The sequence below is a fragment of the Chanos chanos genome, chromosome 5 (assembly GCF_902362185.1).
Source record: "Chanos chanos chromosome 5, fChaCha1.1, whole genome shotgun sequence".
In the NCBI taxonomy this organism is placed as follows: Eukaryota; Metazoa; Chordata; class Actinopteri; order Gonorynchiformes; family Chanidae; genus Chanos; species Chanos chanos.
In genome coordinates this window covers 48,734,648-48,802,955 of record NC_044499.1, presented here as the reverse complement: position 1 = coordinate 48,802,955, position 68,308 = coordinate 48,734,648, and the positions used below count along the sequence as shown (strand labels likewise).

Here is a 68,308-nt window from a genome sequence, read left to right as displayed (position 1 = left end):
TTGCCAGCTAATGTGCAGATACAACTACAATGCAACTTGGATGAACTCAACGCTACATACTGTTCAACCTTTTTTCCCCCGCCTTAAGTTTTACAATGTTATGACTAAACTGCAAGAATATGAAGCAACAGGACTGATCTTCAGTTAAACCATAGTCTTCACTCCACCTCAAACCACAGGCACCCTACACTTTCTGATGGAAAAGGAATGAGAAATGATTCACAACAAGTTGCTGACCAAACAGAAATGAGCTGCACAGAGGAAAACCAGCTCACCCAGACGGCCAAATGGTCTCGTTGTGTAGAACACAGATCTGGTGCATTTTACGCCCACAATCCATACATTCCACGAATCTACGGTTAAAAGAGAAAAGAGAGTGAGATCGCACATGACCTACAACATGCACAACAGGGTTTCATTTGAGTTTTCATGCCTAACCAAACGTCTCTGGAGATAAAATGACATTACTGTATGGAACACATATATGATTCTACATTATTTTTAAACATCACTTGATTAAAAAGAAGGTGTAGAATTTCTAAGAGAGACAGGATCAAAACAAGGAACATACAGCTCTGGGTCCAGGGTGTCATTTTTCTTCTTTTCAAACTGATCTTTATTGATGGATCTGCAAAACAGATTCTCAAAATTAAACTTTGCGATTCTGAATGGAGGTAAACCTTCCAAGAGTCAAACATTGCGAACACACACAAAAAAAGGACATATTCTGCTATGTTAATGTTGTGATTCAAGAGCTGGTGCTTCGTTATCAAGAACTAAAACCACTGAACTGTTGTAAAATGCACATCTGCACATCACATGCATACACAGGTCATCTTGACCTCTAATATTCTAGATTAGTCCAGTGCTCTTGGCGGGATTCAACAGCATGTGCTCCAAACACCCATAGGATAGCAGCTTTGATATAGCCTATATGCCGTGTCTCCCAGGTAACCAAGTATTTGGGAAACAAAACTGAAGTATGGCATTTGGCCCAAGAACAATTAGTGCATTTAGAGAACCGTGCCTGAACTGGAATAATTTTGAACAAAACAGTACAAAATTACTGACAGAACACAGAATTTCCAATGTGATTCAAGTATTTTTAAAAGATAAACTCACAAACAAAACATATTTTGTTTTATGGTATTAACTTGAACAATATTTAGTAACATACTAACTACAAAATAAGAAAGTGACCTAAGGCAAAATTCACTGTACTGATGGAGAGAGGAGAAGGTTGAGAATACATAATGACATGCGAGTGTATAAAGAGGCATTATTGAGAGCGGTAAGAGAGAGAAAGAAAGGTTACTCACGCCTGAGGCTGGGAGGGGTCGTCCCCTAAGGACACACTCTCACCCTGGATCTCGTTGAAACACTTCTCACAGAAGTGATACCTGTCAGCAAGAAGCCCATATTTTGGTGAACTACACCGTCCACCCACACCACATCCAATCACAGAGAGGCAACGAGGAGGTAGCCACCAATCAGTGCAGTGCAGGGCAGGACAGGGCAGGGCAGGACAGGGCAGGGCAGGCCAATGGGGAAGCAGGCACAGATGAGGAGCGCAGGACAGGGTCGTCGTCAGAGGAGCCAATCATGAAGCAGCGTTTTTTTTGTTTGTTTGTTTGTTTGTTTGTTTGTTTAAAGCAGGAATTTTGAGCAGGGAGGACATTGGGTTCAGATGATTGATCGGATGAAAGCAGGCCATTGCAGACGTGACAAGCGTTTGGGGGGAAAAACAAGAAAGAAAGAAAGAAAGAAAGAAAACAAAGAACACCACAGGACAGGGTAATGGGGAAGGGTATTAACAAAAAGGGGTTAAAAAACGTGACGCAAGACACCAGAAAGGGGGAACAAACAGACAGGTGGAATGGAGAGGGATATAAAACACAACATGGAAGACAAGACGAGCAGAAAGCCAAAGCAAAGCACAGATTAGCATTTTGTACACGCAAATGAGCAAAAAACCATCACAGCTACACAACAGCAGATTTAACTGGGGGGAGGGGAGGGGAGCGAGGGGGAGAGGGGGTGAGGGAAGCATTTATGGACACATGAGCACATTAAACAAACACAGGCAGCAGAAGAGGCAGTGTTTTACAGATCATTTTAAAGATGTCCTTTCTTATTACGGTCCTTTTACCGCAGCCAATTACTTAACAGCCTGAAACAGCTGAACGTAACGTCATGGAAGTTGTACTATTATTCATACTAATGACGAATTTGACTGTCAAAAGTCACAGGGGGAGTTGTAAGACATATGCCAAATTCACTATTTTTTTTTTAATCAAAGTTTCTGAAGGTGTGGTAAATGTTGCTTTCAGAGTACACCTATGTAATACTTCCATTATATTTTAACTTTGGGAGGGAAAAAAATCTTGACAAATAAAAAAGGACCCACCTTTAAAATGCCAAAAGTTGTCAACACAAAGAAAGTGCAATGGCACAGTTTGATTGGTGGTGGAAGAGGTGGCATCAACATTAGGATTTTACAACCACTTTTTTCAACTTGTATCATAAGACATGTGCAAATTATTCATCAACTGCCCAATACATAATACCCATTTGAATGACAACATTCTATTACATTTGTGTTCCATGATTACTCATTGCATATGTGTGTGTGCGTAAGTGTGTGTGTGTGTGTGTGTGTGTGAGAGATTCCCCATCCCTTACCTGTTCTGGTAACTAAAGTAAGCAGCATCTCGTGGTATAGTACACAGCTGCTTCCCATAGCAGCAAAGAGTTTGGGGAGAAAACTCCAGCTGGAATTAAAGAGAGAAGAGATTAATACAGTAATAGCAAAATGCGATATCATGTTCTTGTGTGTGTGTGTGTGTGTGTGCGCGCGCGCGCGCGCATGTGTGTTGGAGGTAAAAACTACATGTAAAAAAAAAAAAAAATGGTATCAAGGTTAATCATTTTTAATGGTCACAGGGATGCACAGAGGTAATTTTGTTTGGCAATCCGCTCTTCCATCACTGGACCTGCAGGACTCATTATCACAGCAGCTGTTCGTCATTACAGGCATTAACATTTGGACTGCAAGCTGATTTATTCAGCCTAAAAACATACACACCGTCCAGGTCCCCCCCCCACCCAAACACCCCTCTACACTCTGCTGTTTCATATGGAAGTTCTCAAAGTGCTAACGCACACTGCAACTCTCTACGGACCTCTAGTGTCCATGATTAATTGATTTCAAGAACATCTAAATACCACAAAAACACAAACACGTGAAACACTCAGAAAATACAAATGTGTTCAGCATGACGTTGTAACTAAGTCACACACTATTCATCTTCCGTCTCTCTCTCTCTCTCTCTCTCTCCCCTTCTCTCTCTCTCTCTCTCTCTCTCTCCCCTTCTCTCTCTCTCTCTCACCTTCCTTCCACAGCAGTAGCCCAGGCCCTGCATGACAGGGTCTATCTCTTGCTCAAACACTTCAGCCAGTTTGGAGCAGTACTTGTAGACGCGTGAAGTCTTGCGGTTGTACAGCCAGGCGTTGTTAAACATGAGCCAGATGTCATCCACGTACTGCCACGGTTCCTGATATTGGCCCGTGTCGAGCTTTCGTTTGATGGTAGACAGATCCATGGGATTTTTCACAATGTCGAAATAATCCTAAGAATTCGAGTGAAGAATGACAGGTCAGAGCTGATATTTGCACTACAAGAGTTTTTTTATCACTTTAAGGGGGGGGTGTCACAAGAAGCGATACCAAATCATTGCCACAATCCAGAAAACATATCTGTACTAGTTTTTCTATAGCACGATTAACACTGAGTCAAAATCAGTTCTGCACTCTTGTCTGTCCAAGAACGAAAATATAAATAGTGGTCTGTCATGGGCAGTATATTTTGGCTACATGTTGCACTTGGAGCTTGTGTAAAAATATTTCAGTTACAGCTGGACATATAGCACTGTTTTCACTGCTGCAGTAAATCAGGCATCAAGATTCATGTAATGTCACTTGTATTGGCAATGCCAAAACTCTGGACATGCCTAACTCTGGACATGCCAAACTCTGGACATGCCAAACTCTGAATGTAATGGACTATGATTAAGGACTGACATGCATGCATACTTGCTAAATTCATCACAAAAAGGTTCACCTGGCCTTTGGGAAACAGTTTTTCAAGTGCTAGTGCACTTCATTAGAATCATGTGTTTGATCAGAATTAGACAATGCAGGAGCTCTGCTTTAAATACGTACAGGTATTCCCAACAGCGAGGGATCCACAGGCTGGCGGAAGGGTAAAGACTCAGGATCTTGACGGTAGAGGGACTCCAAAGTGGGCATCAGAGCTTGTCGCAGTTCCTCCGGCTTAAAAACTGAATGGCACAAATCACAACGAGTCAAGACGTGCAACGATAACAGAAAATGAAACGCACAAGCTGATTCCATTAAGGCGCATCAGTGCTTGAATCCACAAGTCCTTTTATCTCGGCCCATGCGGAAAAGAAAACGAAGAATCTGTAACTATGAAAATAAGACGGGTTTCTATGGAAACGCTCTAGGTAAGCACTGGCCTAAACCGTGAAGGCAGTTCTATGGAAGAGAAATATTACTTTTCTTTTTGCTCTGCGTTCCGGAGGCCGCGCTTTGCCCTCCTGTTGTTCCCGAGCCTTCATCTTTGTCTTTAGCTTCCATCTTCACGTCGGGTTTCTTGTCCTCAGTCACAGACGACGTGTCTGTAGGAATCCCTTTGCAACCCTCCCCTGTCGATTCTTCTTTCTTGATCTGTAGAGCAACAACAGGACATTTTGAGTAAAACAAATGGTAAAATCTGTATAATAATCAAAGAAGCAAAAAAAAAGAAAAAAAAATAGTTGTGTTTTGTACAGAGACACTGACATCTTTCACGTCAGGCTTCTCTTCAACTTTAATGTCTCCTTTCTTTCCACTCCTCCCCCCTGTCATCGAATCATCTTCGTCCTCTTCTTGCTGTTTCACCTCCATCTTGAGTTCATGCCCGTCTGACGGTGGCTGCTGGGAGGAGGCGTCTGCACTGCTGACGGAGGCAGGTGTAGCAGCCTGGCCATCCATCGCCAAGGAGCCCTTCTGGGACAGCTGAGAGAGAAAAGATGAGGACAGCAATTAACGCCGAGAGGAACAGGAGGAGGAAGCCCATCAACTCAAATAGGAGAGTGAGAAAACGCAGCTCCTCGACTTTCATTTACGTCTGAGACGTACAGCATGTGTTTGTTGATGTTTGTACAGCCTGGCTTGGGGACTTTGGGTTACTCACAGGAGTGCGAGGAAGTTGAGGGGTAAGGCCAGTGGTTGGGGTGGCCAAACCGCTCTGGGTGCTTAACGAAGGTCCTCCTCCTAGCTGCTGCTGCTGTATCGGCATGGATTTGTCCGCGTTGGCTTGCTGAGGTATCTGCTGTTGAGGGGCAGCAGGGGTTAACTGGGGCAGGCCGGGAGTGTGAGCCTGTGGCGTCTGTGAGCCGGGCAGACCAGGGGGCGTGAGGTGCGGCGTGGGCGTGCGGCTACGTGCCGGGGATGGGGAGTTCTGCCGGACGGGAGGGCAGTGCGGCAGGCTCATGCCCTGCGAAGGTGTGGCAGGTTGGTTGGCCCCGCCCACACTGCCCGGGCCCAGCGAGCCCACCGAGGTGCCGCTCCCTGCCCCTCCCGCCGAGCCAGGCTGGGCCAACGGGCTGCTGACCGGCATGGAGGGAGGGGTTGGCATCTGCGTCTGCTGGGAAAAGTAAACACGGACAAGCATTTACAGCCAATACTCACCCTTCAACTCCACGCATACATCATACATGACAGCAGCCTTGCCTTAACATGCACACAATGGCAGGAGATCTAAATCTCTGTGAACACAAGTCCATCAGTATTCAGACAATCATACACACAAACCCATTTAGAAGTGTGGACAGTGCTGTGAATAGACTGGAGAGAAAACTGATGGGAGATTGTGGCTAAAAGAGATGTGGGGCTGCTGATGCCTCTGCTTACCTGGGCGATACCACCTTGAGAGCCTGGCTGAGCCATGCCAACTGGGCCAGTGCCAAGATTTGTCCCTGGAAACTGCCCAGGCGGCATGTACTGATTCTGGAGCTGGGGAACATTGGGTTGAGCCATTCTTGCAGCTCCCATACCCATCTGAAGACACAGTAGAAAGAAAAAAAACAAAAACAAACAGAGCGTAAACAAAAGCACAAACCTCCATCAGTCTAAACTACCAAATAGTCACAATGATAATACTGTAAAGAAATGTCTCCATGTGCAGTCCAAGGATTACATCCCAACCCCACAAAAACACATCACCAAACTGTAATCTATAAAATTATTCTTTTTTTTTTTTTTTCCTATACCACTGTCAGGTTTTTTTTGCACAAAGGGGAATGTAATCTTTTTTTTTTTTTTTTTAAATGTGCCTGGTAGGATGTTGTCGTGATTTTGCGGCTTCTATGTCCACAGCTATGAGTAGCAGCAGAGACCCTGAACAGACCTGGTTTAGAGGTGCACCCATTGGAAGAGGGGGCGTTGACCTCTGACCCATAGACTGCATTCCCATCTGATTGAATGGATTCATTCCACCTACAGGCAGGGGAGGAAAAAAAAAAGAAGACCACCATGAGTTGTGTTGGTTTTTTAAAGGCATTGTTTACTAAATCCAGCCTCTTTGGTAAAGTTAAAGCCAATCTGTTATCATTTTGAATCCAAATGCACTGACCAGAAGGGTTCTGCATCCTGTTAACCATCTGGTTCGGTCCAGTGGGTCGCACCAGGGAAGGATCTGACAGGGGACCGTCTGCAGAGAGAGAGAGAGAGAGAGAGAGAGAGAGAGGGCAAAGGAAACAAGCAGAGAAAGAAAGGGAGAGGGGGAGAGAGAGAGAGAGAGAGGGAGAAAGACAGAGAGAAAACTCAGCTTAAGTCACCTGAATCACACAACAGAACAGGCCTTAGTCTTCAGAATTACGTTCTCTTTGCCGACTACAGGCATGACTGTATGACTGACTCACTGGGGGGTAGTCCCGTAGGTGGCGCAGGCTGGCCAATGGCAGGGGGACCCTGCTGCATGCCAGCGGAGGGCATGCCGGGCGCAGCAGGCATCATGCCCTGCTTCTGCAGCCGTGTCCGCCGCTTCTCCTCAAGTTCCTTCTGGATCTTGTAGATCTTCTCCGCCAGCAAGTGGTAATACTCCGCCTGAGCCGGAGAAAGAGGGGAGTGAGCGAATACGGCAAAGGCCCCCGGTTCTGACGCTCTGGTGTGTGTGTGTGTGTGTGTGTGTGTGTGTGACAGCCCTCTGAATAAATAAAGAGTACGGTACTAACCCTACTGTTTGCAGACTCGTACATGTCGCCTTCCACTTTCCGAGCGTAGGCCACCAGATTCTCCATTCGCCGATCCTTTAGAGCAGCAGGGTCTGGGGTAGGAAAGATGGCCTGGACCCTGGAGACAGGGGAGTAGAGAGGTCAAGTGTGACGTCAAGGCTGTGCGAATCATAAGGAGAAAGATAAGACCGTGCAACACAGGTCTACAAACAGGTTTATCTGGAGACCGAGCAGATGACACCGGGCAACAGGAAAAGAAAATGAGAAAACGTTATCACCAGACAGAGGGACAAATATACACACAACTTTTTTTATACACATATGTACCTACGCGCGCGTACATATGTACACATGCCTGAACGAAATATGTACTCGGGTAGCCGTGAACAGACCGTACATTGATCAGTTTACATGAAAATACAGACATTACAAAAGGCACCTATATTCTTTCCTTAACCGCATACAGTAAACAGACCGGTTGATCTTCTCGATCATCGCTTACAGTTTGTGGACGAGGTGGTTGCGTAGATCCTGCGTGATGTCCTCATGCCAACTTTTCCTGAGGCTGGCAGCGGCAGCCGGACTCGCAGCAGGCATGGTGCCCACGCTACCCACACCACTGCTGTCATTCATCAGACTGAAGAGAGGGAATAAAGAGAGAGAGAGAGAGAGAGAAGATGGAGGGGAACCATTCAGTAATGCTCGTCATAACGCTAGAAATGAGAGGGGAGCTGCCATGGCATGGCAGAGATTTTTAATTCTTGTTCTAGTAATAACTAGGGGAAAAAAGATCTTCCCTTTATCATGTTTGGGATACCTGACGTCTTACAGGTCAAGGGTAGAAATGTGGAGGTCAGTTTACCTTTGAGATTTCATGGTCAGATGCATCATAGTGTCCTGAAGAAGATTAGACTGCTGGCTTTGAGACTGAGCGCCAACGGCCCCATTCACACCCATGGGATTCCCCACTGCTCCGGAAAAAAAAAACAGGGAGCACATCTGTCAAGCATCTCAGACTACTGATTCAGTATCAGCACACCCCCCTCAATGGTTTACATAATCTTATTGAAAAGGAAAGGAATACACTGATTTCAGATCAGCACCTTTATACAAGCCACCTCTATTCACAATACAAGCCCTAATGCAATATTACTGCTAAAAATTAAACTGCTGTTTCAACATGACAGGAGAAAAGCTGCCCATTTGCAGAAGGAACGTTCAATCGTCAGATTAGTGAACCCATCATTAAAAAAAAGGTCCTGTTCTGTTCTGTCCTTACTCATGGCGTTAAGTGCCCGGGATGCCGACTGCGCAGGCTGGGGTGGAGCTTGGTTGCCCTGATAAGGGAGGCCCAGGGCTGCATAAGCTCTCTCAATAGAACTGGGGTCTATCTGGCCTGGGGTGCTGAGGTTGGGTGCAGTGGGAGTGCCACCGGAAACAGCGCCCAAAGTGTTGCTCAAGCCCACGGCAGCAGAGCCGAGAAGAGCTGCGAGAGGGAAGCAGAGAGATTTAGGCAATGAACATAACGTGTGCTTTTGGAAAGATGTAGAGAAAACAGGATCAAATTTGACTGTGCAAAACTCCAGTGAAACCGCAGCTAGTTGAGCGATCGCAACAAAAAACGTTGCGTTTCGTTCTAACTGAATGTTCGAACAGAATTTTTTTTTTTTTTTTGCCTCGCAGAAGATGTTTATTGACAACAGGAAGCGTCCATCATTTCTTTCATCTTCCTTGACACAACCCAGACACAGAACACTCTCACGGGCAGAAACACTGTATCGATAGTGGACGGATACACACACTCACACTGCTGGTTCCTCTTGTCTCCCGCGTTCTTCAGTGGCAGACAGACGGGACAGTCGTGCCGAGTGCAGTTTTTCCAGTGGGAGATGATCTGTCTGGATGAGGCACAGTGTGCCACTACAAGAGGGATGAAAGCAAAAAAAAAAGGAAAGAGAGAGAGAGAGAGACAGACAGAGAGAGAGAGAGAGAGACAGAGAAAGAAAGAAAGATCCACACATTATAAACAATGCAAACTAACAGAAGCTCATAACACTAAACAAACCTTTAGTGCTCTCACACAGCTTTCCTGCAGAAAGAGTTCACACAAACGAAAAATCTTTTCTTTTCTTTTTTTTTTTTTTTCCTCTTAAACTCGATTGCTGAAAGCCAATATTACCACACTTGAGGGTTTAGGGTCATGACCCTACTCTACTCACCCTGGCAGGATTTGCCAGCCTGGCAGTGTGTCATGTGGTTGAGCACGTTCTTCATAGTGCGACAGTGGGGCAGGTTGCACTGCCGCACCTCCCCGTTCGCCTGCTCTCGCCGCTGGCACTTGTGGGCGTGGAGCAGGAGCACCAGCTGCTGCTGAATGAGTTTGCGCTTCTCTGGGTCGGCCGTCGGGGGCACTCCTGCCACTGTTGCCGCCGCCGCCGCTGCCGCTGACGCAGCTGAGGCCGGGACGAGGCCTCCCTGGGTGTTGGGCACCATGCCAGTAGCCCCTCCAGCCCCTGTGCCACCTGCTGGAGGCTGCTGGGAGGCCTGGGGAGTGGGGTGAATGAGAAGCAGAAGTGCAAAGCGAAAAAAAAAAAACGAAAAAAAAAACAAAAAAAACAGAAGTTTAGGGGTGATAAATCAGCCTATTTCTGTAAAAAACTTCTGTAATCTGATTCTGTCACATCTAACATCCTGTGCTGACAAAAACCAAAGTTTATGTTTCTTAACTTTCAATTTCAAAACCAACAAGTGCAGAATATCAAATTTATAGCAAGGAACCTAAACGATTTTCCAGCAGATGTCTAGTCATCAGGTAAACAGATTCTGCTGCTCGCAAACTTCTTAACTGATCGGTCAGATTTTAAAGATATGGGGGTTGAAACGCTTTCACTTTAGCCCCTGAAGACTAGGCCTCGAGAATAATCTAACTAATGCAATCACAAAACACAAACAAACCAATTAAAACAAAACAAAAAACAAAATCGTTCAACTCACCATGCCTGCCATGCCTTGCATTGGCTGGGGTTTCTTGTCCAGGTTGAACTGGGCCAGGTTATTGGACAGACCTTGTTTGTTCTGGAGTTGCGGGGCCAGCCCTGCTCCTCCCAGACCCTGACCTGCAGGCTGCCCATAAGGCCCTCCATAAGGGCCTCCACCAGCCATCATTCCCATCTTGGGGAGGGGGGGGGGGGGGGGGGGGGGGAGGGGGGGATAGAAAAAAAAAAAAAAAAAGAGGAAGCAGAAGAGAGACACGAAAAAAAAAAAAAATGTAAATGAAGTTTTCTTGCGCAAAACCATACTGAGATTATATAACGAAGCACGCCAACGTAGTAATGAAAACAAAAAAAATATCTATGCAAATTTCTTTGTAGTCACTTTCTGTTAGTTTAAAACAGGAGAGGCATGATATTGCTTCAATATTTAAATGATTCTGAAGTAAAATTAGGTCAATAATACATAGTTTATTTGTCTTTCAAAGGAAACCACACTACCACAAAAATGCTAAAAGGGACATTCGCGTGAAAGATAGCATCCACTTAACATCTGTTTGTTGTACAGAACGAGCTGTTTTTTTTTTTTTGAAAAGGGGGCCGACCAGTTTCTCTGTCTCTAACCAATTACACAGGAGGGGGTCATCTAAGCACGGCGTAAAATTGGCACCCAAATAACTCCACAGCTGAAGTTCCGATCTGTAAACTGTGTAATGAGGTGGTGTTTAATTAATCAGCGTTTCCCATTCATCTTCTGCACTGACTTCTACAGTTTACAGAAGACAGAACGGAAAGGGGAATCTATCTGCCAAAACGACAAGAGGGAAAACAAAACAAACCAAAAAAAAAACCCACTGACAGATTACACTCAGAAATTACTCACATATGCTAAACTTTACCGTTGTAAACAGCCCCCCCACCAGCCACACATCTCAATTAAGAAAAAAATTTCAAAATTTATTTTCAATAAGGTGTCAAGCCAAATGCACAGTTCAGTACCTGAGGGGCCCAAAAATCTAATGTCCTCATTATCCAAACTGTTAAAGAGAAAAGAGTGACTTTCACTGAGTCCAAGACCGTGAGGACATACATTTCTTGTGTAATATCTTAAATGATACCGACCTGAAGAGCTTGAGCTGTTATATGCATGCGTGTGTGTGTGTGTGTGTGTGCGCGCACGTTTTCCATGCCCTGAATATTTCTACTCGTGCTCACAACCTGCTGTTACCTTGTTCAGTGCTCCTGGCTGCTGTGCTCTCAGTCCGCCCTGGTTTCCTGCTGCCTGCTGCGGCTGTAGGCTCTCTGCCAGCAGGTTGCTGTTGCTGCCCATTCCTGGGTTCGGATATGCCATTCTGGGTGACCCGTTCATCATCTGCACTCCCAGCATCCCTTGCTGCTGAGGCGTGGGCCCCCCAGTCTGCTGCTGCTGGCCGTTACCCTTCTGGGCTCCTAGCATGCCCCTGTTCATGGCACCTACCATGCCAGACATTTGCTGTTGTTGCTGCTGCATTAGACTGGCCTGTTGAGACGAGAGGTGCTGCTGTGTCTGGGGGCCCATTCCCTGGGGCCCTGGCGATGCCTTCATGCTCCCCAGAAGGCCCATGGAGGCCCCGGCTGGGCTGTCCACCGCCCCCTGCTGTTGTTGTCCTGCAGGTGGGGCACCACCCCGGAGGAGCTCCGAGAGCTGCTTGTGCTTGGCAGCTGCGTCCTGCCCGCCGCTTCCAACAACCCCCAGGCCAACTCCCCCTGCACCACTGCCAAGGCTGGTGTGAACCTGGCTGAGGTCCCCTCCATTGGCCAAGCCCAGCTCTGAGGAACTGATGAGCTCATCAGGAAGGTCGTGCTCCAGGTCAAAGAGGGAGCCAAAGTCTGCAAACGGATAGAGAGAGAGAGAGAGAGAGAGAAGACGATACGTCTTTTAAGAGCGGCAAAAACTCGCTCCATTTTAAGTATCTCCCGACACTTTTATAAGCATAGTGCAGCTGGACAAACATGGAGTTCTGTGATCTATTGGTTACATTATGAGCGCATTAATAGTTTGTTGATGTTTGTGTGATGTCAAGGGATGGATATATGAAAATTCTTCTGTTCGACTGATGCAGTCCTCCAAATATCTTCCCACACAACATCTTCCAGCAGTGACTACGGCACACTGGGAGGTTCAAATAATTGTCAGACGATTAGGGTGAAATTACATACAGACTGATATGGAACGAAAATTTACACATTAAACTCCACGTAACCAATGGAAACCAGAATATTAGGGAGAACAACGTATGCTCAAGAGTTAAGACTGCTGTAAGAGCACAATATGAGGGGAAATGTTTTAATGATTTTTATTTATTTATTTATTTATTTATTTATAACTAAGTTCACTGTTTTAAAATGGAGATATCCTGTAATCTTAGGTCATTTGCCCAGCCCCAGGTAACAGACAGATGAAAGGAAACAGACCAGAAAGACCAGTTCAGAAGCGTCCGCTGAGTAATACGGAGACCTATCGCCTGATTCAGCTGAATAGTGAAAACAGTGTAGCGAGTCGGTCAATCAGCACTGCACTTCCACACGGGCCGAATGCATTCATCTTTTACCCTAGACAAAGCTCCTCAAAGTTGATACTAGTGCTATTACTAGAGGAAACCAATCTGCCTGACCACACAAACAACCAAGCCACTGACAGTTTAGTGTAGGTTGAGGCATCTCTCCCCAGAGTGATCTGTGCTTTGATAAGCGTGCCAAAACACCACGAGCGTGTTGTAAAGTCAGGATATAAAACCCCGCAGAAGTAGCCTAAACATTGGCATGCTGCTAAAAGCAAGCAAGTCTTTGAACCTAGCAATCACATGTTCACTCAGAGACACACTTAGACAAACAGATTCTTACTGTTTGCCTAAGCACAGCTACAAAAGGGCCTAAAACACTTATGGACACTGCAGCCCTGTAAAATCACAAACGAAGAGGCAGTATCAGTATGAGCACACAAGGAATAGCTAGGAATGATCTGGCATGTTCCTCTGGCGATTCCTTTGCGAAAACTCCTTAGAGACAAACGTACGTTGGCACAGCCTGAAACTCATATCACCTCAGTCAAGGTGCACATACTTTAAAGATCCCTTCTATTGAGACTTCTCTACTGGCATGAAGGATACGCATTTTTGTTATTGCTTGGAAGTTAATACACTGTGTAGCTATTGTGTTAAGCTATGAGAGCGATTTGTGGTTTAAAGAGAAACTCACCCTCTCTATATAAGGTATCTGCACCACTATAATGAAAAACAAAATGATTTTATCACTTTTCAGAGATTCTGAGCCCTTAGATTTCTCTTTCTGATCAGCTGTCAAGTTGCATACGCCTCCTATATGATTGTTTTGCCCATTTAGAATTGCCTAGTGGTAATGAACGCAAACGTAACAGAAGATGCTAACTCGGAACAAAGAACTAATGTTGTACTATGCTATACCTTAACTCAGAATTTATGGTGTATGTTGTGAGCCCGAGTACTTCTGCTAAAGCCTCAGTATTGTGGGCTACAACAGACAATGGCTTGACGAAAATTGTTGGCTAACGGTTCTTAAATATCGTTTGACACCAATAAAAACGAACAACCCGTTGGATTGCAAGTCATATTGTCATGTACCGTCAAATGTCGCGCATACAGCGCAAAGTTGAAACAAACTTTTTCTATGCTGTCACTGCATACAAACGCTATCAACCTCCAATACGGAAAATTATTATAAGTAACAAATACCTAAAAAATATATGAAAGGGTCAAAGATGCAGCATGTAACACTCAAACGCAAAACTCTGTTTAGCTGGCCATAGCAGAAAAGTTCAAACATTTGAAGAATAAGTACCCAAATGACAGGAAACGTTCATAAATTAAACGATTTTTTAAAAGTCATATCGAGATTGAGATCTTGAATTGCAGGTGATGGTAAAGTTTTCGTGTTTGTCATGGAGGATCGCGCATCATTCGTGTTGTGGTTGAACAATGGACATCAAGATGCAAAGCAGAGATGACCGGAGACGGCAAACGGGAATTTAAACTGACCACTAATTGTGTCAAGTCGATGCAAAAATAGTAAAGTCACTTGTCCACATTCAACACTGAGTCGCTTGATGAAACACGATGTAAGATGTAAATCTTATGGTAAACGGAGTAACAAGTTTAAGTTCGTAATGTTGGTCAGAGCAGACGCCATACCCTGTAACCCAGCTAACAATGGCAGAGTATAGCAGAGTTGAATGGGCCTACGGAATATGATTGTATTATTAGCTGACCAGCTAACAAGTTTAATCACACCATCTAGTCGCTACTGCATTAAGCGACTCTCAAAACGGGCCAAACAAAAACTACAGCATCGCTTGAAAACATCAGCCGACACGTACTCTCTTTTATTTGTGTCAGGGAGGAAAATGTGGTCGGGGGCAAAGTCAGAAAGTTTTGAAGTTGATTGGCTAACCAGCTAGCTAGCTAGCTAATTAGCGCTGATCTTTGTCGATTTCGCTTGCTAGCTAAATGAACCCAAGTTTGCTTCGAAACTGCCCAAGAAGCAGGTCGACCGTCAAGCTGCCGTAATTACATCTGGGATGGATGTTTCGGAGAAAACCATACCTATATCAATCAACAGTCCAATGCTTTTTCATTTGTGAAATGATTTCTGAAAATCCATGACCACACACCCCAAAGCGCGTCGCTGTTAAAGCCAACCAATTTGCAATTTCATCTTGGTAGCAAGCGTTAAAAATCGAGATTTAAAATCTATTTTGATTATTCACCGGCTAATGTAGTTGTGTACGGTGCATTGGATTAATCGGGCACCAAACTAATTTGATCAGTCGCGCTGACTACTACTTTCCCTTGCAAGCTACAATGTTATGATAGCGTTTGTGCAATCTGTGAAACAGCACTCATTGGTTTACCTGACTAGCCAGTTTGCTAACGTTATGGCTAACTAGCAAACACAGCAATCACTGACTTAGCTAGGTTACCTATGCTAACTGAGAGTATGACAAGCTTGTGCAAGTTCAATATTAGCGTTAGCTTCCCAAACTAGCTTGATTTGCTAGCTACGACAAAACAGAAAAAGCATCCCATTTCAATAACCACTTAAAATGGCACATTACCAAATCCACATAGTTCGAAATTAAGCATTTAATATAGTCCAGCTTCGACATTAGAGGAATAAAATTGTAATATTTACCATTTCCATCGCTGGCTGAGACTGAAAGTGCCGGAGAAGAGAGTTTAGGCCTCTTGGCTGAAGGCGGGCCAGAGTCCAGAACGTTCTCGGCCATATTTTTTTACGAATTAAAAATATATGTCCGCAAAGATATGAGTCCTCACCTCCTTACGAACCTTGTTTTTGTTATCGCTACTTAAAATGTGACTTTTCCCCCTCCTTTTTGGGGACGAAGGGGGGGAAAGTCCCGTGTACAAAATACTCCTCTTTCCTGGGTTCGCCTCTCGATTTCAGCTTCGGCGTATCAACCCCCCTCCCCAGCCGGATTTTTTGTTCTTTATAAATTTCTGCTAGCGGAGGAGGAGGCAGGGGGAGTCGGTTAGTGTGGAAAGGGACTCATGTAGCGGCTCCTCATAAACTCATATAATCTGCGATGTACTCGTAAAATTGTTTACAGTGACATGTTTCATGGTTTTGCACGTCTTGTTACCCATTTTCGTCTGGGATATGGTAAAGGTTTATTGGAGGGAATCCTTGAAATTCGTCGTGCCGCAATAGAAAACGAAAACCGAGTATGATTTGTAAACTAAAAATGATGTGCTGAACATCAGTTTTTATTTTTGTTTTTTAACTAATGTACATTATTACTCGTATGTGTATGTTTTGTTGTGTTAATAGTTCTTCGTAATTTAGAACGTTTATGTCAAGTTTGCCCACGCCGTGAAAAGAAACCGATTCAGTTTCTTCAACTTTTTATTTTCCTGTTGTGCCAAACTGATTAATTCCATGTTACTCAGCGAAGAGTCTTCGTCGTTTTCAACGTGTAACTAGAATGACTGTATCTGAACTTTGGCTTATCTGGAGATAAACAAGATACTGTGCTGATTTTATACTTTATTTTTTGCTGTCACCCAAAAATAACTGAAAGATCTCTACCATTTTACGTAGACAGTGAATGTCGTTGGTAATCTCTTAAAATATTTGTGACCACACAGTCCTTAAAAACTATGAGGAAAGAGGATACTGGTAGTTAAAGAATAACATGTCTATTAAAAGACAATGGGCCTAAACTGAGTTGGCCTTGGTTCTACCTAAATTACAGTTTCACAATTTTATGGTGGCGAAATATCTCTACTCATTTTGTATATACAGCCTTCAATACTGTATTCCCCCTAAAGCCATAGTAATGTTAACCCCTTGCTTCTTCACTCTGGCCTTCCTGGCAATGTAGGAAGTGTGATTGTTATTGGATTCCAAGGTTGATATGATGAGGAATGCAATGTAAATCCAGACCCAATGACTAGAATGGAAGGTTGTGAATGGGCTATTAAGTGTGACTTTTTCCAAGAGGATCTCCAAAAAAAAAAAAAAAAATAGCTGTTTTGAGGCAAAGTGCTTATTTTAATGCAATACATTAAAAGTGCCCATACAACTACCACTACTACTATTACTAGTACTACTAATAATAATAATGATAATGATGATGATGATAATAAAATACACAAAGTGATGTAGACAGAAGAACAACACAAAATGTGAAACGTTGACTTTCACGCTAACTCCATACTGTTTATACACTGATAGATCTATTATGTGAGCAACCTACTGGGATTAAAAAATATAGCTATGTTAGACTAAAGGCACATTTTTCAAAAATTCTCATGTTATTTGCAAAATAAGATGCTCAAGATGAATTTTCGCACAATTTTAAATAAACTCCTTAAACGTATAATTACACAGTCAAAAATGTCCACAACAAATTGGCCAATGTCCAATTAATTTTTGGGAGTGTTCTTATGGTGTCTTGATCTGGACTAGGGTCAGTCAACATAAGACGTTTGGAACCAATGTGTATTGGTAAATGTGCTGTGTGAACATTTACCACAGCAGGGTACTTGAGGAGTCTCTGCCTGTAAGGAGCAATGGACATGTTAAATTTAGAACATCACAACGATTTATGGTGTTTCCTATTTTCATAACGAGAGTCGGCAGCCACATTCACAGATATATTCCTGTCATCAAACCATTGCACTAGAGAGAGGCAACTTTGAGATTTCATCGAACCAAGAACACAGTCAAGAGGTGTAATCAAATCAGCAGTATTTTAAAAGTCATTTAGCTCTCCAGAAATAATTATCTTGTCAGTAAGTTCATAGAAGGATTCTAGTGGAAGCCAAAACCAACTTTATTAGCAAACGTACAACATGGGTAGCAGACCCAACAGCATGTATTTATCTGTGCCTTTGACTTTAAAAACATAGCCATAGCTGATTAACAAAGCAAATGTGTGGGTTTCAAACAGTATAAGGTGCATTTATGAAATCTTATCGAAACAGCATAATGGTATTGAAGTGTATTATATATACCCCAAATCCAACGGTTAAGAGTAACTCAAATGCAGTCAAGAGGATGCAATATGGTTAAAGGTGTTGATTATGAAGTTGACAGTTATTTGAAGATATGTTTAACAGGTCAAGCTAAGTCATTCTGAAATTTACAAACTAATGAAACTGCAAATCTACACTTTTATGTGTTCATCGTGTATGGACTTGACAGACAATAATGGTTTTCCCCACCTATTGCACACTGTAACTGAAACTATAGGCACAATAAAAGAATATACATAGCTACCCTCTTGCACCCACAAAATTTGTGCACTTGTATTTTAGGTGTTAACTCTTTGCAACGGTCATTTTTGCCCAAAGAAAAAAAAATGTCACACATGTCTCAGCATTTGGCACAATGTCCTTCAAGAAAGCTTGTGCATTTATACTGTAAATAATAATGGAAATTGTTCAGAAGAAATGTCACAAATCACAGACTTCACATACATGAACTCAGATTTCTTAAGTTTACATCAGCAGTTCAGAAGCTTGTGCGTGGGTGAATGAAGCCACAATGAGTCATCACCATCAGAAAATTATTGATCTGTGAATCCGTTGCTATGTACCCCAATATTTGCAAAACAGTAAACAAATTTTATACTTGTGTTAAAACACTCGATAGAACTTTTCATACTAAGCACAATCTTTTATGTTCTGATGGAAAAGATGAAAACTGAAAAATGCCAAACTTCAGCTATCAGTTAAATACATTCATCCCAAACAGGTCAGCTACTACTTTTTGACTGCAAAACTTCAGAGTAGCTTCCTGGTAACAAATGAAAAGTGCTTTAAACAAAAAAAAGTCCAAAGATATGTATAGGAGGGCTGAGTCGCCTGCACTCCACGTAACTGTGAAAGCAGAGTGATTACTGAGGTATGTTTGGCAAGACTTTCAGCAACCAAGACATCTTGATTAGCTGACGTACGCCAACTAGCAACAGTCAAAGTAATGTCTGCATAATGTTCCACTCTAAAAACATCAGCAAAGGACCACGGTTGATGGAGACATGTTCTCAATTGTCGTGGGCTTGCATTATTTCCATGATTAAGGCCAAACAGGCTTGCAAACAAGTCGCAGTGTATGTGAACGTGAAGTTAAATCAGAGGATAGAGCAGTCTGTGCCTTTATAATTGGAAATGTTCCTCATCCCTTTTACAGCAGTGAAAATTGACATTGGTGATTCTATTGATGCGCTGGTCTTCTGTGGTCTTCCTTAAATCCACTCTTGAAGCCATACAATTTGCAAACGCCTTGGACTCAGCTTTTTCAAGTGTCTTTGTCTAGGGACTTGATCGTACTTCTAATACTCAATATGTTGTTATCATTTATGAACTTTCCATTAGTTGTAATACACAATGTGTTATTTCAACCATGAGGTGGATATTGCTGTGAACCAACTGGTTACACCAAAGTTCAGGTATGCGCTACTGACATTCTGAAGTTCTGTTATGATCTTAAAAGACAGCTTAAAAAGACAATTACTATCCAAATGTAATCAGCACTTGTAATTTTGTTTGCGAAGAATTTTCACAGGAAATCTGGCTCTCCAGTGATGTTTCAAGTAATTCAACAGAATACTAAGGGGAAGACAAAGATAAAATGATGTCCAGTAACAGTAAAATGTGAACAAATCTAAACAAAAACTTCTATTGAAATGACAGAGAAATGTAATATTATGGATTAAAGGCTCAATTAAAAGGATTGCATAAAACAAATTTACAGTAAAGTGTCTCCAAACTAGAATCTGATTATGTTAACTGACCATGTGCTAATATCAATATCCCAAGAAAACCCTGATCTCTAAAACAGAGGGGCCTTTCACCAAAAAAAAAAAAAAAATTGGATCATTTCATGTGAACCTTGATTAAAAATACTTAGAAGTTCACTGTCTCTATCATAGGAATTGTTGACACAATTCCTATGACATTTATACTGCTGACAATTTAACAAAAAAAGGGGGAACGAGAGAGAAGGAGCCTGCTAACCCTGTGGTTTGCTCTGGGTCTTTGAACAGTTATGCATTTTGCTGCTAAAATTTGTGATTTCAAGATAAAAAAACAGCAAAAACAGCACAACCGCATTTCTGACTTTTGTGGACATTAAATATTCCATTTAGGATGTACAAAGGAAGTGGCAACCCTAGTGCCCTGGATTAATTTCCATCCTGGCCTTCTTGACCTTGGTCTCACAGGGTGAACCGTCAGTTAACTGTTTACCACTGACCTGTTTCATGACTTCTGTAGTGAACTTTGTTGTACAAAAATGCTGTCTGTATACAGTGACTCATTAATTGAGGTAACCATTTCAAAATCAGACTGTAAGATGAACTCTGATTGAAGGGCTCTTCATACTGCTAAGTTGATTGAAAAATGGTGCCTTGGTCACGTTAAACTAATTCATCACTGCTAGTGAGTTGAAGATCATTCATGTTTTTTCATCATTAATATTCCTTAAGATGAAATCGTAATATCTATATTTCTTATAAAATCCATATTACTCCATTTGAAAGAACACACTGTGAGTTTTTTTAACAACACCAAGATGGCACCTGTGCAATGTATGGATAAAAAATGAGGTAATAATCTGAAAGAGACGTTGGTAAGTCCGAGGAGCTCAGAACGACCCCTCTACAGTTCTTTTTTACTTTCAGTCATCTCTTCAAATCTTGTAGCCAAAGTAGAACTCCTAGAATGTAAATCAAAGCAATATTTTCATGATAGAGAGAAGGAACCTGTTGCAAGACGCAGTTGGGTTCAGCACTCTGAGAAAGCGGTCAATTGTTTCTAACCCAATGATCTAGCAGATCCTCGAACCTCAGAAGACAGTCTAAGGATTCATACCAATCCATCAAAGATCCAGGAAGCCATCAAGATCATGAAGAGTAGCGAAGCACTGTGGATTGACTCCCTCAATGCTGAACCACTGAAAGCTGTCATTGCTACAGCAACGAGGATGCTGGCTGCCTTCCCTAGAGATATCTGGGCTCATGTCACACTCTAAGACTGGAGCACAGGCCTTACCTGCTAGCTACTTAAAAAGGGGAACTTTAGCAACTGTGTCAGTGCCTGCCACAGTCTCCTGTAGGATGCTCCTCGGAACTGAGACAAGAGCAAGGAGGTTTTCCGCACAAGAAGAGTACATAGGAGTCTAATCACATACTGTGTGCAGTATGATGTAGCAGTGCCTTGAATGGAGTGCACCTCCTTAGATCAATGACTTCAAGCGAGCATTTGAAATGGTCCATCGTGAGGACCAGTGGAAGATCATCTACAGGAGCCTACAAACTGATGTCCAAAATGATGCATCTCAAGTGAAGTTTTATGGGCCCTTTTAATATAGTATAATGCGTGAAGACACTCTAATAGAGCCATTCCTAGTTAAGTGAGGAGTAAGGCAAGGCTGCATCCTCTCCCTAACACTTTCCTCATTACCACTGATCGGATGACATACCAAGGAATATCATAGTGAGCCCAAGAAGTGCAAAGGACATTTCATACATTCATCAGGGTGCCTAGACTTTGCTGATCATTGTGACTCCTTTCTCATCATAAAATGCACCTCCAGAAGTCAAATCAGTAAATTGTGTATGTAAAACGTGCAGGTCTCTACATTAGTTCCTATATCATGTGTATATCGATGTATCACTCACTTCAGCAGCAATTATGGATCGAGGATGGTGAACCACTAATGTAAGTGCAGTGAAGACTCTGCCTGTCATGGAAGTGTCATAAGCAGCACGAGTAAAAAACAGTATACACAGCCCTGACTCAGTGAAGCTAGAGGTGTCTTTAACAGGCCTCTTTCCTGCTCTTGCACACACCAGAGAACTGGAGAGAAGCTAGTAGTTTCTTCACTGTAATTTTGGGGGGGGGGGTTGAGGCATCCTTAATTAGTTTTTAAAGGGAATGACTCCTTTTCTGGTTTTGTGTTTATTGAACAAATCTGGCCAGTAAAAGACATGTCTTTAAAATCTTTGCATGAGGAGGCCTTCAGAAAGTTGAAATATGCTACTGATAGATAGATCTGACCACTTTTCCACACTTTCTAGCATTATTACTTTCATGAACTTTTCATCTTGCATAGCTGCACTACTTAATCATCAGTGTCACTTAAAATACAATGAATACTTCGGTGTCGCAAAAGTTAGGTTCCACCGAGATTTGAACTCGGATCGCTGGATTCAGAGTCCAGAGTGCTAACCATTACACCATGGAACCGCCATCTTTCGGGAAGTAACACAGATTTTTCACTTACATTACAGTGCTGTCTTTATTTATGATTATGTTTTATGGCTGTTGTTTAATGTGAACTGTACACACAACTAAATTAAAAAAACACAACAATCATAAATCGACGTTATTAGTGCACACTCTATCAACGTCAAAAGCCATTTATAATGCCTAAATTTCGTAGTTTTAAGGACAGGTGACGATAGGTGGCGATAACGTTCCATTTGAGTTTTCCTCCAAGAGGACACACGAAGAAGGGCCGAAGCGGGTGAGTAAGTTTGTTGTTCATCGTTTGTTATTCTCTATTTCATCACTTCACAGTGTGGTGTCTTTGCGATAATGAGCCAACACAGTATTGAGAGTTACTTTATATCTCGTATTTGCATGACCCATATAGCGGTATCGCTGTGATTTCGGCAGCACAGACCTAAACACATGGGGAGTTGTGTCTCTGACTCAAAGGCTTCGAAGATAAAGCACCTAGATCTTATGTTTGATGCAAAAACTTCATGTCACGAAATTATTGCCATAGAAGGATTTCGTTGGGAATTTCAAAAATGAATTCACCAATCTCTTTGCCTGCTGTGGCATTCAAATTGATGTGTTAATGCATCCATGAAACATAAAATTGACTGTAGCACGTAGGTGAACGTTTTTGCGCTGCTTTTCAGAATAAAGGTGTTACTGTGATGTTCCCATGGCAAAAGAAGACTCATTTTTGTAAAGTCCGCAGTTTGAACTAACGTCTCGAACATTATCTGAGCCGAGAGAACAAAATGCCCAATCGTTGTGCCGCATATGGCTGTGGAAAGTCATATAGCGACAATGTTACACTGTTTAAATTTCCCAAAGACCCTGACGAGTTTCGAAAATGGGAGAAGCAAGTCCAGCGGACCCGCAGCAATTGGACTGCCAAAGCATTCTCGCGTTTGTGCTCTGAGCATTTTGGAAAGGACTGTTTTGAGCCGAGACCCACCGCTCTCGCAAAAGCAATGGGTAGCAAAGGACTCAAGCTCAAAGAAGGAGCCGTTCCAACGGTTTTCATCCGACCACCCTGCAGCGTCTGTGGAGGTCATGGTGCCAGCTGCCCTGCATGCACCCCAAAAACCAAGAGGAAAGGTGTATGGATTGAGCCCCAGGACTGTGGTGCAGTGAGTATCCAAGAAGTGATTTTGCCCTTTGTCTCTTTTTAGAGGACCTTACGCAGCAGGCTCCAGAGTGCTAACCATAAGGTCTGCTATACCCAAGTGTTTGCTCCAATGGCAGTAAGACGGTTGGGCAAGATAACAGCCCTGTCCTTAAATGCTTCCATAAATTCGTCCGTTTTTGCAGACACATCTGTCAAATGTCTGAATTTCCAGTGATTTGGGTCATCACCATTTTACAGGATGATGTCATAGAGTGGCCAGAGGATGGGCAGCGCAAAGACCCAGATACCACAGATGAAGATGAAGATGAAGATGAAGAATATGCCGAAGATGGTGATGAGTCACACAGATCTGCTGAAGAGAGCGTTGTTAACCCTTTGTTAGCACCACTGTCACCTGCAGCAGACGATGATGAATCTGACTCTGAAGGTAGGAGAACCAATCGGTCAGAAGAGGTCTGTCCGTTTTGAGACATACATTGTATTCAGTATGCAGCCCATGTTTGACTGATCTATAGACTCATTTTTTAAACTTTTTCTTTACCATTAATTTCTGTCCTTCTGGTTTCTGTTCTCTGAACACTGTCCACAGCTGTGTGTGAGATGTGTGGTTTCACCGGAACACGAGACACATTCTATTCCAGAACCAAGCGCTTCTGCAGTGTGTCGTGTTCACGTTCCTACTCTTCAAACTCTAAGAAATCCTGCATTCTTGCACGCCTGCAGGTGAGGAAGAGCGTGGTGTACAATGAATGACAGAGTATGTATATGTATGCATGAGTGAGAGAAAGAGAGGGGGAGAGAGAGGAAGAAGAAGAGAGACAGAGAGAATGGGAAAGGAGAATGTGGCCAGTGGGTTCAATATCGAACCCTGGCTCTGCACCCCTGAACTTCATACTATCAGCAAAAATGTTTATTTGTCAAAGAAATACTAGCTGCAGATATTTAGGTGTTATCATCAGAATATCATCTGTCTTGCAAGAGAAAATACAAGGAAGTGAGAGAAACACATGACAGCTCCCTGTGTATTGTCTTCTTAAATTTTCTGGTAATGCCTAACTTGCAGAGATGTGTTTCTGCGTGTGTTTTTTTTTTTATAGGGAAGGCCGCCTACAAAGAAGGCTAAAGTTTTACGTAAAGTTTCTCTGACCACTAAATTTGGGAGTCCCCCTATGTTTCAAGGCATGGGGCACCCGCAGTACAGCACTACCACTGACCGAGATGGTGAGGAAAGAGAGACACACACACACACACGCAGCGTACATACTTGACATTCACACACCATAGGACTGCTAAGCCTTGTTTCTCCACCACTGTGGTGCAACGTTTTCACACTGTAACATTTCAATAGGATTCAGGGAAGAGTGAACCCTCGTTTTTCATTCCGTTAGTGTTTTGCTCAGACTTTCTATTTCCCATCCCTGCAGCGTCGTCGGGCTTTGACTGGGGTCGCTATCTGGAGAAAACGGGCTATCTTGCGGCTCCTGTGGCCTGTTTTAGACACGTAAGTGCCTGTGTGGTTCTCTCCATGACCGACATCAATGTATACAACCACCTCTCTCCTCTTCGCTCTACGTTATGTTCTCTGGTGACACATTCATCAGAATGACAACACTATACAGCAGCAAACAAAACCGTTTAGGCTTAACCCCGGTGTCTGGATCTGCAGGTCCCTCTCTGTGCACAGTGGGATGATGTCACTGTGGGCCTGAAACTGGAGGTTCTGAACACACACACTTCTCTGGCCAGCAAAGTGTATTGGATTGCCACTATTGTGCGCTTGGCAGGTTAGACAGTAAACCTTATGCTTTTTTTTTTTTTTAAGGGTTGTGGGGTCACAAAATAATGTGGTAGTAAAAAAAAACCCAATAAAAAAAACTTAAAAAAGCAGATTTTTTTAAAACTTTAAATACGTTCTTTATTACTGTTAATATAATAATTCTGATGGTTATTATGATTATAATTATTAATATATATATATATATTATTAATTATTATAATAATTTAAATTCAGTAACACACCATCTGTCTCAATCCCAGGCTACAAGGCCCTTTTGCGTTACGAGGGCTTAAAGCATGACAGCACCCAGGACTTTTGGTGTAACTTGGGCACTGCCGACATACACCCAATAGGCTGGTGTGCAGTGAACAGCAAGCTTCTGGTTCCTCCACAGCGTACGTTTTTTTTTTTTTTTAATGAAACTTTCACCCTTGAGATTAGATTTTTCATCTCTGAGCTGAGATTTTTTTCTTCAGAAATTATATTTATGTTTGTTAATTTACTTTACTGTCCTTGTTTGTAAGGAGGACTCCCATTTTATAACGATCTCAGCCATAAGCTCAGTTGTCTTCACAGTAGGAAAAAAAAATACCCAATATGTTGAATGTTTTTGCCCTTTTATTAGATGTGTCTTTGTTTGTCAGCCTGCGTTTCTTTTTCTGTCTCAGAGCTCAGCCATCAAGTGACTGACTGGAGGGCGTACCTGATGAAAAGGCTAGTAGGAGCACGCACGCTGCCTGCCGACTTTCACGTCAAGGTAACACCAGTGACGATGACACCTTCTGTCCATTTTACTCTCTCTCTCTCTGCCTGTTTCTTTCCTCACTCTCTCTCTCTCTCTCTCTCTCTCTTTTATCATTCTCTGTCAGCTGTCAGACAGTATGAGGTACCCGTTCAGACAGGGCATGCGCGTGGAGGTGGTGGACCGCTCGCTGGTCAGTCGGACACGTTTGGCGGTGGTGGACACCGTGATTGGGGGAAGACTGCGGCTACTCTACGAGGATGCTGGACTGGGGCCTGGAGGAGAGGTCCTGTCGGACTTCTGGTGTCATATCTGGAGCCCACTGCTGCACCCTGTAGGCTGGTCCAGTAAAGTGGGCCACATCATTAAGGAAACAGGTGACGTCTCCTTATGAGAGAATGCAGACTCCAAACAGACTGGATGTCATTCGTGCAATGTAGTGACATACAGTAATATAGTACTGACATACTGATGGACAACTGGGGGATGTTTCTCAGGCGAGGGCTTAAGTGTTGTACAATAGCAAAATTTCTTTTTATGGTCCTTTTAAATCCAGTGCTAGATTTAATCCTTGTCTCAGAAACCCAACCAAAATCAGTGAAAGGCAGTTACATTCAAATGGATTTATGGGGGTTCGTTCTAATGTCCACATCTGCATGTCTGTTTTAGTACTTATTATGAGTATTTCAGTAAGTGGAGTGTTTCCAGGGAGTTTCACATGGACATAATATTGTTTGTTGCACAGACAAACGGGTCGATATGAGCAGCCATCCAACATTCCGGAAAATCTACTGTGACACTGTCCCTGTGCTTTTCAAGAAGGTAAGTGCTTCTCTCGCGTGTCAGTCAAACCTGGATCCCAGTAAAGTAGTGCAGCTGGCTTCATCACTCACATTAATAATCCATGAGTGTGTTTACTCATGTCACAAGGGTTATTTTCATGGAAATGTTGTGTGTTTATGTGTCTACACGTGCGAATCTCAGCCAAGGACTGTGTACATGGAAGGAGGTTTTTTTGAGGAGCGGATGAAACTGGAAGCCATCGACCCCCTGAACCTGGGAAATATCTGTGTGGCAACTGTTCATAAGGTGCTGTGTTAACTGTCATGAGTCGTGGTCATCTTAACATTTACACGTTGGTTGGATAAGTGCAGAGTTAGGAGTTGTGCTCCCTTTGTCTAACGCAGGTGCTGATGGATGGATACCTCATGGTTGGGATCGATGGTGTGGAGATAGGTGACGGCTCAGACTGGTTTTGTTACCACGCCAGTTCGCACGCCATATTACCCACTGGTTACTGCCAAAAAAACAACATACCCCTCACCTTGCCTCCTGGTAATGCTGTGTACTTCTTCTTTTTCTTCTTCATCTTATTTTTCTTCTCCTCTTCCTCCTCCTTCTTTCACTACTTCTTCTTCTTCTCCTCCTCCGTCTTCTTCCCTTTCTGATTGTTGTCCGTTTCAGATTTTCCAACAATTTTCCTTGCTCACACTCTGCAGTGTATGTTTTCTGAAGTCAGTTAGAGCATTTCCACTTTCACCCAAGGATTTTATTCTCTGCCGTATTAACGACAATGTCTGTCACCAGGTTATGATCAAGCTACATTCACGTGGTCCAACTACCTGGAAGAGACAAGAGCTGTGGCCGCTCCACGTAGGCTCTTCAATACGGTGAGTCTTTTTCTCTTGTTTTCTTTTCATCCCCGTTCATGGTTTATGCTCATTCGTTAAGCTCTGTTGTTGGGTTTATGGCTGCGTGTCGCTCCGCTACTCCAGGACGCCGTAGGTCATGGCTTTGCCCCAGGTATGAAGCTGGAGGCAGTGGACTTGATGGAGCCCCGTCTGGTGTGCGTAGCCACCGTCCGACGCTGCGTGGGCCGTCTGCTTCTGCTGCACTTCGATGGCTGGGAGTCGGAGTTTGATCAGTGGGTAGACTGCCAGTCCCCTGACATCTATCCAGTGGGTTGGTGTGAGGTTACTGGTTATCAGTTACAGCCACCCATCGGCCCAGGTAAGAAGAGGGAACGTTGAAAAGAAGTCAATTGTGTGGACCAGACTTGAAGCTTAAAAACCATAACTTACCTAACTTTCCCTTTTACAGATCCCGCTCAGGGACAGGAGCATCTTGGGTCGGCCAAGAAGTCTAAACTCTATCTGGGTAAAAAGAGTACGTCTTACCTTTCCTCTCCACCTTTGTTTTCTGACTTCCCCTTGTCCTGGAGCGTCTGGTTTCCACATATTTGTTATAAAAAGATTTCAGCCTATAAATAACTAGTTTTGGTTAAAGAAAATGTACCCTCTTATATTTCACCTAATTTTCGTATCTCCGACCGCCCTGTACAATCTTTTCTCTGTGAAAATGTCAGAGGGGAAACTCGAGAAGAGAAAACTGAGTACAGACGCTCCTAAAATTCAGCCGCCCCAGCAGGAGGACACGCCCACCACTGTACAAATAAAGAGTGAACCAGAGGAGGAGGAAAGTGAGTGATCTTTAATATGTGTTTGGAATTCATTTGCCTTCAGTTTGTGAACATCTGCAGATTTTCAAACTAGCATTGCCTGACTGTACAGATCAAATCCTTGTTTTTGTGCTTTGTTTTTTTTTTTGTGTTTTTGCATTTTGTTTCTCAAAAGAACATGCAGCCCTCATAGGCCTTAAATTGAAACAAGCCTCTTATTTGTCTGTTTGCAGTTATTGCCGTAAAGGTGAAAGTGGAAGAGGTGGAGACAGAGACTCCTATTGGTCCTGATCGCTCCGTTTTAGAGATGGATGCTACTCAGGTCTCAGTATGCGATATCAAAGCAGTGGAAGGGCTTCTCTGAATTTCAGAACTCACTTCACTAATCTGGATCATTCAGCTGACGGTAGCATTGTACATATTTAGCTAATCACAAATTACTGAGCAGTACGATGAACCAGTAGAGTTTATATTCCACAATTTTTATAGCATTCTCATTTTAACTGACGTCTTGTAAATGTTGAACACCACGGATAACACACAGCTTTTTGCTATGGTGTGTTTTGTTTATTTCTTTTCTTTTCTTGTGTTTTCTTTTTTTGACATTATTCTGAGAAAAAGATCATGTACTGATGAAATACATTAAATCTTTGAGTATCAAAGATGAATCTATCACAGTTTACCGTTTTTCTTGGGGGTGGGGTCATTGTTGTAATATGACAGCTGTGGGTTTAGCCTTGCATTTTACAGTTTATGGATGTCAACTCTCTAACTTGGTGGTCTCATTTTGAGTCTTCTATCCGATCAGTGTCTTATAAAAACTTCTCTTTTTTTCATGTCAGAGAACTGCAACAAATCAACAGTGTCAATATTCTGAAACTGTCGCTGTACCCACCTTCTGTAAATTCAGTTGGTACCAAAGACTGACCAACAATTAAATGTTTCTTTGTATGTTTTCCTTTTTGCTTTGGGAGCGGGAGACACACCGAAGCAGCTTTGCTTAGTTTAATAAATCCAACATTTCTAAATCTGGGGTCTGACAAAATGGTATAAAAAGAAAGACTGAGAAACATCAATAAAAAAAAAAAAGTTGTTTAGGTAAAAAATAAAAGAGACGCTTAGGCATCTTGAAACTGGTTGCATCTACATGAGTCTGGAGCTTCCTGCATATCAGATTCTGTGGCGTGTAAAACTACAACAGGTGCTAGCAACAGCCCAGATTCTAAATTACATGTTTAAAATGTGTTTTGAAGCTTGTGTAGTTAAATCTCGTAGACTGCAATTAGCAACGACTACACTCTGCGATGTTTAAGGAGAATTAAACTTTCTTTTCTTGAATGCAGACCTCCGTGCGAAGGAGGTTTTCGCGCTCTTAGATTGTTTGGGTTTGCCTTTAAGCACTCTGACCACCGTAGGGGGATTAATGAGCGCAGGTTTGGATTTGGTGGCTTTAGGAGGTTGTGAGGTCCTGGGAGTCTGTGGCGGAGGTGGCCTCTCGCCCGGACAGCTCCTGAAGACGTGGACGTCCTTGACCTTACGACCTCGCAGTTCAGGCGGGTGACCACAGGTAGCTCTGACTTTCAGGTTGACCTTCTCGATCCACCTGGAAAGAGGTCGCAGCTGGATGTTACTTTAACTATGCAGAAGTGCATCAAATTCGAAAAAATTCAGATTTAACATCACATGGAGAGCTACACAAAAGATTTTTGGTGCATAAATGAATAGACATTGATATGCCTGGCTGTGAAACCCAAAAGCAAAGAGACAGTAGTCAGTGTCACTTGTCTATTACTGATGACATGCTCATTACATTTTGTTTTGGGTTTTTTTTTTTGTGATGCAGTGAGGAGGTACATTCATATGTGTGCCAAGAGAGAGTGCATAAATATAAGTGAAGGGCAGACAGGAAGTTAAGCAGACGTACTTGCGGAGTGGGAGCAGCGGACAGTCACAAAGCAGCGGGTTCTCAGCCAGGTTGATGACCTCCAGCCCAGTGAGAGGATTTAAATCAGGCAGCTCCTCCAGCTGGTTCCCTTCCAAAAAGAGACTGCGTAGTCCAGCTCCAATTCCAGCGAGAGAATCCTTAGACATCTACAGTAGGGGGGGAGAAGAAGAGAGGTCACTGTAATAAAAAAACAAACAAACAAAGAGAGACACACATACATTCTTTGAGGGAGGAATTCTTTCTTCAGAGATTTTTCTATTGTTTGGTCATAAGTCTCACCTTTTCTAAACCCATGTTATCAAGATACAGATGTTTCAGTGCGACTGCAAACGGCAGAAAAGCTTCTGCTGCGATCCAGCGAATAGGATTCCTCGAGAGGCGAAGCTCTGCCAGGCTGCTGACCTTTGACAGGGCATCGGTCGGCACCTCTTTGAGCTTGTTGCTACCCAAATGCAAAGTGTCTAGGTCAGGTGCGGGGTCAAAAGCTCTGGGGGAGATGTTCCCGATGGAATTCGAGGTGAGGTAAAGACCCCTCAGTTTCTCAGTGCCCGTCAAGACTCCCGCCTCCAGTTTGGTGATGGCATTGTTCTCCATGTGCAGTGCCAGTAAGCCAGGCAGTAGCCTGAAGGCACCTTTAGGGAACTGGGTGAAGCGATTCTTCTCCAAGTGAAGGTATGTGAGCTGAGGCAGACCTTTAAACGTATCTGGGCTGAGGGAGGTGAGGTCGTTCTCTGACAGGTACAGATACACCAGGCTCTTCATGCCACTGAACGCGTCACCCTCCACTTCGTGGATCTTACAGCGCTGCAGGTGCAAGGAGACTACTTGGGCGACCCCGGGGAAGCTGTTGCTGGGGATGTAGTGGAAGTGGTTCCCACGCAGGTCTAGGAGACGTGTGTCCGCAGGAAAACCGCGAGGGACCTTGGTGTGGCCTCGGTTCTCGCAGGAAGAGTGGTGGTTCTCGGCCTACGATAAGTACGAACATAGAGAGGTCACGTGAAAAATGGATGTATCCTTCAATGCAACATGTGTAACACACCCTGTGAGACATTAATCATTCTTCTCTCTCTCTCTCTCTCTCTCTCACCTCACAGTTGCAGTTGGCTGGGCACTTGACCTTGTCGGTGGGAGGTTCCGTAGGAGGAGGAGGTGCTCTGCTTTGCTCCTCCAGCTCGGCCTTCAGCATGGCCTCCTGACTCTGACAGCGCAGCTCGGCAGGCTGCACCGCCTCCAGGTTCTCCCCGGACAGGTGCGCTGGACCCCCACACGTCCCCCCGAGACGCACACGCTCTTTTATCGCCCACTCGCGCAAGGGCCGCATGTAGCAGCTGCAGTAGATGGGGTTGCCGGCCAGGTTAAGGCGGGTCAGCTTGGGCGAACCGGCGACCAGGGGCTGCAGCACACGCAGTTGGTTGTGGCTTAGGTCCAGGTGGGTGAGGCGAGGAGAGAGTAGCACGGCCGTGTTGGAGAAATCCTGCAGAGACATGTGGTCCAGGAAGAGATGAGTGAGCTTAGCCATAGACACTGTCTCTTCACCCAAATACGTCATAGGATTATGACTGAGGTCTAGGCGAGTCACTTCTGGAAGTCTGGAAAACAGAGAGGGAAAGAGACAGAGAGGGAGGGAGAGAATAAGGAGGACATAACACTGATATAACATGTGAGTCAAAACTCAAATATATGGAACAGGTAACTGGTACACAGCTACGAAAGCATAACCACTGAATATTTCCAAGTAAGCGTTATTATTAAGAGGTAATATGCCATCTGATGGAAGAGTTACTTGTGCATGAATATTCGGTATATAAAAAAGGGGAGACTAAGGGTGAGATGTTGAGAAACTAAGGTGAGTGACCGAGAGTCCACCTGGTCATGGTCTCAGTAGGGAAAAACTGAAGCTCGTTATTGTCCAGGCTGAGGCGAGTGAGGGTGAAGAGACCGGCGAAAGCCTCTGTGGCTAGATTGTTGAGGGAGTTGTGACTGAGACGCAGCCATTTGATGTTCTGGAGGCCCTGGAAGGCCATGTTGGGAATGTACACCAGCTGGTTGTGAGTGAGCGAGAGGAGGTTGAGGAAGCCCAGCTGAGAGAAAGCTCCCGGCTGGATCTCCTCCACCCTGTTACGGTCGACGAGGAGCTGCTTTAGAGAGGACAGGCCATCGAAAGACTCCTGGAGACACAGAGATGAAAGGGTGAATTGAATGTTTGGAGCCAATAGGATGCAGACACAAAAATGGAAACACAACATTAAAAAACAAAAAAACAAAAAAAAAAACTTGAATTTTGAGGTAACCAAATCACAATGTCAGCTGTACATATAATATCGGTCATCATATTCATTGAAAGACTATTTACTAATAAGTGTTTGCTATAAAAGAGATCTGACAATTCTTAAAAATTAATTTCCAAAGCACAATGAGAAGACATCTGACTGAGTTTGAAAGATGCCAAAAGTTCTGTACTCAAACAGCAGACAGATCAGTGACAAACACAAGAAACTGATTTAACGAGACAAGAAAAGCAGCGTTGAAAATTATGACAGTAATATTCCAAAGAAAGTTACAAAAGCAACGTTGCGACAGAGAAGAGGAAAAAGCGTTGACAAGTTTAAACTCAATGACAGAGATATTCCAACATTTAACAAGACAAGACACAATACCGTGATCTCAAAAATGACCGCAAAATTGAATGCACACCCATCTGACTCAGGAATTACTTCATGCCGTGATCCTCTCACATGTGATATGTATAACAGCTCTGTCATTCAAAACCAACTTAGTACTTTTGTCAAAGCACAAAAATACATGCAGATCCCTAATCGGTAAAATATATGTCGTCCTGAGTTGCCCTTTAGTCATTTTACTACATCTGTTTATGTTTGGAAAAAGTTAAAGGATGCTTGTGGTGGATCTGTGGTGGCACGGGCAGGTACTGTATGGGATTCACTGAGTGAGATGATTACTCTACATGGCACTATCATGGCCAAGGAATATGAGGGTGCTTTAGGTGTCCAAAAGCACCCTATCATGGAGATGCTCTGTCCTCAAATGATCTCATATGCCAAGATGGTAACACCCCAGTATGCAATGCTCAAGATATTCAAGGGGAGTTTTACAGACAGACGCCAAGATGAAATCAAACAGCATTTGTCGAAGAGATTGATCTGGCACACAGACACTGCTTAATATTTGTTTGGGGAGTGTTGTCTCACTTGGTAGAGGATCTCAATGTTGTTATCTGCCAAGTTCAGGAAGACCAGGCGACCCAGGCTTCGGAAAGCTCCTTCCCGCACTTTGCGGATGTTGCAGCGTTGTAGGGATAGGTGAGTGAGATAAGGTGTGTGAGCAAACGCTCCTGTGGGAAGTTCCTGGATGTCATTCCCTCTCAGGTCCAACTTCACTGTGATCTGATGGAAATAGAGAAATGCTGGAGAACAGGACTTTCCAAGAGATGGGACAAGACAATCACTGTTTGTTTGGGGGAGGGGGGGGGGGGGGGGGTTCTACATGGAGAAGAAGACAATAGCATCCGGATACATGTCGGAAAAAAATTAAATATTATTCAACTTAGTAAGCAGCCCTTACCTCGTCGATGGTGGGTGGAACCTCGGTAAGGTTCTTTTTCGCACAAGTAACCGTCAGTTTGACATTGTCGCATATGCAAACCTTCGGGCACTTCCCTGCCTGAGCGTCGCGGATGCCAAGACCAAGAAATATTATGATATGCCACAAGGGGGAGACGTACATGATGTTTCGTATCTACTGTACGTGCAACAGGGGAGATAGATTAACGCAAGTCAACACAGACACTGGGTAAATGTAATGTGTCAACACATCATTGTGAAGCAAATAAAGATTGCGGATAAATTCATCCCTCTGTTTGCAACAAAAGACATGTGCAGTTTTAACATCACTGCGTTTGATGTGCTTTACATGCTAAATACGCGGATAATTTGCGACAGGTTCTCAAATGTGATGGAATGATTACCCCACTCAAAACAATCTAGATTCCATTGACTTGTTAACAGCTCAGTGACACGCATTGGGCTCACAGAAACTGGACGCAAGGGACTTATTCGTCCAGTTAAACACAGTTAAATACTTTTAATGTAATTTTTTCTAGCAATGAGTACAGTGACTTTAATCAAATATACTGACGTTTAGATCTTATTTGGTAGAATTAACGTAGGCCTACATCAAAGACAATAATGCTGTTTCTTAACTGTTACAGTGAAAGCTGCCTTCGGTTTCCATGAGCTCATCTAGTTTTACACTAGGCCTACACAAACTTAGTAAAGAAAAGTTACTCTCTTTTTTATTTTCGTTAGAAAATAAATATTAAACACACAAAATTAATATTGCACAAGTAGCAAAGAAAATCTTGCTTTCCAAAAAAAAAAAAAAAAAATCTTACTTGAAAATCTTGCTCTCCAATCAATCTCGTTTGTTTTCCGCAGCTAACTAGCTTCAGTCTTCAGGAAGTTAATGTCACCAAGGTGCGCAAACCACCGTAGAGGGGTTGTAAATACTCTCTGAAGTCACATAAACTCCCCTTTAAAAAATTATTTTTTTCTAACATGTAAATACAGTTTAGTTACAAAACAGCTTAGTTATAAAGCAGTGAAATATGTTTAAAATATCCCAACAAGAGCTCCAAAACCCAGACCGAAAAATAAGAAAAAGAAAGTGGAATTTTCAAGGCTTTGGTATGTGAGTCTAGGTTCCCTCGGGGAGTCGACTTCAGACCGCAGTTTAGTTGGCCGATGCCTTTACACAAAGGCGCGCAGTGTTTTCGCACTGGGCACCGGACTAGCGGCAGTCTAGTGTCTCTTATAAATAAACCTTGCAAGAGGAATACATTTCCCCTACTGCTGCTCCCCTCTGTTACCTCGTTCACCACAGCCCCGAGACTCAGATATGACTTCTCTGATTCAGAGCTCATTACAGAATAAACAATAATTCGGTTTACAAACGAAAAGAAAAAGGGGCAACCTCATTGATGGCGTTGCGTAAATGCACAATTCATGCACTAACGTTAAGTTAAAAAAAAAAAATCAGTCCAGTTGAAGCAATGGAATTGTTATAAGCCACTGAACATAATATCCAATACACCCCAACAGGTTTTCCCCATACAGTTAGATGAATCTGGTTATTTTTGTGCATGCCGTGTAGCTACTCACGGGTCGCGTCGGTGCGTGCAAATTCCTACGACGCACAGTCCGCAATGTCGTTTGTTCTCTCACGGTCTTTGGTGTCTTTTGCTCTAGTCCCTCTTCTGTCCCTCAGCCAAAACAAACTTCACTTATCCCCCCCTATTCAAGCTGACCCTCTCTTGTCAGATTTATCAAATATGCCTCCACAACGCAGAACGTCTCCTCTTAACTGAAAAACAAGTCATACAGCACATAATCCACAAAAACGGGTAGTTTTATGTTATCATCCGCCTGCTCCTCAAATCAACTGTTTATGAACAAAGAAGTTTGTAATAATAAAATCAGTAGTCAAACAACGTTCATCAAAGTAAGGCATTTTATTGTCTGCATAATGGAATGTATAGTGATGAAATGTAAACAACACACCCATTGCAAGGCTTTACTTTTACACGAAGATGGACAGCAGAACTACCTTTGTGTCATTCTTTTTCTTATGCTTGTTTTTTTTTTTTTTTACATGGAAATATTTATCCGTGTAAAAAAAAACAAAACAACGATTTGACCATTCATTCATTTTGTTATTATTAATTCTTCTTTTTTTTGTTAGAATGATAATCACTCCTAAAAGAGATACGTGTTGTATTGGTGGTCTTCATCCTGTTAAGTCTGTGCTGAGTTTTTTGTTTCCTTAGTTCAAACTTCCATTTTCATCCCAATGTTTTTATGATCTTTTCCCTTTTTATGTATAAAAATAGAGGTAAAAAAGTTTTTTTTTTTTCAATTAAAAAAAGAAAGAAAAGAAAACTGTCATAAAATGAACTATTGGGATCTACATTATGATTCTTTTTAAGGAAGCCCTTCTCTGGCTCCACTGTCAGCAGAGAGGATGTTTTTGTTTAGGTTAGTAATTATGAGGCACTAGTTTTCAGTGTACTGTCTACTTCTGCCCAGCACTGGATCTCCACACACAGGTCTTCACAAAAAAAATAAAAAGCGGACCATGGTCCTTTCTTTCTTTCTTTTTTTTTTTAAACCATGGTCCCCTGACAAATCTTATGAAGTCTTTCTTCTTGTTTCTTGTGCGTTACGCTCCATGTGAGCCCAGTGTGTTTGTATTTGACCCGTATTTAGTTTTTGTCACAGATAGTGGAAAGAGAGGGGGCAGGGGCACTAGGCAGCTATTCTTTCATCCAAAGTGGTCTTCAGGACATCTCTGGCACTGGAGCAAGACTCTAAGACTCTCCCATTCCTGAAAGACACACATACACACACATCAAGTATCTGTCATAGCACCAGATTTTGAGGGCCTGTCTTTTTCTTGATTGCAGATACTTTTCTTGAGATACACTGCGGCTAGGTCTGAAATGGCATGCTGTGAAGTACATACTGCATACTGGCCTAGTATACACTGTGTACTGCACACTACTCCTCACCATAGTAGTACAGTATAGTATGCAAGTATGAGAACTTTCATGTAGTGTACTGCACAGTCACAGTCGCAGTGTTGGAAATCACTGCGTTGCATCATGGGATGCAGTACCCCGAACCAAGTGAACTCTGGTTGTATACTGCCAATTTTCGTGTGCAGCAAAATTTTAATTTTTCATGTACTGTATACTACTTACTACTTTTACGTCAAGATCAGTATATGAGTAGTGTGTAGCATGCCATTTCAGACACAGCCTGTGTCTGTCTCCAGTACATCATCAAAAAGGAAAAAAACAAAAAAAAAACAGTAGATGAGTGAATGTTTGTAAGTCTACAGAAGGACATGTGTGGGTTTCGTACAATGGGTTGGTCTCTGACTGCATGTGTCAATCACCGTGTCTTTCTGCCTTTCACACGCTGACAAACAAACGCACCCTTACCGAGATACAAAGGCCTCCAGCACACCGGTGAGATCCTGAGGAAAATAGCTCTGCCTGACAGAATGTTCCAGAGCCAGCAAGTGACCAGGAAGCACAGGCACAATGGTATTCTTTTTGTCTTCTCCCTGACCAAGCAATGACAGCCATTAGGGATCATTCAAATACACTGAGTGTTGGGGCAAACTCTAAAGAAACGGAAAACAAACAAACAAAAAACTAGGGCATAACTCATTAATGTAAGACATGGCCTGGGTTAAAGACATTTAATAGTCTACCTTTAACAATCCCAGATTCACCAGTAATGAGGAGACGAAACTGTAGGCATGAAAAATAGATTTGGAAAATGCTTTCTTCAACAGCACGTCTGTGAGACAAGAGGAGAATTTGATGTTAATTACTTAAACACCTTGGAAAAGTTTAAGAGTGAGTTGATTAAAAACAAACAAACAAAAACAAACAAACACCTCGTGTCTGACTTACCAATACTTTCCAGAACCGCTTGTTTCACTGCCGGTTCCTCCTTGTACACCGAAGAGATCTTGAGGAATGTATCTGCGATCTTTTCAGCATCTGTAAAATCAACCTGGCAAGGAGAGGTTTGGATCTTGTAAGGAATTCAGTAAAAAGACAAAGAAGAAATATTTCCAATTATTCTCCGAATCAAAGAGGTAAACGAGTCTGAGCCCGACAAAACATTAAGTGTTGCGTGTCAGAGAGAGAACAAAACGAGCAAAGATTTACTGTTCCTTACCTGCTGCTCAATAATCTTGTCTTTCTCAGCTCCCAAGTTGAGCAGAGTCTCTGGCGTAGGCTTACAGAGGAAAGATTGGAGTTCCCCAGTACAGGTGGACTCCTACAGAGAGAATAACAATCACACTGCGCAGCTAAAATGCCTTTTTATATTGTTAAGCCTCCACATTACATCTCAATATCTGAGATTCAAACAGAACGGTGGACTTTATTAACTGTAACTCCCCTACGAAATGGAATACGAATATACAGTCAGCAAAACAATACTGAGGTTACAAGGTTGATAAAACACTGAGGTGACAAAACTCTTGCTGTAGTTTGAGACTTCACTGAACTCACCTTTCCCATGCTGTCGACATCTCCGTGGCTAAGTGCACTCTGCTCTGCGTCTTCCTGCTTATCCTTATCTTCATCATCTTCCTCTTCTTCATCATCATCATCGTCGTCATCATCTCCATCATCATCATCATCATCTGGTTCCCCTTCATCATCACTGCAGGGTTAAACTGGTCAAGTTAAAGATTTGATTCTGGTGGTTTAAGTGCAAAGAAGCTTGGACCAATGTTTGGTGCATGCAGTGGAGAAGAGCAGTCAAAGCATGTTGTCACAGGACTCTGAACTGAACCCCAGGGCTTGTCTCTTAACTGGTGCTAACACATTGATAAAAGGACAGAGAAATGACCCGGTCAGGTGATACTATAATAGAAAATAGAGATTTATTTATGACACATTTCTTTAATGGCTGCAGTGAAAAAACCATGTTCCTCTTTCCACTCAGAAATTAGAATCACAACATTCTATGGCTCTGAAACAGCATGAAATTTGAACTTCATTTTTACCACATTCAGGCCTGTATGTGTCTGTGTATCCCAACTATGACATTCCAGACAGGTTTCAGTTAGATTCTGTCATAGTTTAATAACACCACAGCCGTTCAACAAACATTATCCAGTGTGCGGTGCAGCCAAAACCTGGAGATGAAGCTTAAGTGATAAACATACCTGAGGGAGCCCAGCAGATCAGCTATATTCATCTTTTCCATGGCCTCTCTGAGAGCCTCACAACCGTCATCTCCCAGGCAATTCCCTGAAAAAACCCACAGTTATCCCCTCAGTAAAAACAGTACAAAAACCCCCCCACAAAACCACACACACAGAAACATCCCTATGTCCAATACAGCGTGCTGTATATGAAATCAACTGCCTATTTACTCCCTGTGTAACAATAACCATTTAGAGAAAAGAGCTGAGAGGCTCACATAGGTCTGTACTGTCTATGGTTCACTGTGTTTAAAATGCCTCAGAGTGAGTGTGTACCATTGAGGTCCAGCTTCTCCAGTTGGGCTTTGTTTTTGACGGCCTGGGCCACCACCAAAGCCGCAGCTTCTGAAATTTCCCCAAATGACAGATTCAGCTCCTAAACATGAGAGATGTGTATTTTATGAATTTAATGCACAGAAACGACATTTCTTGCAAGTGTGTTTAATAACCAAATAATAATAATGACAAAGGCAAACTTGGTGAGCAAGCAAACACGTTCCCATCCCCGACATCATATGTATGGAATGGATAAGCCCGTCAAAAACTGGAACACATTGTGTGTGTGTGTGTGTGTGTGTGTGTGTGTTTGTGTGGGTGTGTAAAAGTAATCACAGGAGGACTGAGCGAATCAGGCTGTCACTGACCTTGAGAACAGGCAGTCCTTCCCTCAGGGCTGCTGCCATGGCGACAGCTCCCTCAGAGCGCACCAGACAGTCCCCAAAATTTACAACCTGGACCTTCTGGAGGTGCCTGAGGGCCTATGGACAGGGCACAGAGGGCCAGACATGCAATAAAAATGAAAACACAGCATTATCAATTCCTGATCCCAAACCTAAAGGAAGATATCCTGAATGCATCGCTATTTTTTATTTATTTATTTATTTTTTTTGCAGTTAGCACAAACAGCATTTCCAATTATTAGTATCAATGATGGTTGAAATGACATTAATTATGGCAGATTGGTTGGGTTTTTCATGGCATTTCCTCACAGAGGTGTGTTACAGTGATGAGTATCCTGTACCTGGGCCATGGCGACTGCTCCTCTCTTGGTGAAGGTGTTGTCGTTGAGGTTGAGGATGCGCAGGTTTGGGTTCCGCTGCATGGCAGAGGCCAGAGCAACAATTCCAGGATGATTGATCCCATTCTGGGGCATGTGTACTTCCTCCAGACTGCCAATCAACTTCAACACAATTGAGGAAGGAGTCAGAAATCAACCCTACTGTTGCCACTCTCACCTACGTTTATCTGGCAACAAAAAAAAGGTGTTGGAATACCTGAAATGCTCGAGCAAGGGCTGCAGCACCGTCGTTCTCTAATCGATTTCGTCCTGCTATGAACACCTTTAACCTCAGGGGGGCACCAGCAGCACTGGACTGTTTATAGCACTCGGTTAATGCTGAAGCCAAGATCTGCGACAAAACAACATTAACAGGTGAGTCACATCTCTTTGAGAGTTCTCTGTGAAGAGCTTAAAAAACTTACAGAATACAAGACTGGGGGGAAAAGAAAGCCTACCGTCACACAAACACAAATTCAACCCTGCTTGGCAATAACTGGGTTAGAAATGACTGTTAGCCCTTGTCTCTCATTGACTGCATCAGGCTGGTAACTTACAACGCCGCCTCCACTGCCCATGCCACAGTTATTCAGCCTGAGTGCCTGCAGGGTGTGGCACGTGGGGCTTCTGAGCAGCGTCTCAATGCCCTGCACTCCATCAGGCCCAAAGGCATTGTCACTCAAGTCCAATTCAGTCAGCCTGGCCCCTGATGTAATCAGCGCATCACCCAGCAACCTCTTCAAAGAAAAAAAGAAAAGCCATTATGATTTTTTTTTTTTGGTCCTTTTTCTTCTTCTTCTTCTTCTTTTTTTTTTTTTTTTTTGAGGGGGGTTTGGGCTCCAAATGTGAAACATTTTGCTCCTGAGAGATTTGCAAACAATTTGTTCCATATATTCAACAAAAGGATGTGAATATGTAAGTTGGTGAGTGCAAATACAAGGCTAAAATGTTGAATTACAAAAAGACAGAGGAAAACAACAAGAACAACAACAACAGCAAATGTATTTGGGTCTCACCAGAGCAGGAGGGATTTCTGAGCGAAGTCGACCCGTAAACATGTCGCTCCAGTTACATCGCTAAGCGTGAAAAAAAAAACGAAGAGAGAGAAGCTTTGAATTTTAGCATCATGTTCAAAGGTGATCCCATGAACCCTGTTAAAAATAAATACTGACAGCTACTCCATATGAAAGCACATACCTGCAGTTCACGTTTGCCTTCCAGAGCCTTTGCAATTGCCCGAGCTGCCTCCACCCCAAGAGTGTTTCCCTCCAGTCTGAGGGCCCGCAGACCCTGGAACTCTTCAAGTTCCCGAACAATCCCTTCCACTGCAGAGGAACATTATCATCTACTCCATTAAACTGTAGTTAAACTGTAGTTAATAGAAATTACAGTATCTACTCTTATCGCTGTGCATGTGTATGCCCATTAAGTCCATTAGCCATCTTAGAGGCAATTAGTGATGGAGACTGAGGTGTTTTTCATCACCGGATTGTGCACTGTCCAGCTTCAGCCCTCGACCCTTGTAACTCAGCTCCTCATCCCCGACATGGGTCTTGGCCAGGGCATCCGTTAACTCCGCAATGTCTTCAGACGCCATCAGATTACTCTTTGTTTTGACTGGGGGAAAAAAAAAAACAAAAAAAACAATGACTGATACTGTCTTCCTTCCAATTGGCGGAATCGATTTTGTTTACCCCAACCAAAAGCAACATTTTTAATAAAATAGCTGCCATAAAACAGTTTTTGGATGAATTTAGTTACTAATACTAATAAATATGTAAGAACGGCCGATCTAGCAAGTAAGAGATATGTAGGGAAAGATGTAAGGTCCTCCCTTACTGAGACGTGTGCCACCTGTGTGTGTAAAGCAACTCATTTATTTTGAACGCAGTAGTACCATGCTTATGATTACTGCTTTGCTTTACGCAGAAACTACGTAGCAGGAAGCATGAACATTCCTTGACACCACTTTCACAGCTATAGGAACATTTCCAGCATGTGGATTCACTCAAGGGGATACTACACTTTCACCGAGCAGCTGTTTGGCTAGACACTAAGGATGGATCTTTGCTAGGTTAACTAGTTATGTTTCACTAAACAGTGGTCACTACTCGTTAGCTAGCTAAGGAAGCTGGTCTACCTGCTCCTCCTCACATTTCCATCCCTTAGGCTACAATGTTCCGAACAAAATGAATAACCAGGTATTACTTGTTAGCAAATCCTTAACAGACGACCGGTAATTACATAATAGTTCTGAATCAGGACCCCACCTAAACGAGTAACGCCACCAAGCAATTTCTGCATGAACAAACTAATTGATTAGCCTTAGTTAGCAAGCTATCCTAGCTGGTAAGCTAGCAACTAAGACAGCACTCTCAAACACAAAAAGTGTACATATTCAGGTGATACTTATATCAATGATAACTAACTTTTACGAACTAGTTTTTTACAAATCAGTCTTCTTTTCACACCGATTTCCTGGTTAGCCTGTAAGCTTAGTTGTCTAGCTACACATGAACTCACATGGCTGCATTGTGTTAATATACCCATTGATAGCTAAGCTAACTCACTGGCTATCTTTTACCGGCAGCTTTACTGCTGATTGAGACCACTGTCATTTGCCTCCTCAAAAGAATACATTGCTATTCACAGATTCCTGGACAAGTGGTAAAATTTCAGTTATCACTGCTAACTTCATAGTCTGTGTGAAAAATGTTTGAGGATGTTGTAAAGTTAGTTTTAAGTAATCGTATTACCCCGTGTTGTGTCAGGACAAGTCTGCCGCGCTCTCTTCAAACTCAAAGTGCAGAGTAAAGGCAAGGCTCAGACAAAATTCTGAATGGCCGGGAAGTACAATGATGCTCTCTCACTCTCAAAAGAATATTCAAAACAGACATAGTGTATTGTAGAGGGTACGAGTTGACATGGACATCGAATTCAGTGTCAGTAAATAATTGTCTTAAAAAATGTCATTTAATGCATGCCACAGACTTCAGTTGACAATCCAGACTGACTCTTCATAGAAATGTAATTCAGTGGTTAAAATAATCCCCTAATGAATGACTTGGCCACTCTCTTTCAAAGATGCATGCTTATAACTAGTGAAAAAAAAAATTTCAAGTCACACCTACAATGGCACTTTTTCCCCCTTTGGTCCCTTGTACTCCTTAAAGGCATTTAATTCTTTATATTTCAGTCTCATATTAACGACTTGCAGTATATATACTTATGTTCTCACAGTTCAGTGTAATAATTTTCGTCATGCTGAACCGCACAAAGAAACCATATCGTGCATTTTCTGTCGACTTCTCAGTGCACACTTAAAAATTTGATGTCAGTGGGTTTGAGTTGGTCCTCATCAGTGAGTAGATCTGACAGGCATGCCTCATGCTGTCTCATGGTACCCCCGCCTTTTTTCTGTGGTGCAGTAAAACGAGACGTCCAGTCTGCTTTGGTGTATCTGAAGCATTAAACTACTACGCCTCTGTTTCGTTCCATTCAATAATTTTTTGAACGAACAGCCGTTGATGGCATGACTTCTACCCAAACTGTTGATATTTTTAAAGAATAAATTCTGTCGCGGGCCTAGATAATAATTCAGTTCGATCTGATGGATGAATGAAACTACTAATTCAGAAAAATCGTCAGTTTCTCCTCAAACTTTGCTGTTGCAATGCCTCCAGTGGCCAACACGTTCTCGGGGATCGGTCACCGAACTCTCTCCCTTTAGGACCCTATAGGAACTATTCACTCCATAAACTTGAGCGCAACTTGGTGTGAAAGACCCAAGAGTGAAAACTCTCACATGCTCCGTCCCGATTCAACAACCTGAGTGGGGCAAGAGGACACCTTGAAACTATGATTCTGGAGGAATAAAGACTAAGCAAAGCGTAACCTGCCGAGTTTACTTTGCAAGGAATATTTATTGCCATAGAACAGACTCGGGAAACGAAACGAATTGTCCTCGGTGGGTTGTTATACGAATGTGCACTAGCTAGCCATAAGCTGGAGACTATTTATGTTTATCACTTGCGATCTTTTGCTGTTTACTCAGTCGATAACTGCATGGTGTATCTGTGCCGTTGAAACTCAATCTTTTGGAAATATGAGTTGCCGCTGGACGAGTTAAGGGGACTAAGTTGCTTACGACGTCTTAGCCAGACGCTAGTTCGTTAGCTTGAAGAATATTAGCAATAGCTTGTTATGCAGGAAATGTCACCATGACATGCCACGTAGAAATGTTAAATATTGTGATATTATGATGCACTAAAATCCACTAATTGCAAGCTAACATTTGTCTTATTTAGAGGCATTATGTCCTTTTTAAAACGAGAAAACTCATCACGACACCACCGTTAGCATTGTGTGTAAACAAATCCTCTAAGTTGACAGTGTAAGCTAGCATAACTAGCACGCTAGCAGGCAGCTTGACTTCGCCCGCGCCGCGTTGCACATTTTTCATGAGTTACCCAGTAGCTCAACTTTTAGACAAGGGATAAACGTAAGTGGATGTCGATCGCCATTAATTCAGCGTCAACTGACAAGGCGAAGCTCATTTATAAGATATGCCTGATTGCTTATCAACCTATGAGGTGGGGATTAAGTCACAATTTTCAAAGACCGACCAGTGCTGTTCAGGTTAGTCTCTGCTTTACTTAAGCGCGGGGATCGACTATAGCTTTAGCAAAGTTGCTTAGCATTGCGTTAGGTTAGGCCTCAAAATGGAAGGAATTTAAAATGTTGGTAAGCAATGTGTATGACAGAACCACTTCCTCATAATTTTTATATTGCACAATGCTGGGAACATGTTTAAAGTATTTGCACTAATATTTCAGCGTCACACTTAACTAATTGCCTTTTTAGATTATTTAAAGTGAAATTGTCCCGTACATCTTGCAGTCCGTTACACTTAAAGTCAGGACTTCATTGCATTTCCATAATACCACAGGTGACTACCCGCGGGTGATTATCAAAGTAGAATGTATTCTTATCCATCTGTGTGCTTATCAACTGTGTCCCTATGGAGTTAGGTATACGCACGTGCACCTATGTACAGTATTGGTTATATTTGCTTGGTTCTGACTCCTTACCTAATGCCACATTCATTAATGGTGAAGTGACAGTAACTGTTACACGCTAAGTGTGTGCACTTTCAAACTTTTTCTAGCCAGTGGTTACAGATAACTTTGCACAGTATTACCAAAGTATTGTCCTATTAACGTTAAATCACGACTAGGAAAATCTGACAATAAAATTACTCCCTTGCGGTATGTTTCTCTAGAAAAATGCAGTCCATATTGATGAGAGCAAGGCATTAAGTGGTTTTGGCTCAGATTCGTATAAGGACTTGTTGGTGAACAGAAGTTCATATTTTGTCACAGTACTTTTTTGTACAAACAAGTCAAATTAGTCATGGAGAGTAATTTAGTCTCTTTTATCATTCACTGATAATAATTTTGTCTCATGTTGCAGCCATGGATCCAGAACGACAGAAGCGCAAAGAGGAAATCCAGAGAGCCTTGGCATTCATCCAGTACGTAAAAGAATACAGAGATTTGGTTTTGAGAAATTTAATCTATATTAATTAAAGCATGTCACTGCAGCTCTGAGAAATAAAATGACTCATCTAGTCTATTTCTCCGTTAACCCGTTGTGCTGTCTTGATCTTTAGGTCGTCTTTACCTTTCCCTGAGCCTGAGGGTTATGAGGTTGGTTAGAATTTTTTTTTTTTTTTTTTTTGTCTATTTCTCTCAATTCAGTCAATGTCAGCTGATCCTTTGTTCTTGTTTGTGGAAACCACTGTTCACAGATAATTAAAAATGTTACGTGTTTCACAGCCTTATTCTGGTTTCTGGTTTCTCAGACGTTTCTGACTCAGTTGGTGTGTAATTTGCTGGACGAAGGAAACACAGTGTTTCGTGAAGGGGAGTGGAGACAGGCAGTAGCAAACTACAATGAGGGAGTGAACGTAGCACGTTACGCCCAATCAGAAGCACTGGTTATTCCAGCAGGGCTGCTGGAGAGCCTCTACGTGAACAGGGCTGCTGCTTACTATAATCTTGTAAGTGATTTTTTTTTTTTTTTGTCCTTTACAAATCCTCCTCTAAACTTCTGTATTTGGATGTTGCATAATTTTGAATTTTGGCGTTGACTCCCATTGCCAATAAACAAATGAAACAATAGTTGAAAGAATCCAGATCGTATACTGCAGCTAAACAAAATCTGAGTTATCGAATATGTTCATTAGATACAAGCAAGCGAGGAAGGGAGCAGCGATGGAAGTTTGTGTCAGCAGTCTGTTGTTTGGATCCCCTTTTTTTCATATTCAGAGCGAATCCTGGTCAGAGAAGCGTTGTTGCTTAATTGTGTCTCTCTGTTCCGTCTGTCCGTGGTGTGTAGGGGGAGTACGAGCGAGGGGTGCAGGACTGCGACAGCGCGCTGTGCGTGTCTGAGGGCAGTCGCAGGGCTCTTTACAGGAAGGCGCTGTGTCTTCGGGACCTGGGCCGGCTCAGAGAAGCCTACGAGTGTGGCACTGGATGCCTCCTCACTGCTCCTCACGTGAGTGTCCGCTGACAGGGCGAAAAAAAAGCAAAACGTAGTCCACCCAGCCTGTATTCAATTTTGGATACAAAGCCTTTCAGTTCGTCCTAATGGTGTGACAGCAGACTGGTGTCAAGGGTTATAAACTGGTATTGAGGATTATAAATGAATGCAATATTGCATTTTTATGTTTTTGTTGCCTAGGGTAGTGATTGCTCTTTCTTGAATCAGATGGTTGATGATTTTCTCACTGTCTTGGCTTTTGTAGGACAGACAGGTGAGCGAACTGGCTCAGGACCTGGCTAACAGACTTGGGTTGAAAAACCGCAAAGCCTACATCAGCCCTCAGGTTAGTTACTCAAGCTCCACTTTCGTTTTTGCTGCTCATAGTACATCTTTTGAAAGATGTGTCTTTTAATGATCACAGTCAATCTTTGGAAGTCCTCACGGCTGTTTGCTGTTGTTTTCTGTAGGTGGAGTCCACAGCGCCGGGGGCAGACAGCAATGGTGAATCTAGTCAATCAGGAGAGGTGAGCATTTACCTTGACTACGCAGCCTAGTTTTGAACTGGACGGCTGTTCCATAGGTGTGCTTCTCAAGAAAATATTTCATTCGTGCGAATCATAATTGTCTTCTCTGATAGCACTGACCTTTTTTTGCTTTTTTCTTTTTATTAGACATCTTCCAATGGATTAGAGTCTTTGCCTGGATTAGAGTCTTTGCCTGAAATCGGATCAGGTATTACTTTTTACATTTTTGTTGTCTTTTTTTTTTTTTTTTTTTTTCCCGAAAACACTAAATCGAAGCGTTATATTTCGTCTTCTTTTTTTTTTTTTTTTATCCAAATACCCTATCAGTGCGCTCCGGTACGGTTGCTGTCTAACGTCCTGTTCTTTCCAGACATGTCAAGCGCTCAGTGTATCCCCGCCCCGTTGGCCACACCCATCCCGGTGAGCGACGACCACGTTCTGCCTCCGCTCAACTCCGTTCCGCAGGAGCTCCCAGAGAGCCCGGGCCAGGGGCCCACGGGTCGGGTCCAGTACTCCGTCCCCGTGTCGGAGCACATGGGAGAGGACATGGACAGCCTTCTGGACTGCCTTCCTAAGGGTGCCGAGGTTAGCGTGGTGAGTGTAACTATGACGACGAGGACGACCCTGCTGGTTACGCCGAGGGTTTCTGTGTGTTCTCTGCAGTTTGTTTTTCAGCTTATATTTGTTTTATCACTTATAATGCAGTTGGTGATTTGGGAGGGCTCCAGGTTTTATCTTAGACAAACAGTGGAGAACACAATCAGCACGCTCCTTGTGTATTGAATGTTTGTCAAAATGTTAAGTGCTTGAGTTGATGCAGAACGCCATGCAAGGTGTTTGTCCATAGCTTTGGGAATTTCTGTAGAATGACATTGTTGAGCCGTCAAAAGTATACATGTGTTATTTGCTTTATTCGTTTTGCTTATGGACATAGTAGTCACTTTTGTGGGTGACTTTTTCTGTCTTATTACCACAGAACCCAGTTCAGGGAGCTATTCCCACTAATCTCCCCAACACGGCTGTGGGTTTACGGCCTCCCTATTCGCCCGGCCTCTCCACCTCTTCACCCCAGCTCACCCCTACCTTCTTCAGCTCCACGGTCAGTTCCCTAAACCCACTGGACTCCTTCCCAGGGCTGGGCCAGAGTGAGACCCAGGCCATGGATGCCCTCAGCCCCTTCAACTCGGAGTCTGGAGCCGGAGACTCGGCAGGCAAAGGCAGCGCCGGGTCTCTGGTCTCAGGAGGGCTGGATTCTCTTTCTGAATACACCCTCCCTGGTTAGTGAGACAGCGCTATGTGTTTTTGTAATTGTTAAAGGTTGTGTTATGGTTTGTTAGTGTGTGTGATCGTTTTTCGATCTGTCACATCTGCCTTCGTGACATCCTGCAGGAGGAAGAGTCTCTCACAGCTTCATCCCTGGATTGCGCAACCACGGCTCCGCCCACACAGTGAGTCCACGCTTCTGAATTATTATTATTTATTTGTTTGTTCGTTTGTTTGTTTGTTTTTTTGTGCTTTTTTTTTAGTTTCTTAGCTCCTAGCAAACCCTCGAAATGGCTCCAGTAGCCCTGTATGTTACTTCGCTTTTTTAAAAAAAAAATTTTATTTTTAAATCAAGCGATTTGACGTTTGTTTTCTCTCCTGTGCGCGTTTCGTCTCTTATCTGCCTCATAAACTTTGGCGCGTTCCAATATCGTTTACGATCTCTGATCTCTGCAGAACGGACCCGCTGGTACCAACCTCTCTCTGTTGTCACGGAATCCTCTGGCCGCGACCCACGAGTTCCGACAGGCCTGTCACGCCTGCTACAGTCGTATCGGTATGTCGTCAGAGACCCGCCATGATTTATAACCAGATCTCAGAATCAGATGGTCCACCTGTTCTTTATCTGCAGTAATTTAATTACTGATTTAAAAAACTAGTCTTTCATGAATATTGAATCGTGTTTATGAGTTTTGACGTTAAACTGAAAAAAAAAAAAAAACCTCCCGGAGGCAACGTGACAAAAAGGGAAAATGGGACTTCTCTTCTCCAGGCCCACGGGTGATGGATTACCAGTACCAGCCTGATGCAGCTCACCGCTGTAAGAGAGACGTGCTGCTCTGTCGTATCAAAGGCTCCGAAGACCCCACCTGGAAGAGGATACGGCCGCGCCCTGCCCGCAACAACTTCCTGGGCGCATTTGTTCTCTGCAAAGGTATAAATGCATATCTGTGTTTGTGTGGGCTGTTCTTCAACAGGCCATATCTGTAGTGTACCTATCATGTATTCTAAATTATTTAGACAGGATATCCACGTATGCTGTAATTGTTTGAGTATGTACCGGTAATTAAAGAACACCAGGTCACGGTTAAGCGTGATATCCCGCTATTTAACTATAGAAACTCCTTAAGGTGTCAGGTAGGATCCTAATATTGGTCTGTGCTGTGGTTGTCTTCTCTCAGAGGTGCAAGAACGCCAGGAATGCCAGTATGGAGAGAACTGCACCTTTGCCTACTGCCAGGAGGAAATCGACGTTTGGACCCAGGAGAGGAAGGGGGCGCTGAGCCGAGAGCTGCTCTTCGACCCGCTGGGTACCAACGAGAGGCGGGCACTGAGTGTGACCCGCCTACTGCAGCTTCATATGGGCATGTTTATGTTCCTCTGTGAGGTAAGTCAACATATTGACAGTGTATACATATAGACACACCCTAAGGTGATCCTTATCAACGTTACCTGAAGGCTGTTCATTGTGTGGCCTGTCTGAAGACAATGTGCTCTGAAGCCTCTGTTTTCCCCCACTTTGTCTCTCTTTTGTAAATCACCTGCAGGAATGTTTTGACAGTAAGCCTCGCATTATAAGCAAGCGCAGCAAAGAGAACTTAGCCGTGTGTTCCAACCTCACTGCTCGACATCCCTTTGACGATAACAAGTGAGTCATGGTCCACGTTTTCCTCCAAACGGACACTTTTCTATTATTGCACCAAAGGCTCTAATTTGATTTCAGTGTTCAAATGTTCCTAAGTGGCTGTTTTTTTTTCCCCTCTGTTCTCTGTTATCTCCACCCTGATGGTTTTTGTGACGTGTAAGGTGCCTGGTGCACGTGGTCCGCTCCGCCAACGTGCGCTATAGTAAGATTCGGCCCCTCCACCCGCTCTGCCAGTTTGACGTGTGTCGTCACGAGGTGAGGTACGGCTGTCAACGTGAAGACAGCTGCTCTTTCGCCCACTCCGTCATTGAACTCAAGTGCTGGGTACTGCAGCAAGATACAGGTACTTCACAAGACCGTCTGAAGTTCCTGGCTCGGGCACACACAAATAGACATGTTCAACGCTGACTGACAGACTGGCACCAAAATGTTCACACATCCCACTACGACCTTCTGTTACATGATCGACTCAGTCTGTTTGTGTGTGTGAGTGGATGAGACCATGTGAAATCATACAGAGATGACTGCATGTATGTCAGACTCACTCAGATACACACAGGCACGCGCACACACACACACACACACACACACACGTGCACAGAACGCAGTCATGCCTTCCAGATCACAGTGTACGCTCAATGTAAAACTGGCTGAGGCGTACACAAGTTGATAATATGCCCGAAGACAACAGAACTTCTTAACAAACTGAACTGGTGTTCTGGCCCCTGGGTCTTGTGTTTAGGTATTACACATGAAGAGATGGTGCAGGAGTCTAAGAGGCACTGGCACAGACTGGAGCAGAATGCACAGAGACAGAAGGTGAAAACCTCAAGGACATTGGAACATACCACTCACATGGGCCCAGTGCCACTGTCTTTAGTCATGTTGTGATCCCGTGGGACTCGCGCTCATTGGACAAAATGCTTGTGTCAAGCCTTTTTGAGCCATTTTAATGGCTTAAATAACTGTGTGCATGAGTATGTGTCTCCATCTCCTTTTCCCCCGTTGTTCTTTCTGTCTTCTCCCAGGCCATGCATGTGCCTCATCAGCCCAGTAACAGCAGTCCCAGCACCCCTGGCGGTGGAGGTGGTGGAGGCGGGGGCGGGGGCAGTAGCGGTGGGGGCGGAGGAGGAGGAGGAGTCAGCAGCATTGGCGGCGACATGAGCGCAGGGTGTGGTCGAGGGCGGGGCCTGAACCTGAAGATGAAATTTGTGTGTGGCCAGTGCTGGAGGGAAGGCCAGGTCAACGAACCAGACAAGGCACTTAAATACTGCACTGCCAAAGCCAAGCACAGGTGAGAGCAGCAGCTCTGGGTCTCTCCACTTAAATCAGCTTTTACTTTACCTGTGTCTCACTGCCCTGTAAGCTAATGGGTAGTAAGAAATAAATGTATAGTGAGCTGTATGAAGCATGGCTCTCATTGTAGCATGTATTTATATGTAATGCATGTATACACACACACACACACACACACACAGGCCTGTAGTTTAGTAATGAGTGCAGCGTCTGTTGGTCATATGTGCATATGAATCATGTTCTCATTCTCTGTTAGTGTCGGTCAGTGGTTGATTTCTTCTCCTTTTCGCTTTGGTTCCTAGTTGGACGAAGGAGCGTCGGGTGCTCTTGGTCAAATCTCTTGAGAAGAAAAAATGGGTGGTGGTTCGGCCGTTGCCTTTCTCCCGCACCTACCCCCAACAGTATGACGTAAGTCACTCTTACCACTAATGGTACGACCCAAGTCACTTCCACCCCCAACAGTATGACATAAGTCACTCTTACCACTAATGGTACGACCCAAGTCACTTCCACCCCCAACAGTATGACATAAATCATTCCTAAATCCAACAGTCCGATAGAAATCACCACCTCTGCCTGACAGTATGATCAAGGTCATCGCCCCACCCCCCAACACACACACACACAGCCCTGACCGTATGCTGTAAGTCACACTTCCTCAGCAATATGATTCAAGTCATCCCCAACCCAGTACAGCATGAGATAAATCACTTCTATTTCATCAGTACATTAAGTTATTCCCACCTCTCCTACAGTAAGTCCTTCTTACCCCCCAAACAGTACGATGTAAGTCACCAGTGTCCATAAACAGTATGATGTAAGTCACCCTTATCCCAAAACAGTCAGACATCAATCACACCCACTTGTAACAGTAAGATGAAACTCCCTCCCACCCCCACTGGTATGATGTTACAGCACAATGTAAGTCACACCCAACCCAACAGAATAATGCAAGTGACATCTGCTGAGGGTTTGTGCTGCTTATCCTGAAATCACCCCTTCACTCTATACATATAGAAAGGAGATTGCGAAATCGCTCTCCATGGTTGAACAATGAGACAGTTCCTTTGTATAGAAATCTTTTTTTTTTTTTTTTCCTGTGACCCTGAAGGAGTGGTAGTGCTCTGTACAGTACTATTAAATTAAACCAGCCTTATATTCATCTTTCAGCAAACACAATAAATGGTTTAATTACCTGTTACTCAACATTGCTGAGAGTGGATTACTGAGACTTGACATTCATTAACACACTCTCTCTCTCTCTCTCTTTGTGTGTGTGTGTGTGTGTGTGTCCAGATGTGTGTTCATGTCATGAAGCAGAAGAAGTGCCATTACATTGGGAACTGCTCTTTTGCTCACAGTTTAGAAGAGAGGGATGTGTGGACCTACATGAAGAACAACAGTTGTGAGTTTCTCGTTGTCCTTGGCCGTCTCTCTCTACTGGCCAATATTCCTCTAGTGTCTTTCACGCTGTTTTGGATGTGTTCTGTTGAACATATCCTGTATTACTCTGAGAGGAATTTGCTTGTGTGCCTTTTACTTGTATGTTCTAAGCTAGTAGTTTCTGTATACAAATGCAATTTTTTTCTCTCTCTTTGTACTCACAGTAAGAGACATGCAGCAGATGTATGACATGTGGTTGGCGTTGACCAATCAGAACCGTCGCTCAGATGGTACACTGATGACTCCGCCTCCTGAGGAAAAGCAAATTACCATGCCAACTGACTATGCAGAGTCAATGGTAGGCAGCTGAAAAATGGTGTACGTTCATACATGGGTAAAAGAGTGACTGTACTTTACTGAACAAGTGTGTGATTGGTGTTTTGTGTTTGATTGACAGGGTGGACGGCGAATGTCTGGAGAAGGGGATTTGTGACCGTTGCTAACGTGCGGAGTTGCTGGCCAAATTAGTGGTGGAGATGAGACTTTGAGGCAAGAAGAACCAGCTACGCCCACAAACAGTTTGTATGCCCCCCCCCCCTCCCCTCCCCTCCCTCCGAACTCCCTCAGCGCAAACGCGCGGAGCACTGCGTACTCCTTCAGAGCAGCGTCGGACAGCCTGACTGTAAGACTAGCAGAGTGACTGATGCCGTCACACATAACATACACACGTACAAACAAACAGGCCTACACACACACATATGCATTTTCTCTCATTCATACATACACATTCTTCACTTGTGTGTCACTCTAACACATGAGAGTGTACCCGTATGTGAAAATGCCGTTAATCTGACATCTCATTTTTGGTCAAGTGGCAGGTGACTTTTTGACCCCTATCCCCACCCCAACTCTCCCCCTGTGCTCCTGTCTCTCACCCTGTGGAGAAGGTGTGCTGTGTGGTGGGCTTTTCGTTGGGGTCCAGACATTGCCATCGCGAAGAAAAAAAAAATGAGATTTTTGATTAAGTTTGAGAGAGAGAGGGGTCTTATTTTGCCTTTCTGCAGTCAGGAGCGTCTTCAGATAAATGGCTAGTTTTTTTTTTTTTCTTTTTTCTTTTTTTTTTGAAGGAATTACAAGTCCGTTGTCCCCGCTCCCCAAATTTTCTTATACAAGTAGTGCTTTATTGAATATGCCTGCCATATTGGCAGAGGAGTGTGAATGTATAGCCAGCCAGGCCACTTTTTGAAAGGTAAAAAAAAAAAAAGAAAAAGAAAATTGTTAGAGATGGCAGAATGTATTTGGCACACCAAGTAAAAAAACAAACAAACAAACAAACTTAAATATTTGGGACCCCGCCCCTAGCCTCCAAACCCCCCCCCCCACAAAAAACATTGCCTTGTATCAGTAGGAATTGGTACGTCAATATATTGTGCAATACCATCCGAAAAATTCTGTCTGCACAGACACACACACAAAGACAGAGACATGCACACACATGTTTAATGTCCTTTTTTTTTTTTTTTTTTTGCTCTGAATGAGGAGGCAGAGCAGGTTATTGTCATGAGAAAGATGGAAGGCACTGGTCCTGTCCTGGCACTGGATGGAGGGCTGTTTGCACACACCCACACACACACACACAAACACACACACACACACACACACACAAAAAACCGACTGCAGCCTTTTTTGTTTGTCTGTCTGCTGCAGCAGCAGGTCTAGCATGTTCTGACCAGTCTGATTTACCGATGCTCTGACACAAGCACAGCTGTGAATTTCGTTTTTTGTTTTTGTTTGTTTTTGTTTTTCTTTTGTTTTAACAGTCAAAACTGCTTTAAGTGATACTGTTTAAATGAGGGTTATGGGGGTTGGAATATGTAGCAGTGTATTTTCATTCATTCTGAACCCTTTGTGTGTATGTCTGTGTGTTTTTTTTTTTTGGTTTTGTTTTTTTGGGGGGTTTTTTGGCTTCTGTATCCATTTACGGAGCCAACAAATACTTCATTTACAAGCTCAAAACCACGATAACTTTCCAACTCTTTCAAGCTGAACTAGATCGCCCATGACAGTCTATCGTTGACGTTTTCAGATTTTGGATGGGGAAACCTGAAAATAGAGGATTTAAGCACTGTTTGATGTGCCTATTGTATAGTGATACTCGATTCCAAAATATATTATCGGTGCATACATACGTACATGCATACATACATACATACATACATTGCTAGTTGTAGTGAGCCTTGTCCTGCATTGGACATGATCCGTAAGAGTTATGTCTATATTCATACACAGCGTTCATACACACACGCGCACACACACACATACACATATACATATTTACAATATTGGTATATTACTAATGATAATTGATAACTTAGCAGGTAAGCTTAATTAAATATAACCTGACCTTGTACTGATTATATAGAACCTCTTGTTATTGAGCTATGCTATATGACCTGTATTGCTGATTAGATGACTAGTGATTTTTTTGCTTCCGTGAGGGTCATTCCAGAAAAGTTCTTTTTTTTTTTTTTTGGAGTGTGTGTGTGATGGTTGTAAGCCGTGTCGAGTTCGCAACAACTGCCCGAAAACAGCGAGAGGGAGAGAGAGGGGCAGAGAGACATTGTTGGATATTTTCCCCCACAAGTAATTTTGTAATGATGGAGAATCAAAATGGGTCGCTCACACACAAACTGCCTGTCTTGTTTGATCTGAATAAGAGATAATATGAGGCAGAGGGTTTGAAGACAGACGTTTGTAAGTCATGAACGGCAGGAACTTTCTGGAATGACCTGGATGTATGCTTCACATGAGGGATTGTATTATTACTACTACTACTACTACTATTATTATTATTATGATGATGACAAGGATGATAATGATTGCTATTATGACTATTTCTATCCTCCTATATGCTATTGATATATGTATATGTTAAATGCTATGTATAACTCTCTCTTTAAATATATGTATCCATGTATGATTATGATACTTTAACAGTGAATAGATGTCTATGTATGCACAAGGGACTGTCCAGTACTGCAGAATCTGAAGCTGTGCTTGAGAGATATGGATTATTGATGGTCCTCAAACTCTCTCAGACCGTCAGAGATATGGAGTCTAGCAGTATAAGATTCATAATGACTTGCAGACTGGATGTCGAAATAATTAAGGGTGGAATTTGTGGTAATGATGTGGGAGTGATGACATACCTTTGTCTATCTTTCTTTTCTTCTTCCTTTTTTGTGGCTATTTTGTAGTTTTGTTTTGTTTTTGTTTTTTTCACAGGACCTAATGTTCCCAGTAGAAAGCTGATTGTCCCATATTATTGGTATAATTAGATTCTGTAATGCAATACTTTTTTCTTTTTTTGTGGCCTCAAAGTCAGGCAGTTTATGTGGACTTTGGACCGCAAAGTCGACACATCCATTATGAAATGCAGTCTCTCCCTTTTTTTTTCTTTTCTTTTTTCTTTTTTTTTTCTTTTTCGGTAAAGGAATAATCTCCCACAATCTCCCTTTCTTATGATGCAGGTTTCAAACACTGTAAATGGTGGGGTGTGCTGTGACAGAACACAAAGCATACATAGATATTTACGTTTGTCTGCATAGCACCTTATACGATATATACATATATACAATTATAAATACCCCTAACATATATATAATCCTACTCTCTCAATATACAATATAAATATATATATACACACTTAGACACTTGTATAATGAGTAATTAAGAGGTGATGGATTGTGTTTTTGGTTACTCTCTGGTTTGTTCTTCACGAAAAGGTCAGTTTGGGAGCAAGAGGGTTTTTACACGCAGTTCTTAGGCAAAGCCCTGGTGTGGTTGCAGTAATGCTTTTTATGAGAGCATTGCGTGACTGCGTGTGTCTGTGTGTCAGAAGGTAATATCAGTCCCCGTGATGGACCACATCTGGCCAATTTAAACAGTGTGAGTCAAGGCAGAGAGAACAGAACATCAAAATGACTTTATCAGCAGACACTGTTGCTCAAACAGTCATATCAAAGGATCCGTAACTCTATCAGTTGGCTGTCAGAGGTATTTGGGACAACAACAACAACAAAAAAAAATGTGGGGGTGAGCTGTCTAATCCCTCCCCCCATTTGATTCTCGGGTTTACGTCATTTGAACACAAAACTTGATTATTTTGTGACTTTCATGCCTTCCCAGGTTTTTTTGAAAGGAAATTGAGGGGGGGGCAATGCATGGTTAGATGACGTCTGTTTTAAAGGTTGAAGAGGAGCTTTTGAAAAAAAAAAGCGCAGTTCACATAATGTTTGTTCTTACTTCGTGTCCTATTCTATTTAGGCCTTGAACTGAGACGCATACAATGAATAAATATCAGTCAAGAAGCTTTTGTGTTAAGATGGGCTACTTTTCAATGACTTGGATAGCTGATATGAATCAGGGTCATAAACAAGTGTAGAGAAAAAAAAGCCTCTTTTTTTTGTACTGTATTTTTACATTTTGTTTGTTTTGTTTCACCTTTTTTCTCCCTGGTTGGAAGTGAATTATGATCACAATGGACCAAATCTCATGAAAGTGTTTAACAATAAACAGACTGTTTTAGAAATCTGTGTCTCTATCTATCTATCTATCTATCTATCTATCTATCTATCTATCTAAAGAATTGTGTCTCATTCTGCATTATGTTGAAATGTTGGTGAGACTGACCCAGGAACAAACACTTTAAGGTTGGAGGTTTGACAGAGGCACTGGAAAAGGTCAAAGGACATTGATCTTTACATAATCCAGTTAAGGGAAAATTAGCTTCATTTGTGAAGGGCTGGGGGGCATGTTGTCTCCCTGATGTTAGAAAGACCGAAGCGTGTTTCGTGCGCTTAAAATTGCTTGCCCGCGGGATGTCGCGAGGAAAGGAAGCTCACGTGTGTAATAGAGTGAGTGAGAGTGATCATGCAAAGTTGAGAAATGTTTTATTCTATTGTGTCGAATGCATTACCATTTTAACAATTCACCGTGGGTCGCTCTAAACTAATTTCAAGGGTATGCTTATATGAATATGGAGTAATCCGACTTCCAAAACAATTATTCTCAATTTGGCATAGTAGTTAGCCACTGTAGTGTTCAGTCGTCCTAAATCTGAGATATTTTTAATGTACTCAATCCTAGTTAAATGATTTCTATAAAGTTTTGGAATGGACTATGATAAAAAAGGCAATTCACAAAACATACCTGCAAGCATATTATTTCATAATTAATGTTATTTTCGTTTTAATTATGATAACGAAAACTGCACGTAGTCTTATACTCTTTTAACGCACATACAGTGTTTCCGAATTCAGACTGTAAGCGGACTTTAGTTTCATATAGGCAACATTTCATAACAGGGATATACGCAGATGTTTTTAGAATTGCTTAGATAACTTAAAAACATCTTCTATTGGCTTTGAAGCTGGGAATCGACATCCATGAAAACCAATCCAAAAACTGCCTTCATTGAGTAGCGATAGTTCAGAGACAAAGGTGAGCATTCATTGGTCAGACGCTCTGCGACGCCAGGAACGTAGACTGGTGAGGGTGGGAGTAGTTAAGTAACTTCGTCGTGACAGGGCAAACCTTGTGACCGCATAAGAAAGTTTCAAAATTCTCAGGTCCCCATCCAGGTCTCTTGGAAGGAAAGTTGATGTGAGCTTCTTCTCCTCGCTGGAAGCTACATTAAACGGCCGCTTCATACTTTCTTCAGCTATACTGATATAAACTCATACAGACATAAAGTCATCTGGTATAAGATGTCTTCAGAAATTCCGGAAATTTTCAAAGCCTTGCTTGAATACCCTTTCTCAGTTCCCACCTTTGACGATAACGGTAAGAATTTGTCACATTGCTGGAAAAAAAAAAACAAATTAGACATCTGAATATTTACCTCTACAAACTGATATTTATGTTTGACGCTTCGACTAATTTTCGCGCATGTTGTGTAGGCATAACATTCCTTTCTGTTTGATTACACTCAGTTACTTGGCTACTTCACAGGCTTCCAGCAAACATGACAGCAAACTTATCTGCTCTAATCACATGGAACCATAGTTGGTTGCCGCACCATCACCTGTTGATCACGGTCCTTTTAACTTAACCAGATTCATCAAGACCAGGGAGTGTTGCATAACGCGCTGGGATACAGCATCTTCAGTTTTCATAAAATAAGTATGAAAAATTGAAAAGCTGAAGTGCACGCTCCTCCGTCTGCCTCTCAGTTACTTTATCTTCGTTGATCATTCTAGAGAGCTGAATGCATTTTTTGAAGTTAATTACGAAATCATTGTTGGCTCTAACATGCACTTGTACTGATTTAACATCGAAGTTTCGGTTGTAATTGCGCCACCTTAAAATAAGCTTGATATCGTCTAGTAGTAAGCTCGCTATGTATTCGTTATACACAGAGAGTTATGCTGAGGGGGGGACGTTATAGGTATAAAGTACAAGCAGGACTGTTTTTCCCTCCCCACTATCTCATGAAGATAAAGAGCAGTAAACGACGAACGAATACTCGCATCAATAGCATGAATTCGAAAAGAACAGTTTGGAAGACAAGAAGAACACTGAATAGTCTAAGGATGTTGTTTTTAGGTAGTAAGTGACTGTCATATTAAAAAAAGAACGTAACTCAGTATGATTAAATGCTGTACCTATCATGAATTGTTAAGTTAGCACCATCATTTAACGTTAGAAGTAACAAAGCACACGTCCTCCTTCTTATTTTTAAATGAATGGTGTTGCGTAAGTAGTGCGAAATGTCACCGACTACTAAGGCCTGTAGAATCTCCGGTATTTCTAAGCTGTCAATCACTTCAGTTCGGACTTTGTCCTCGTGTCCAGCTGTCGGGGCGTTTGATAATTTGGTTTCTGATGCATTGTGAAAGTGAGCGTGAAAAAAGCGAGATGCACTGCACACACTTTTTCTTTTGAAAGGATGGTGAAGCGACAGAAATATTTTGCTTTGGATTGCTTTTGTAAGAAATATTTTCATCATGGCTGATTTACTGCTCTAGGACTATAAGTAGCCTTAAAGGAAAGTGCTTTTTTGAAAAGGCAGTCACAGAGAAAATGCTGTCTCTTTCAGGATTAGGCTTAATCTTACCTTGAGAATTCTGCCCTTTATCTGTTGTGTTACCTCAATACTTAATGCCATACCAATTACACACATGCACATACATGCATACACATGTATGTTTAGGAACTCATATACTGACAGCTACCATAGGAACCATTGTTTACCTCTCAGGGTTCTCTCTTTTTCCACCTGAACAGGTCTTCAACGGGCAAAAACACCTCTGGCATACGTTAACTAATAGTATTCATAACATTTTCACTCATCACTCACTTTACTGTCTTTATGTAATACTAACTGCCTTCCTTAATAGCACTGAACCTGTCTGCATATGTAGACTCTCCCATACCTGCATATACTGTTTTGGCACCTGCACTACACTATTTGGCAAAATTACCCATTCATAAAGAAAGGCTAGATCTTCTATTTTGTTTGGGTTTTTTATTCAGTTGTGTGTTTGTGTAAACATTCCTTATCTTACTGCAAGTCTCTTATTAATAGCTGTTCCTAGATAAACAGCCATTGCTTCCTCGTTTCCATGACAATGCCTCTTTCTGTAGAATGATCCAAAAATGCAATGTTCTGCAAAAATCTCTTTAGGTCTTTTTTCGTCAAATTGTTTTGTGCATACATAAATGTATAAGTGTATTGTTTTGGCATGATTACATTTTATATATCCCTTTTGTCCCTTTGCATTTAAGCAGAAACACTGGTCTTTAGTTGGCATGTAGGTGAAACCTGCGCAGTCATGTCCCATGTGGCTGTGTTGAGACTATGAGTGTTAGTCCTTGAACACAAACAACAGAGTCACATGGCACTTAATGTATATGTCCACGTGAGTCAAGCACACGAATTTTTATGTGATCCGGGCTCAGTGAGAACTGGGTGCAAAACCTGATGAAAGAGCGAATAAGAACCCATGACATCCAACATGTTTCTTACACTATGGATTTAGAGGCTGCTAAGTTTAACTCTTAAATGTCTGAAGAGACTGTAAAATGAGACGAAAGATGCTCTTTATCTGAATGATTTATTACTTATTGCTTCTTTGTGTAATGGTAAAACAGCCCTGCACCTATGTTAGATTGCTTACCTCTACATCACCCTGAATTACACGTGGAGAGTTCTCTTGACATTAGCTATAGAGAGGGGTGACCTTGAGAATGTGGATAAGTGTATCCTGTAGGGACTCTGTTTCAGTGGGAAATGCGTGGCCGCAGGGTTGAGTAGCACATCGGCTGTAAACAGGTCGCAGCTGGTACTTCATAGGGAGCAAGCAAGCTATTTTTTAGACTTAGAAAGTAATAATGTTGATGTCATAAGGCACACTATGTTCTTTTAGTGTTAACAATGCGTTTAAGATTGATTAACCTGGGATTATCACATCAATATTAAGCCTGCAATTTCAACAGAAATAGTGCACATCATTTGTGAGTATGTGAGTCTGTATGTTGAGGGTTTATTATTATGGTGAACTTTGTCATCCCAACAACTTTAAGAACGTAACCATAAATACAATGTCTGAAAAAAAATATGGTAGGTCAGAGTGTCAGTGTTACAAAACGGCACCTGTCTGGGAACACTTTTTGTTGTCTATAGTCATGTCTATGCCGCAACTCCGCCCTGCACGTGAACCATGTATTTTGCATTCACCTCTGCTGCGGTGTGATTGGTTCGTAAAAGTATTGCGTACGCTGCTGCCGCACATGTTTGGACACGTGACAGCAAGTCACCTAAGGCTATATGCTGTATAGGAGAGAAGCTCATGCAAAAAATGAGACGTAACAGAACGATTCAACTATTCCTCATAAAATATACTACACAATAACTCGTAACGCAAATGTTATGCATATTTGTTAATTTATTGTTCAAGCATAGTCGAGTTCAGTACGTTAATTATGGGACTACATATGAAGTTCTTAGGCCTTGAATGCGCCTATAAAATGTAATTAAGTTTGTGCATTTGCGGCCATCATTAGCATTAATTTTAAAATTCCAACTTTTAATATCGTTTTACACGCAAATCACTGCATCCATACTGAATTATATACCTTACTGACACGTTTTCTTAATTAATTCAGTGAGACATATATAACACTTTCGACCGACCAATGAGCTTCAGCTGTGTAGGGTTTCTATCCCTGCACTAGAGAAGAGGTGCTGCCTCCTTTTTTAGACGAATCTTTAATATTCATCGTTGAGAAGCATTCTAGACCAATCAGCATCTCTTTTCCCTGAAGAGGTGTGGTGTCTCTTGAATATCGAACTAGCTGATGGCACAGGATCTGGAGAATCGGGTCAAATGCGCGAAAGGGTAGAAAGCAAATTTTCTTGCTCTGATGTGACAACGCGACAAGTCTTTTGATTAAGGTAGGGTAGAGTAATACACTGGACGTTTGGAACGCCGTAAGCTTTGTAGAAACTTCCAGTAACTACTGAATATTACCCCAAAATGTCGGTTGAGCCGATCACAGTTACGCTGGAGCCGGACACCGGTTCTTCAGCCGCGTTTCCAGTGGTTTTGAAGAAAATAATGGAAATTCCCCCACCGAATTTACTCGAAGGTGACGACGGTAAGGCTATGTTTTGTTTAAAAAAAGAAGCAGTCGCATTTCTGCAAATGGGTACACGGTGTACGAAACTGAGTAGTGCTGAGTCAAACCAGTGTCGTCATCACCAATATAGGTTATCGAAATTAATTACAGTGTAAACAAAAATAAAGCAATCATCTGCTCTGAGTTGATGTGTTAAGGGGTCAAAATAAGCACCTCGTTTTGTTTGAAGTAAACAAAACAAATAGCCTGTATCCCGGATGTTCTTTGAAAAAAGTGCTTTTGTTGTTCGTCCGAAGCATTTTTAACATTTTTTCATTCAACAAATTACATTTTTTCTGACATCAGAATGTTACATTCCATCCATTTAATCTTTTCGCTTCCTGTAAATTTGCTATGTGTTAACAATTTCGTGATGTGTTTGTGGTGTTTGTTCACTTACTCAGCCATCTGCCTTTGTTGTTGCATTTAGTTGCCAAACAAATGACGCAGGGCTAGTTAATGTCAATTAAGAAAGCCTAAGTCTACTCCATCTATCGAACTGCTACCCACCACCCTGTAATTGTAGTTGTCTGTGTTTTTTCTCATCTCTGTGTCTAATTTGACAAACTCTAAAACCCACTATATGTTTGTATTTTCAAAATTTCAGAAAATGACAAAGAGAAACTTTGTGCTGGGGATTCTGGAGACTGTAGTGTTGGAGGTAGCGGGATGGGACCTTCTGCCGCCCTGACTCCTGCAATCTGGGACAAGACCATTCCCTACGATGGGGAGACCTTCCATCTGGAATACATGGATCTCGAGGAGTTTCTCATGGAAAATGGCATTCCTGCCTCGTTGGACGAGGAACAGCAGAAGGGTCTGACCAAGGAGAACTCCCAGCGGCAGCAGACAGAAAGGTTACCTACTGACTCCACCTCCCAGACGAAGACTACCCCACCTGTTCCAGTCTCTCTCCTGCCTGTCATGGAGCTTGACCAATGTGAGGAAGAGGTGGTCACAATTACCATATCTAACTCCGGCAAAGAGGACGCAGAAGATAAAGGTCTGTGGAGTAGCCCTATAGGAATGACCTGAGAGTTATTTTGAGATGCTTGAGGACTATCGGTTACTCAGATGTTTTTTTTTCTGTGTTTTCAGGTGCGAATGCAGACAAAGACCGCGTGACCCCTGACCCGATCGATCCGGAAGACATTGAAATAGAAGTGAATTATGACCCGGATCCCACAGACCTGGTGCTCTCCAGCGTGCCTGGAGGAGAACTCTTCAACCCCCGCAAGCACCGCTTCTCAGAGGAGGAGCTGAAACCACAGCCCATGATCAAGAAAGCCAAGAAAGTGTTTGTGCCTGACGAACAGAAGGTGAGGTGACCGATCAAGATTCAAAATTAGATGTGAGCACGTCAGTAGAGTAGGACGGTATATTCATAGGGAAGGAATGATGTTTCTCTTTGTCCATTTCTCATAAGAAAATAATACTATATACCACTGAACCTCTGCTGATATACAGTTGTCTTTATTGAGTAATGAGGATAAGAAATGTATTTGATGGACACGTGTCCTTTCCTGCATTCCCGTAGGATGAGAAATACTGGCAGAGAAGGAAGAAGAACAACGCCGCGGCTAAGCGTTCACGTGACGCCCGGAGGCTGAAAGAGAACCAGATCACAGTACGGGCAGCCTTTCTCGAGCGGGAAAACGCAGCGCTGAGGCAGGAAGTAGCTGAGCTACGGAAGGACTTTGGACGCTACAAGAACGTTGTTTCCCGCTATGAGGCCAAATTCGGACCACTGTAAGAGACCACATGTGACAAAGTTCAATATGAACGCAGTGATGGCTAGCCACTCCTAAGCAAATTCACAAATGCCATAGCCAGCATACAGTACCTGCTCACTTCCTTCATGAGTGTAAACCCATCTTTAGTGGTCACGTCATGTGTGGCCCCCTCCCTTCTCTCAGTATGTTTTGTTGAAACAGCAGTGTGTGAAGTAGGCAAAACCAAGTAAATGGTTGTCGAAGAAATTTGTAGGGTGACAGGGTTTCAAATGCACCATATAGAACCACAATACATTTGTTTTCAATAACTGCTGAAAAGCAAAAGTCTGTCAGGGATGGAAAAAAAGGTAGATGGTTAGTTACACGTTGCACCGGTGTGTTAGTTATAAGTTTTCTACAGTACAGCTTCAGAACAGGCATGACTTAAAGCATTGTGAAGACTAAATCGCCTTAATTACTGTTTTGACCCAGTTAAAAGAGTGAAGATTTTATGTTTTCATCCTAGTTTTCTATCTCTAAGCTCTGTCCTTTGGTGTTTGATTCATTCCACTGCCTGTGGTAGTTTGATGCTGGGTCACTGATGTTGGTATCCTTAATGCTGCAAAGAGTGTCAAGGTCACATTTTAACTAGACAAAAAGTAGCTTCATAGGTTTTAATTGTTTGGTGTGAATCTTGAAGCTTAGCTCTCACAGCCAGCAGAATGGATCAAATTCCCATGATAAAAGTGGAACTTTTAAAGCAGAACTTTAAAAAAAAAAAATGTAAGCGAATCTATCGCCATTAGGAAAGAATCCGCACTGGCCTGATTTCTGAACCATGACCCACTTTACGCTCATGATTCTACCTGCCCACAAAGCTTTTAGTCAGCCGAGCGACGAATGAAAAAACGAATGAAAACCGTCCAAAAGTCTAAGTCTAACATTTTGATTGAACCCTTAATCCCCACCAATATTTACCCCATGTTTACCATCTCTTCCTCTGTTGTGGTAATTGACCAATTGTTTCTCTTTTTTTCCCCAAGTGCCCCGGCTGAAGACCTTTAGACTATGTTTGATTTATTGGTTATTAGTGGGAGGGTGGGTAAATCAAAGTAGTTAAAATAGTGTTTTGGGTAAATAGTAGTGACTAGTTTGGATGAAGAGGATGAAGAGGACGAGACAGAAAGAGTGAATGATAATGTGAGTGACACGGCCGTTTCACTCTTGGATTCAATCTCTCAATTTGTTATTGATATTTTTATTTTGTTTTTATTTTTTATTTTTTAAAGTTTGCTCTCATTATAATAGTGTGTTCTTAATGCAGTACATAAGGTCGAACTCATAAGTGCTCAGTTTATATATTTGTCATGATTGAAGAAGTGTCTTTTTCCTCCAGTGTTTTGTATGCCACCGTTTCATGACTTTCTTACCAAGCTCATAGCTTGCGAGGTTTGGGGTGAGGAGTCGAGATTGTACTGGAATTATTCTAGATGGGCTGCATCTTTCAATTTGGTGTTAGATAGTAAGAGACATGCCTGAAACAGCCCTGTCAGTTTTTTTCTGGAATGTTCTGCAATAATTAAGCCTCAGAGTTTAACATTTTCCTTCTCAGTACAATGCCTGTAGCACTGGGGATGTCATTCAGTGTGTTGTAACACAGAAAATAAAAGTTAAGTGCATTTTTTTTTTTTATGATTTAGATAAGCAGATGGAAGTTTGTTTGTTTTTTTTTTCTTTACTGTAAACATTCAGTCAGTGAAGTAAATCAGGGGAATAACAGAGGATTGTAATTTAAAAAAATATTAGAGAGGCCTCTTTCAGCTGACTCTTTCAGCTTAACCGTGTAGATGTGACTGCCTGTTCCAAAACTGTGTGTACGCAATGTAGCGTTTCTTCATCTTGTTGCGTGTCTGCTTCTAAAAGTAGATTTTTGCAGTCTTGTTGTGACATCAAAACTTAGACAGGTCGTCAGTGTTTCGTCCTCTCGTCAAAAGAAACATTGTAATTATAGTAAAAACACATAATTATTGCTTGTGCAGTGCGCAGGGAAAACCTCTATTTTGTTAAAGATGTAACCTTTGTAAACAACAACAACTTGACCAATAACCAACACAATACCAGGTGATTTTGTTACTTATGTATTTTTTAGCACTGTTGCCTGTTGTCAACCTTACAAAAAAAAAGCAAAAACAAACAAACAAAAAAACAGATATCATGTTTACTGTGTTGAACCTCTCAGTGGTTCATCTTTTTTCAGACCCTTTGCAACCAACCTCTGAACTGTTAAAAAAAAAAAAAACCACACACACAAAAACAAACAAACAAACATGAAACAAAAAGCTACTTCACATGTATAATGTGAAGTGGAGACCTCAGTATCTTCAAGGACTCAAATCCTCAAGTGTCTTCAGCTGAGATGACCACACTCAGTTTCCCTGTTTACAAAGGGCACCAGTTTGTTACATATCAGGAATCCCACTTCAGCCTGTCAAGGTTGCCAGGGCACCAGTCCAGTGCTTGTCAATGTCTCTTTCTCTCTCTGTCTTTTTTTTTTTTTTTTTTTTTTTTAAACTGGTCCTCTTTCTCACCTAATGCTTGTGTCTCTGAAATGTCTTTTTTTTTTTTTTTTTTGTCTTAACGCTTAAATGGTAAAAGGGATAACATCACTTGCAGAGTGATCAGATTCTCTGAAGAAATGGGGGAAATTTCTTTTGTGCTTCCAGTTTAGATACATTGTTTTTGTGAAATAATGTTTGTTGTGAAACCCGCTCAAAATGTGCATATGTTTATGGTTGTCCTCTTTTCTAGCTTGACAACTAGAAACATTCAGATGGCCTTAGCGCATGTAAATGGATTATATTTACCATTGTCCACAGCCCCAAGACTGTTCATGTTTTTGAGATTCTGTTCCGTTTGATAAAAAGCTAATAGAACAATAAGACATTTTTTGACCAAAGCCTTTAAATGACTATTGCTCGGGGCAAAAGGATGTTTCCCGAGACTCACAACTTATGATAGACAGTATATTTCTTTTTCTTTTTGATTTTTATCACAGGAAGAAAATCTGAATCATTTGATAGTGACTTTAAAGTTGATTTGTCCTTAATTTTCCTCTATGTAACAACTAACACATAATAAGCCAGTGTTCTTGTAAATCAGGTGATCTTACACTCAATTTTCTAACGGTATTCCACTTCAGCACTCCTAATGTGAACAGTTTAAATGTGTCTCTTTGAGCTTCCATTCAAAGTGAATGAATATTTGGAATAAAAAAGCTGGAGAGGAGATGGTGAAATTCATCAATACCATACATTAGGGCTTATATAAATTTCTTTGGACTGGGTAATTTCACATTTACAAATTTGTGCATGGCTATGTCAGTTTCCCTATGTAAACGAGCTTCCTATTTATATTAATTACATGTACATTAATTTACATCAAGCATTTTCTGGGACTTGCTCTGTTTGACTGTGTACAGGGGTTTTACAATGTGTACCTTTTTTTTTTTTTTTTAATTACAGCATAACAACCACAGTGACACATGACCGATATAGAGGTTTTTACATATTCTTTGGTTGGAAGGAGATTGTCTTGTATGTTGTTTTTCCTTCTTCCTTTTCTTGTATCTTTTAAGGAAATGTTTGACATTTTAGTGTTGCTCTGAAATGTCTTGATTATTCAATGTTGTACATATTAATAAAGCGTTAATAAAAAGTATTTTTTTTTTGCAGGTGTTACTTTGCTAAGTCTCATGTTTCTCGGTATCAGCTGTCATGGTTGTTTCTGTGCAAACTGGTCACTGCTGTAGGCTGACCCTGGGGGTATGCGCAGGGTGCTGCAAAACATGTCACACGTGCTCAAGATATCCATACTGTGCAGGCAAAGTTCCATCTGTCCAATCATGTTCTAGAATCCTAAGTTAGAAGTTATGGATAACCCACAGGGGTCAGTAAGTAGTACAGTGAGGTTTCAAATATCGCAGTAATCCTTTGAAGAGCCTGAGAAAGTGTCAGTTAAACTATGAAATGAAATAATGACAGAGTTCCCTTCTTTAAATTCCAGTGCATGCAAATAAAACGAAAACGTGCTGAAGAAACATGTTGTGTAACATGAAGAGGGGGGGGGGGGGGGGGGGGGTGTGTGGGCAGAGCTAAGAGGAAGATTGGTGGCTAAGAAACTGGGTGGGGCCTCTGACTTGCAGAATTTTTCTGGTGGTATTCCAGCAACAAACAACT

The 68,308-nt window shown here is 42.4% G+C and overlaps 6 protein-coding genes and 1 non-coding gene across 8 annotated transcripts in view; 3 read left to right on the top strand and 4 right to left on the bottom strand.

Moving 5' to 3' along the window:
- ep300a (EP300 lysine acetyltransferase a) overlaps positions 1 to 15,702 on the bottom strand; it is a 21,674-nt gene extending 5,972 nt beyond the window's left edge. Inside the window, exons 1-22 of the mRNA XM_030773374.1 lie at positions 15,494 to 15,702; positions 11,517 to 12,157; positions 10,293 to 10,469; positions 9,518 to 9,842; positions 9,099 to 9,218; positions 8,578 to 8,784; positions 8,161 to 8,266; positions 7,801 to 7,935; positions 7,299 to 7,416; positions 6,987 to 7,170; positions 6,698 to 6,775; positions 6,473 to 6,561; positions 5,977 to 6,123; positions 5,258 to 5,707; positions 4,864 to 5,079; positions 4,578 to 4,749; positions 4,222 to 4,340; positions 3,390 to 3,629; positions 2,683 to 2,771; positions 1,320 to 1,430; positions 572 to 628; positions 276 to 353 (exon numbers count right to left, since the gene is read on the bottom strand). Of these exons, the coding sequence (XP_030629234.1) occupies positions 276 to 353; positions 572 to 628; positions 1,320 to 1,430; positions 2,683 to 2,771; positions 3,390 to 3,629; positions 4,222 to 4,340; positions 4,578 to 4,749; positions 4,864 to 5,079; positions 5,258 to 5,707; positions 5,977 to 6,123; positions 6,473 to 6,561; positions 6,698 to 6,775; positions 6,987 to 7,170; positions 7,299 to 7,416; positions 7,801 to 7,935; positions 8,161 to 8,266; positions 8,578 to 8,784; positions 9,099 to 9,218; positions 9,518 to 9,842; positions 10,293 to 10,469; positions 11,517 to 12,157; positions 15,494 to 15,587 (3,953 nt within the window). The 5' untranslated portion in view covers positions 15,588 to 15,702. The remainder of the gene's footprint in view (positions 1 to 275; positions 354 to 571; positions 629 to 1,319; positions 1,431 to 2,682; positions 2,772 to 3,389; positions 3,630 to 4,221; positions 4,341 to 4,577; positions 4,750 to 4,863; positions 5,080 to 5,257; positions 5,708 to 5,976; positions 6,124 to 6,472; positions 6,562 to 6,697; positions 6,776 to 6,986; positions 7,171 to 7,298; positions 7,417 to 7,800; positions 7,936 to 8,160; positions 8,267 to 8,577; positions 8,785 to 9,098; positions 9,219 to 9,517; positions 9,843 to 10,292; positions 10,470 to 11,516; positions 12,158 to 15,493) is intronic.
- Positions 15,703 to 22,002: 6,300 nt separating this feature from the next.
- trnaq-cug (transfer RNA glutamine (anticodon CUG)) lies at positions 22,003 to 22,074 on the bottom strand. The gene has a single exon. It is a non-coding gene; the product is annotated as a tRNA-Gln (tRNA).
- A 788-nt stretch (positions 22,075 to 22,862) lies between these two features.
- On the top strand, positions 22,863 to 28,577 carry l3mbtl2 (L3MBTL histone methyl-lysine binding protein 2). The gene is made up of 17 exons (XM_030775140.1): positions 22,863 to 23,237; positions 23,474 to 23,663; positions 23,826 to 23,959; positions 24,334 to 24,457; positions 24,661 to 24,737; positions 24,903 to 25,020; positions 25,274 to 25,412; positions 25,689 to 25,770; positions 25,883 to 26,132; positions 26,501 to 26,577; positions 26,740 to 26,844; positions 26,943 to 27,090; positions 27,343 to 27,425; positions 27,531 to 27,765; positions 27,856 to 27,921; positions 28,121 to 28,234; positions 28,447 to 28,577. Exons 1-17 carry the CDS (start codon positions 22,863 to 22,865, stop codon positions 28,575 to 28,577), a joined length of 2,448 nt encoding a protein of 815 aa, XP_030631000.1.
- A 944-nt stretch (positions 28,578 to 29,521) lies between these two features.
- Positions 29,522 to 33,902, bottom strand: chadlb (chondroadherin-like b). Its single transcript, XM_030775139.1, has 7 exons — positions 33,741 to 33,902; positions 33,368 to 33,562; positions 32,025 to 32,326; positions 31,246 to 31,747; positions 30,438 to 31,124; positions 30,138 to 30,304; positions 29,522 to 29,816 (listed from the first exon to the last, which is right to left on the bottom strand). The coding sequence occupies exons 1-7, from the start codon at positions 33,900 to 33,902 to the stop codon at positions 29,522 to 29,524; spliced, it is 2,310 nt and encodes a 769-aa protein (XP_030630999.1).
- Positions 33,903 to 36,441: 2,539 nt separating this feature from the next.
- Positions 36,442 to 42,800, bottom strand: rangap1b (Ran GTPase activating protein 1b). Its single transcript, XM_030775480.1, has 16 exons — positions 42,780 to 42,800; positions 41,509 to 41,640; positions 41,221 to 41,348; positions 41,040 to 41,099; positions 40,581 to 40,760; positions 40,241 to 40,375; positions 39,988 to 40,146; positions 39,611 to 39,724; positions 39,243 to 39,342; positions 38,928 to 39,012; positions 38,257 to 38,419; positions 37,928 to 38,026; positions 37,657 to 37,759; positions 37,452 to 37,540; positions 37,177 to 37,301; positions 36,442 to 36,557 (listed from the first exon to the last, which is right to left on the bottom strand). The coding sequence occupies exons 2-16, from the start codon at positions 41,618 to 41,620 to the stop codon at positions 36,479 to 36,481; spliced, it is 1,731 nt and encodes a 576-aa protein (XP_030631340.1). The 5' UTR covers positions 41,621 to 41,640; positions 42,780 to 42,800; the 3' UTR covers positions 36,442 to 36,478.
- Positions 42,801 to 43,809: 1,009 nt separating this feature from the next.
- zc3h7bb (zinc finger CCCH-type containing 7Bb) lies at positions 43,810 to 54,034 on the top strand. Its single transcript, XM_030773900.1, has 22 exons — positions 43,810 to 43,990; positions 45,496 to 45,556; positions 45,695 to 45,731; positions 45,887 to 46,084; positions 46,423 to 46,581; positions 46,832 to 46,912; positions 47,037 to 47,093; positions 47,241 to 47,301; positions 47,464 to 47,687; positions 48,070 to 48,370; positions 48,483 to 48,541; positions 48,813 to 48,912; positions 49,129 to 49,290; positions 49,538 to 49,743; positions 49,904 to 50,004; positions 50,163 to 50,344; positions 50,744 to 50,820; positions 51,030 to 51,295; positions 51,600 to 51,705; positions 52,594 to 52,702; positions 52,905 to 53,038; positions 53,138 to 54,034. Exons 2-22 carry the CDS (start codon positions 45,498 to 45,500, stop codon positions 53,171 to 53,173), a joined length of 2,715 nt encoding a protein of 904 aa, XP_030629760.1. The 5' UTR covers positions 43,810 to 43,990; positions 45,496 to 45,497; the 3' UTR covers positions 53,174 to 54,034.
- A 4,245-nt stretch (positions 54,035 to 58,279) lies between these two features.
- Positions 58,280 to 66,628, top strand: tefa (TEF transcription factor, PAR bZIP family member a). Of its 2 annotated transcripts, none has more exons than XM_030773134.1 (5): positions 58,280 to 58,524; positions 62,969 to 63,364; positions 63,460 to 63,680; positions 63,899 to 64,110; positions 65,117 to 66,628. In XM_030773134.1, the coding sequence occupies exons 1-5, from the start codon at positions 58,449 to 58,451 to the stop codon at positions 65,136 to 65,138; spliced, it is 927 nt and encodes a 308-aa protein (XP_030628994.1). In that variant the 5' UTR covers positions 58,280 to 58,448; the 3' UTR covers positions 65,139 to 66,628. The 2 variants fall into 2 exon arrangements, with proteins under 2 accessions (XP_030628994.1, XP_030628993.1); XM_030773133.1 differs by lacking the exon at positions 58,280 to 58,524 and adding an exon at positions 62,070 to 62,340.
- Positions 66,629 to 68,308: the final 1,680 nt, after the last annotated feature.

What these genes read in the sequence shown, in the direction of transcription:
- l3mbtl2 (XM_030775140.1), top strand. Translation starts at nt 22,863, where the DNA reads ATGCCCAATCGTTGTGCCGCATATGGCTGTGGAAAGTCATATAGCGAC. An exon ending in CACTACCACTGACCGAGATG is followed by an intron (nt 24,458 to 24,660) that starts GTGAGGAAAGAG and finishes CCATCCCTGCAG; the next exon opens with CGTCGTCGGGCTTTGACTGG. An exon ending in ACTCTATCTGGGTAAAAAGA is followed by an intron (nt 27,922 to 28,120) that starts GTACGTCTTACC and finishes TGAAAATGTCAG; the next exon opens with AGGGGAAACTCGAGAAGAGA.
- chadlb (XM_030775139.1), bottom strand. Translation starts at nt 33,902, where the DNA reads ATGTACGTCTCCCCCTTGTGGCATATCATAATATTTCTTGGTCTTGGC. An exon ending in CCTACTGAGACCATGACCAG is followed by an intron (nt 31,748 to 32,024) that starts GTGGACTCTCGG and finishes TCTGTTTTCCAG; the next exon opens with ACTTCCAGAAGTGACTCGCC. An exon ending in CCGCTGCTCCCACTCCGCAA is followed by an intron (nt 29,817 to 30,137) that starts GTACGTCTGCTT and finishes ACCTCTTTCCAG; the next exon opens with GTGGATCGAGAAGGTCAACC.
- rangap1b (XM_030775480.1), bottom strand. Translation starts at nt 41,620, where the DNA reads ATGGCGTCTGAAGACATTGCGGAGTTAACGGATGCCCTGGCCAAGACC. An exon ending in TGAATCTGGGATTGTTAAAG is followed by an intron (nt 37,302 to 37,451) that starts GTAGACTATTAA and finishes TTGCTTGGTCAG; the next exon opens with GGAGAAGACAAAAAGAATAC. An exon ending in CTGGAGGCCTTTGTATCTCG is followed by an intron (nt 36,558 to 37,176) that starts GTAAGGGTGCGT and finishes TGTGTCTTTCAG; the next exon opens with GAATGGGAGAGTCTTAGAGT.
- zc3h7bb (XM_030773900.1), top strand. Translation starts at nt 45,498, where the DNA reads ATGGATCCAGAACGACAGAAGCGCAAAGAGGAAATCCAGAGAGCCTTG. An exon ending in AATCTAGTCAATCAGGAGAG is followed by an intron (nt 47,094 to 47,240) that starts GTGAGCATTTAC and finishes TCTTTTTATTAG; the next exon opens with ACATCTTCCAATGGATTAGA. An exon ending in CCTACCCCCAACAGTATGAC is followed by an intron (nt 51,706 to 52,593) that starts GTAAGTCACTCT and finishes GTGTGTGTCCAG; the next exon opens with ATGTGTGTTCATGTCATGAA.
- tefa (XM_030773133.1), top strand. Translation starts at nt 62,220, where the DNA reads ATGTCGGTTGAGCCGATCACAGTTACGCTGGAGCCGGACACCGGTTCT. An exon ending in TTTACTCGAAGGTGACGACG is followed by an intron (nt 62,341 to 62,968) that starts GTAAGGCTATGT and finishes TCAAAATTTCAG; the next exon opens with AAAATGACAAAGAGAAACTT. An exon ending in AGAGGACGCAGAAGATAAAG is followed by an intron (nt 63,365 to 63,459) that starts GTCTGTGGAGTA and finishes CTGTGTTTTCAG; the next exon opens with GTGCGAATGCAGACAAAGAC.